Consider the following 71879-nt stretch of genomic DNA (forward strand, 5'->3'; position numbering starts at 1 on the left):
CTGAGAGTGTTAACTGTTGTGTGTACAGGGAGCGAGTGGCCGTATGTGATCCTCTCTACTGTCCGTTCCTGCTCTATGACTGACACAGACATGAACAGATCCAGTCAAGCCTGGCTGTGCAAAAGACTCGGATTTATCACTGATGAAAATCTGGTTAATGTGGCCATAACACGTGCACAGGATGGACTTTGCATTCTGGGTAAAGAGTAAAACATACTCATGCATGTATACCCATTTTTTACTATACATTTTATCACATTTTTTGCTTCTTGTTTTTTTTTTGTCAGGTAACAGTGACCTCTTAAGATGCAGTGATCTTTGGAAAAAGATCCTGGATCATTATGACAGAGAGGAGTGTGTGGTAAATCCAGCTAGTGATATTCAGGTTCAAAGCGAGTGTGAAGCTGCCGACAGAGACACCGTTAAATCCAGTGCAATTTGACACTGGTGACCAAGAACCGTCCACTTAAGCCCTGTTCTACATGAAGAACAGGGCTTCCACAGTATTTTCATGACTTCTTTGGGTCACAATTCCCTAATGTTTTGGACTTTCAGGCTCATGAAAAGACTTTTTTATCTTTACTTTGTTTCATCATGTTGAAGATTATGCTATGAGATTTAAAAACTCAAAACAGGTCAAGATTAAGCACTTAAATTGACTCATTTATAAAACATTTTTAACAAATTACTGACATAAAATGTGCACCCTGATGTGGTCAAACAAACATATATTTTATGACTTCGATTTAAAAAATGCGTAATGTGAGAATTGAAAATTGGGTTAAAAAATAAAAATCACCCTTCCACCCTGTTAGAATACCTTAGACGACAGAGTGGATCACGACAGGGTGGATACGCTTAAGGAAAAATCTGTCATAGATTGTGTGTGAATGGCATTTAGAAAACAAACATCTCTAATTCATGCTGATGATTTTGTCCTTTTTAATATGAATATTTCCTAAGCCTACATTTATTTGATATGCAGCCAACTGAAAGGCATCTAAAGCTCAGACAAACTAAACAAATACTGTCCTATCAAATGTGATTCTGTCTGTCATGATCCTGCCTTACCTTGTCACGCTTTTCTAGTCTTGTGGCAGGATCATGACAGTCCCACGTGTTTTGTGTGGAAGGAAGCACATGGTCATTGTTTGTTATGATGGCCATGTACTCTACTGTCTCGTCTCTTGACCCCGCTCCCTTGTCTAGCTTCCCGCCAGTGTTTCATTCCCCACACCTGCCTATTGTAGCTATCCCTTGTTAGTTCCCCTAGTTAATGTCCTGTGCTGTTTCGTTTTGCCTTGTCGATGTGCATTACCTTCACTGATCCTTGTTCCCGTATACCTTGTCTAGTTCCTGCCTTGTGTCAAGTTTAGTTAATCCTGTTTCTCTGTTTTGCCTCCTCGTGGGAAGTCTTTGTTTTGCAATTGTTTTGTAGTTTTGATTGTTCTGTTAAGGCTTTCACCCCTCGTGGGTCTTTATTTTATTAATAAAAGTTTTGTGTTACCGTACCGCTGCCTGCACTGGGGTCCTCCATCCTGACGTTCATGACACTGTTTGTGAAAACCCAGCTAAAGTCATTGTTTAACATAAAAAATCATCCTACATAACGTAGGGCTGTGCAATTAATCGAGAATTAATCGTAATCGTCAATTTTGGCCTTCAACAATTACAAAAACAAAATAATCGAGGTAAAACGATGATTGTGCCACATTCCATTTTGCAAGGATCATCTCTTTTCTCGTGGTATAAATCCACAGCGCACCCCTTTCCTTACAGTGGTTCAGCTGTGCTATTTCTTTACATTTATTTTTCAGTTGAATTCACAGTTTAAAAGCAAAATTATTTATTTTCTATGTCGTTTTAAAAGTTAATGAGTAATCGTGTTAAATAATCGGGATCTCAATATTGGCCAAAATAATCGTGATTATGTTTTTTGTCATAATCGAGCAGCCCTACCATAACGTAAAGAGCATTCTTTGAAAACATAATCTTGATAACTTTAATATTGAATGAGTAATGTCATGTCAAATATTGAAACCATAGTGAAATTAATGATTGAAAGTGGTTGTTCTCTCACAATTAGATTATGAGATTTGAGCCTGAATTTCACAGGCGTGGTCACAAATATGCATTCATTTAATTTTAATGTATAATTATAAAAACAGATTCATATTTTTGTAGTTACCATAAAACTATAAGGAAATTATCACTATTATACACCTATATATGAGTTACGGTATCATTATTTTGTTATTTATTTATTGTTACATACTTTTTTCACTTTTTTATCTTTACCAGAAGTCAGTCATACTGTAAAAGTATATTTATTGTCATAAAAAAGGTTAAAAAATATATTAAATTATGTTAACGTAATTAATTGTCGAAAAATGGGTCTCATTCACTAATAATTGCGTAGATTTTTCGTACTTATACGCACATTTGACCTTCTCATGAAAACTCTCTGCCTAATTCACAACACGTGCATGAATTTGTTCTTAACCTCATCCTGATGTAAGTGAATTTAGAATATTCTAAATAAGTCATTTGCATAAAACACACCCAGTCCATTTCCATATTAGGGCTTTCCGCCTAACCTTTCCTTTACCACCTGTCAAAGATACTCCAGGCAACCCCATGTGATGCTGTCTACAGGCGCTCTCGCAAGTAATTCCAAGTGCGCTGTCCTCAAAATCAGTTCATGCACAACAAAACACCTTTTATACAGAGTTCTCGTTACCTGGCTGTAAAAGCGCTGTTATTCAGAGAAACCTCGCACCTCGAGCTATAGTCTAACGCAGCTTTTCTTACTCTCTCACTGTTTACGATGAAATCATTTTAAAATTAAAGATATATCTAAGCATAATTATACACATATTATTTAAAGTATATAACTATTATCCTAAGATTGATTGATTGATTGATTGATTGATCGATCGATCGTCAGGGAGCGAGAGAAAGAGACTGGGGATTTTGCGTACGTGTGTTTTCAGCTGTTCCAATCTTTTTTCTTATATTTAGAATACATTTTGGTACGAAAGTTTTAGTGAATCATGATTTGTTCGTGAAAAAGTTCGTACGCAGGTTTCACGCACAAATTTGTGCGTACGCATGCTTAGTGAATGAGACCCAATGACTGTGAGCAGTCACAAGCGAACAGCTTACAAGTCATGACTTACAGTTCACCCAAAAAATAAAAATGCATCATTTATTTGAAGTCCAATGTTGTTTGTAATCAACATTCAATATCTTCATTTGTGTTCTGCAGAAGTCATAGCGTTTTATGAATAACTGATGAAAGAATTGTTATTGTGGGTGAAGTGTCCCTTCAAAGATGCTCTAAGGGTCTGAAATAAATACCATAAGGGCCGTTGTCCCAGAGGGAGAGACACCAGCAGTTGTAGTTACTACTGAGGTTATGGGGACACAAATGTGCAAGGTGTCAATACTGGAACATTTCTTCTACCTGCATTAATACAGTATATACCTAAATAACAAGTGCCCTGAAAGTGAGAATAATGATCAAATGAATCTTTCTCCACTACAAAGAAAGGTTCTGCAGATGTTAAAGGTTCTTTATGGAAGTCAAAATGTTTTTTCTATGGCATTGTTAAACAGTGTACTAATGCACTTTCTGAATAAAATCTAAAACTGCGGAGTACAAAAGAAATTCATGAAAATGTCTTTGTTCCATTCATGACATCTGTTGTCAATATGCAAAGAACTCAAACATTGCTACGACATCGTTTTCAGATGTTTTCCACCTTTACCAGTGACGATGTGTCACATGAGCGTGAGAAGCAGAAATCTGTAGGGTTCATCACATAACAATCACAACAGTGCCACAAACGGGCAGATCACCACTGAATTGTCTTTAATTCTAACTGTTTAATGGTGTCTGTGGATCTCTACTGCTAATGTGTTAGTGGGGTTTATATGGTGAATGGGAACCAACATAAAACCACAAAATCATACTGGAATAAGACCCAAAACACACTTCATAAAGACATTTGTAATGGGGGTAATGATAAATTGCTGCTTCTTCATAATGGTGTAACATTAGAAATGGGTTTTATTTCAGCAGGGCAGAGGTAGATGGAAGATTTGGGGGGATTCATGAAGTCAGTATGTAATATTCATGTGAAAAGCACAGTTTTGCAGGTACAGACATGTGTCCACAGTTTGGAAATGTAAGACTTCCTCAAGAAGGTGATGCTGTTGCCAGTTTGGCAGCGTGTACATTGCTGAACACAATTTGTTGAAGCCTTTGAGCCATGAGCATTCGTTTGTTTCAACCCACATTCACCACATATTTCATGATTTATTCTGCCATCAGTTCCTAAAACAAACTCACGGGACAACAGATCCCTAACCCTAACCTCAGCTAGGGCCTTGTTTCACATTTCTTAAAGTGATAGTTCACCTACAAATAAGAATTCTGTCATCATTTATCCACCACAGTCATAGTCTGTACCTGGCATGACTTCGGTCTGATCGGCCCGGCTCTGTTGTCTGTGTGTCTGCGTGTTTTGTTAAGCATGTGGGTTTTGTTTGACAGGTGGCCATGTGCTTTACCTGTCACTTTCTTGTCCTCCTGCCCTTTATTTTCTCTCTCGTTGCTATTTCTTCCCCAATTTTCCTCTTGCTCAGTGCGAGACTGTCCAGTTTTACTGATGTGAGTTATCGCCGCATCTTGTCCAGTCCAGTCCAGTCATAGTGAGTACGGCCGCTCTCTGCTTTTTTGTTTAGTTATTCCTTTTAGTTGTCCAGCGTCTCGTTCAGACTCCTTTGCTGCTGTACTTCTTTTCTGCTCATCTTTGTTTTCCAGACTGTGTTTGAACTTGAACTTCGGGATATCCCTAGTGGAGTGTTTTGCTTGGCAGCACAGGATTCGGCACCCTGCCGTGCTCATTAACTCCAACTGTATTTTTTGTGATCTCGCTAATTGACGAGTCTTTGTTTTTTTCTTGATATTTTTCTTTGTGACTTTTCTTGTAATACATTTTGTGCCTGCATTTGATCTCCGGACTCTTTCCTGACAGTTACCAACATTCTTCAAAAGCATTTGTGTTCTGCAGAGGAAAGAAAAGTAAATGATTAAATGACATTTCCATTTCTAGCTGAACTATCCCTTTAAGATGCCATATGGGTCTCAAACCAAATATAACATATTTTATTTGTTAATTGACCATTTGTCATTCACAAATTAACTTCGTTAACCCTTTTAGAAAGTCAAGAAGGGCACAAGGATGTGTTGGGATTTCAGTAAATCAGTAAAGAAATGATGAAATGAGAAAATGAAATGAGAAATGAGCAGGTCTGACTTTAAGGAAAACTAAAAAGTCTGTTAATGTTAGTTCTCAGGTGTTGCTCTTTCATCAGTGGTTCTCAAACTGGGGGCCCTGGCCCCCGGGGGGGGGGCAAGATGGATCCAAGGGGACCACAGAATTTGTGGCATTTTATAATATATAGATATTAATAAAAACATCAGGGCCCGTATTCACAAAACATCTTAAGGCTAAAAGTAGCTCCTAACTTGCTGATTTAGGAGAAAATCTTAAAAATAAAAGGCGCGTCTGTCCTAAAATTAGGACTCCTAAATGATTTTGCGTGTTTCACAAAGCGTTTTAGCGCTAAAACTAGCTCCTAAACCTGTGAGACGTAAGGAGTAGTGAAGAGGACTCTTAAGTCACTAAGACCAACTCACAACAATCCTCAAATGGCTGTAACACCTCAGTCTACCTTGAAACCTAAACATTTGAGAAAGATTTCATGACAATGAGCGTAACCATAAAGACTAATATCTGCTAACTGTTAATGAGACAGGCAAACGCTTACAATTAGCTGAACATTTACTTTATATGAACATATAGATTATTTGCAAAAGATAACTACTTTTTAAAAATAATTCAAAAATCATGTGTTTATTGTGTTTTATTGTATTTGTTAGCTGTATTTTTTTAGTTATTTTTACTTAATAAAAAACCATAAAAAAACGGTTTGATTGATATTAATTGGAATGAATTTTTTAATTGAAATTGAATTTTGAAAAAAATAGAGCTGTTTTTGTAAATGAACTCTTCACTTGTTGAATTAGAATTTAGTGTATATTTTATCATCTAAATCTGAATAGGGCAACAATTATCTATTAAAATATTTTATTTGAATATGACTACATTTTTATTTTAAAGGGGTGATATGACACGGCTGAAACGAATGTTATGGTTTGTTTAAGATGTAATGTAATGTGTATATACACGATTTAAGGTTCAAAAACGCTGTATTTTCAGCCAATCAGTAAGCTTGCTGACATCATCCATAGCAACGAGGTCAACCCCGCCCTTTTTCTTATCTTAAGATTTCTTTCTGTTCCTTAATATAAGTTGCTCTCAGCAGCGTTGTGAATAGGTTTTAAGTGGAAACTCTGAACTAAAAACTTTTACTGCTGTTTAGGAGAGCTCTTAGTGTTTTTTTATTATATAAGGTCTTTACACACCTCTGAAGAAATAGTTTTGTATATTATATTGCATTTCTGTCAATAGATCCTCCTGAAAACCCTGTATTGTTCCTTTAAGATAACATTTTTGTGAATACGGGCCCAGAAATAACTGAATATATTTTTGGTTTAATTAAAATTATTTGAGATTTCAAGTCTTTATTTGGGGGGCCGCAAAGTGATGCGCTCTACTTAAAGGGGGCCTTACAATTAAAAAGTTTGAGAACCACTATCTAAGGAGATTTAAATGAGTTCAACACTGTGTTTATCAAATTAGTCTCAGATGTTTCATGTAATTAAATTTAATGCTGATTATAAATGCACCCTTTTTTATCAAAATCAGAATGAACAGGATAAAAAGATATTTGTGTGATATTGCACGACTGCCATTTTATGACTAATAATTGCCATATCATACATAATTGCAAGATTTATTTCATTATGTTTTCAAGATTTCTTTAGAATAAGAGGATTTCTAAATGGTTTCACATGTACACTTTTAGGAACACACATTAAGATGAACATATTATAATCAATCACTTGGTTTTAGTTATTTTCATCAATACCAAACAACAGAGGGCAGCACTCTCACATCAGATTCATGCAACAAGAAAAATGAATGTGTTTGATGTTAAAATACATTTCTTAGTTTGAAAATAATTGTTACACTTCCCAAAAGTCAGTCAATGTTTTTTATAAAGAGATCTTAGTAGCATATATCACAATTTACGTTTTAAAGGTGTCATGAACTGGGCTTGTTTATACTGTTGTATGAGGTCTACTTATGACGTTCCCGTGTGTTTTACATTCAAAAACATCAAAATCAATAAGAAATTGGCTATTTCCTACCCGGGTTTTGAGGCCGGCTGGACAAACGCTCGGTTTTAATGGACTTGGAAGTAAACTTAGTTGGAGCCTTCTGTGAATTTGGTTAGAGATGTAACGTTAGGTAAGGTTACACATTCGCCTTATTCGCACGGGATTAGCATTATCTGGGGACCTTGTGTGATTTATAAATGACCTCCCCACATCTGTATTTCATGTGGCGCATTCGCACGGGATAAATGAAGCCTCCATTCTTCGCAAACGGTGGATAAAACATTGAAAAATGATATATGAGCCCGCCAAATCACAGAGATGGGACTAATATTATCACAGGACCTCGGTGTTTGTCAAAATACTGTAGGCAATTTGTGGGGGAATTTTTACTTTACAATTTACAGACATGACCGATTCGCACGGGATTAAGATCATAGACAACTTCTGCAAATATTACAAATGACTAGAGGTCCCCAGTGAATACTAATCCTGTGCGAATAGTGCTCAGGGCATATCAAGCGATCTCTAACAAAGCAATAGTGACGCATAGTACAAATATGTTTTACTCACATAAGATTGCTGCGCCATTCCTGTCAGATCCAATATTGACGGCACAGCACTGCTTTTTCATTTTAGTACCTCCGAAAATCCAGCGTCGACCTGTGCCTTGTTCACAAAGGAATCCGCGGTAATGTTTTACCCACGTGAGCTGGAACCTCTTTAAAAATAAACGCATTACTAATGTGGGAATCCGAAGGAAGGTTATGCAGCGACTGTGTTCTTCCACAACCAGGCAATGCACAATATTTTGCGATCTTTAATGGCATGTTTATTGCTTGCTCGCTCTATCTGGTTCCGCGCCACTTGTGTTACTTCAGTACTGTCATGCGCGAATCAGTGGGCGGGGCTAGAGAAGTAGTCGTTGATATTCTTCTGTGGAGGCGGTGTTCAACCTAGACAGGTGCATTCCAGGACCTGGCGTTCACTGAGCCTGGTGTCAATAACAGTTGACATTTCAGTAACAAGGGCGTTTTCAGTTCTGACACTTACAGGATGTTCGCTTGAATACGATTCCCTCTTATACAACAAAACCTCGGGTTAAAATTGATGTCTTAATTCATCGCCCCTTCAATGTTTTTAATGACAAAAATGTGCTTATATATTAATGGTTGCACACAGATGAAGCTTTATAGAGAAAAAATCTGTGCTGATGTGATGTTGATTAACAAGTTAGTGGCAGACTGATACTGTTAACCTTTAACATTAACATCACTGCCAGCACTGAAGAAATCAGCAGAAATTTAGCTTGACAAACACTTTGGAAAGACACAAGCGCCAACTCGACCTGCCAAAGTCTGCTGCATCTGGCCCGTTTGGAATTTAGAGAGGAATATTATCCAGAACAAAGATATGAACATGTGCATTTGTGCTCTTAAAAACTGCCATCCTTTCTTTCAAATGCTATGATAAGAGTTTAGGGCTCTTAAAGCAGCATTTTCAGGCGTCATGCTCCAATCTCAAGAATGCTAAAGATGTTTTTTTGGGCAAAATTTAAAGGCGGCTTTGCACATGTCCTTCGTGGTAAAGGCAATCCCATAATGCATTGAGACAAACTTACAAAAACATGGCACTTGAGGAATATATTATCACAAAGGATCACAATTACAGCTAAAAATGTCGCCATACGTACAGTATATTAACAGTGAATCTTTAATCTTCCGTCAACTAGCGCTTTCACTTTAAGAACGAACACGCATTCTTGTAATGACGTCATTTATTGCCTTTTTGGCTCTGGATGATGATGTCACAACTTGCTCACTGTCCGGTGACCTTTATTTATATCGCGCTTTATCCAATACAGCTTTGCCGAGATGTGTACTGTCAACAACTCAATGTGTGAACATTAAAAACCTTCTATTCTTGGCAATGCGATTGACTTGAAAAATCGGATTCATTCAGACGGTGATGTCTGTCAACAACGATTCAGGGTTGTGCAACACAAAAGGCACTTTTCCAGAAGAAACTTGTGCTTTTCTTTTCAGGGAGGCCAAATAAATACTTCCTCTGTGGAGTTCACGAGTTCGCCTTAGCCAATAATTAAATAGGCGGCAGTTTAATTAAGCAGAGAATATTGTATGCGTATTTGGCGTGCTGTCCGGGGAGAGGGCTCCGGGGTCCCCATTCCCTGCCGACCCCGGAGCACTCCCCCTTGTCTCGGTGTTTGCCCGAGCCCAGAGCGCTCCCCCCCCGGGTAAGGAGAGGGTTTAATAGTGAGGAGTCGGGGTGGAGGAGGGATATTGCAAAACTGTAGTGAAGGAGGTAAGGCGATTAAACTATTTATAGAGTTTGCTCTTGATTTGATAGGACGGGAGACGTAATGGCTGGCAGCTGCGTAATTATTTGCACGTGCTCCTCCCGAACTTTGTTAATAAAACATCATTTCATGATAGCCATGAAATAAATCCAGACTGTAAAATGTTTTCCATCGAAGCACATCTTTCAGCACAGATAATGTTTCTTATGACCACATCAATATCTCATATGTCTCATGTCTCGGACTATACAAACCACCTATTGCAACCTCCTAAATTACCTTAGCCTAGCATAATGGCAATACATTTTGCACGTTCAAAAAAAAAATGCAACTAGTTGCATCTGTTTAACTCTAAATCTACATATCATGATGGTTCAATTTGGGTTAGATCATGTGGATTCTCATTAACTGACGTATTCTGATCATTTATAAGTGAGAATTTGTTGTTTTTATTACTCTTTAGGGAAAGCACAGATGGTAGAGGGACGCAGAAGAAACAGAATGATTTCACAGTTTATCCAACAGAACTTGGCTGTGAATGCATTTGAATCAATTGTATTATGCAGCTTGGGATAATATACTAAACTAAAGATGAAGGTATGTGTGTGACTCCCATTTTTTCTGTGGAACAAGAGAAGATATTTTGAGAAATGTATAGGTGGTTGTGTGTCCATACAGTGAAAGTCAATGGGGCTCGTTGTTGTTTGGTTACCAACGTTATTCAAAAGACCTTCTTTTGTGTTCTGGACAAGAAAGAAAATTAGATTTAAGTAGGCTAGAGTGTTTTTCTTCTTTGCCTTTTTTGTGGTAAATACCCCACACTTTACAGAAAACTGAGAATTGTGCGTTTCATAAAAAGCGCACTATTATTGCGGTCTATTCAAAATAAACTGCACGTCATACATTTTTTTTGCTTTGAAAACGGATTTGTTTGGTTTGGCGTCTATGTGAAGTTGCTCATCCAGACTCATAAAGACGCGCGATGCGCTCACGCTGCCAACCTCAATTCACGCGCAGTCTCCTCTCTCTTCTATAGGCTTGGATGACAAGACTCGTCATTGGCTGTCGTGCAATCTATCCTGATCCTGAAAGAGTTGGATTTTTGAGGTTTATCTAAACTTGTGTCCTAAAAGGATCGCTAAGCGATGAAGTGGTGTGTGTGAGGAAGAACAATACAAGAGTAGGCTGAGGATGTCTCTTTGGCACCATATGTTTTGGACGCATCGTGTCTGCAGTTAAAAGGGTTTGATGTCCATCTACAGTGTCGTTTTTCCGCGAGTTTTGAGGACATCGGTCCTGCCTGAAGCGTTTCAGCAGCGATAACAGCCTGGACTAAGCACGAGCAATATGAACGTGTTGGTTGTTTTTGTTTTGTCAACTTTTTGGCTGTGGGAAGCGTCGCGCGCTCGGAGCGTTTTCACGAACCACTGGGCTGTTCGCATCCCGGGAGGACCAGAAGAAGCGGAGACACTCGCTGCAAAATATGGCTTTAATAATTTGGGTCAGGTGAGCATTTCTACGAAAATAGGAGGCATTTCAGCTTCATTTATAAACGACACGCAGAACTGGAATGAGACCATTATCAAAAACATACAGTAATCGTGCACTGAGGTAAAGTGCTCTATAATGTATTTTTACTCTGGTTTAAGCAACAGGCCATACTTTCACTCGTGTAGATTTGAAAGACACTGCTTTTAAAATATTATACATCCAATGACGCTTGATATTAAATTAATTTAGCAGCAGAAACCCCATCACGAACAGTGCTTACCTTCGTACACATGCATCACGAGTCTCGTAACGTTAGTTTCCACGTGCTCGTGCTGTGTTTACGCGCATGAGTGATGACGTGACGTAGATTTTTGAAATTTGAATCCGATTTGACTGCGAATTTCAGGATGTTTTCAAAATCATGTGGGCGACCAGATCCACCTACTTATTTTCATAAAAGTGTGTGTACTCTTTTCGTATGTACTCGTGTGACCTATAGACGGTTTCATCTTAACAACATAAACAACAAACGACCCCAACTGAACTTCCGGTACACGTTCACAAACAAGCCGAGAAGAACCGTTGCTGCGTCCCAATTCGCCTACTTATACTATGCACTAAAAGTATGGATTGTTTTTGTTATGCAAAAGTATCTACATTTAGTGTGTAGCAAAACAATATGCACACACTGGGACATACTAACAGGAAACGGAAGAGGCCGTTGTTGCCTAGACAACATTGTGGCCATTAACTGTCACACATCAAAATACAGTTCTTCGTCCCATTTAAGTATTTATTCATTCATTGTTTCACATGTAATGTTAACTCTGTGCTTATATATTTATTGATTTAGCGACGCATCAGTTATTTAATTTGATTAATGCAGTGGAGCGTCACTTAACTCCGCCTACTCGCGGTGAATTGTGGGTAATATTAGCCGTTAGAGTGTGCGTCATTCTGCACTTCGAATTTGTACCGGAAGTAGTAGACCATCCGGGAATCTTTGGAATATTTTCAACATACTACGATTTGGGACATTCGAATACTATTTAGGTCGGATAGTATGCGAATTGGGACGCAGCACGTTACTTGGCTAAACTTGTCTCTCGAAACAAAGCTCAACCGCTAGATGTCAGTGTACCATACGGTTTCTTTAAATGCGACCGAACTACAGCACCCATTCAACAATTATTTATTTAATACAATTAATTAATATACAACAAAATTCAACAAACCGTTTGATTTAATACAATTATTATACAATAAAATTATAATACAAATTAATATTAACAAATAAAATAAAATATAAATAGTTATATTATAAGACACTAGCCAAACACAAACCGGAAGTTAACTGGGGATTAAGCGTGCACGAGTCCGATGAAACGGTCTATACAATGCATAGGCTACTTAAAGCGTAACGGAAGTGGGTGTTGTGTCCTTTTTGCATTTCAACATTTCATTCGTTAATCTGTATTTATTGTTTATTTATTATTAAATTATATTATTTTATTATTATTCTACAGTTTTTTATTTAGTGTGGCGTCGCCCCTCCCTCTCGTAATGATTGGTTGGACGTCACACCCGAGTTGAGTCGGAAAACCAAGATGAATGCGTTCAGGGAAGTAGCAGCAACATTAGCCGATAAAACTCATTTTAAAGCTGTATTATATATTTGATGTATTATATAGATTGCTGTACAACTGGTATGAGATCATGTTAAATATAACAATATATGCTAGTGCTTTACTTACGGTTGATGTATTGAGCATTCTGAAGTCAGGGTTGGTGCAGCGTTATGTTTAAAGTTTCTACGATAAGCAAAAAACTGACTGTACCGAATGATGTTAATTTACGCATAATAAAACAACTGACCTGAAGCAAAACGTCGGCAGGTAGCTCCTCCATCCATCACCTGCGGCCAAATGTGGTAATAGCGCCACCTAGTGATCAAAATATAACACGTTTCATAAAATGCTAATCTGGGCCTGCACTTCTGTAAAAAATGTATTGAAGTTTTTATGTACTCATGTTTTGGGGGTTATGCGGTAAACAGCAATATGTCGTTTTCAATGCTTTAACTCTGTTACCATACTGTAGGCTATGCTATCGTATCATGCTGATTGGTCAACATTCTACGCTAATGCCAAAATTGTAGCATACTAAAACTGTTGTGTGCATGTTGTCACATTGGTATATATTCTTGGCAAACACGTACACCAATGGTTGATTTAGCATGTAAAGCATTGTGATGTGGTCAGATCTTGCCCCTAGTCTGAAAATAAAATACTCAGATTCTTGACTTTACATTGGTCTTAATGACAACGTATGCAGAGTTTTATAGACATAATGCTTGTATTTATATTCAAACCCATATGCCTTTTATCTGATATTGTGTGCTCACTCTGCGGGGTCACCATGGGTCTGGACTGAAGCCTATCCCAGAATCTTGGGATACAGGTGGCTTATATTGTATTTATATTGAAAACGTGTGAATCTGACTTTGTGTGGCCTCTCACATTAGTATATACACTTTGCAATTGTGATATCTGTGTCCGTGTTGTGTGTTATGCTAGTTTTCGAATGTTTCCTTGAATTATTTGGAAGGACCAAAGCTGTTGACGTTACTCTTATGCAATACATGCTGAGTTAAATACAAAAATATTGGCTTTATGTTCACAACCAGTTTGCCTTTTTTGTATGTTTGCAGTCACATTGTATTCCCTGTGAAGCTGTGCTCTCAGTGCTTGGCCCTGTAATTGCTGCTAGCAGATACATTAATGGCTGTGAGGTCACTTATCTTCAAACAAATCCCTCAAGTCTTTATCACAGCCGTGAAGCTTTGTTTGGAGAAGATTGGAAATTGCAAATGGCTCAGTGCCCCATCACAGCGTGTAATGATTCATTTCTCTCTTAAAAGCACAGCGTAGTTTCTCAAGGTTTTATTTGCTCACGTCAAGTTTAAGCAAATGCATTTTATCTCGTTTTAACTTGACATGTCATGTCAGTGAAGAGAGACAGAGGTTGAAAAAAGAAAGTTAGTTTTGTCCAGTTCTCTCTGGTACATTAATCTAAGTGTCAATAACAATACAATTGAATACAATGATTTAACAGGTCATTTATTATCATTTGGAAACTTGGTTAATTGATTCTTAAAGCAGAACTGGGTAATATTCTTACCAAAAATGAAATTTTCATGGATGCTATCAGTATACTTCTTTTTAAAGTATGCTTTTAAAGTATACACACTTTTTCTTTCCAATAAAATGACACTTATTCTGACAGAGAAGTCTGAAGTATATTTGCTCAATACTTGTACTCAATCTTTTGATGGAGATATACTCTATAGAAGTGTAATGAAGTATACCTGACTTGTAGTTGTGTTTACTATTTTAATTGAGTAGAAAATACTTTTAAGGAGAACTTAACTTGGAACTTAAAGAGAAGTACATGTGCAGTATAAAACGGCTGAACTAGTGGTTTACTGAGAGTGTACTACTTCAAAGTGTTCTTTTATTAACTAAAAATGGGCTACTTTAAAAAAGTATTAAAGTAGTAAACCACCTATAAGTTTACTTAGTTTAGTTGTTGTACAAACCAAAAGTCGTAGACTAGTTGTGTACTCAGCGTTTACTTAAGTATACTTATTTTTGCATAAGGTGAGATAAGAAAAATAACTTTAGGCTCTAAGCTTTCTTTATTGGAAAATAAGACACATGTATGAATTTGATGTTCAATGCACGCACAAACATTTGTAAATGAGAATATTTCAGTGAATTCTTCAGGGCATTATGTACAGTCACGTTCTGTCTCTGTGTCACCACCCGTCGTTTGCCGTATGTTAAGTCAGATTCATGAGCTGTTAGAATTGTAATCTTTCTGTAGTGAGATCTGTGCCGCTGTATCTGTTGATTTGGGTGAGATACCCAGCAGATCATTTCATGCCCTCCACAGAAGCGTTGCTGTTCTTTTCCCTGCTGTTTTTCATGCTTGTGTGGTTGTTGCTCTGTAGATCGGCGGTCTGGAGCATCATTACCATTTCCATCACAGCAGAGTGGTCCGCAGATCCACCTTCACCACCAGAGGAGCTCACAGCTTCATCCACATGGACCCGAAAGTAAGTCCGGACTCCCGTGGCCACTACAAACCCACCGAACCCTCTGCTCGCATCAAGAACTTCAAATGTTTTTATAGTGAAAACGTTCCAGAGAATCACGGTAGAAAAACGAGTTCGATTTAAACACATCCACTCTGTTCATAAATATGGTGGAATGTGAATTTGTTGAACCTTGGATGACATGAAGGATTGATGCCTGTTGAGGACCGGTATGCAGACATGTGACTCACATCTGGAGGATGATACAAATGTTGAGAAAATGTTGCTGTTTCACAGTTCAGGAGGTTAGATGGAGTTCTCTGTCTAGTCTCAAATGTGTCTAAAATTGATAAAAGAGAAACAAACGGAAGTGTATTTGTGTAAACAGTATGGAGGTGTAAAATGAATGTAGATTGTAGAGGTAAAACGATCTGGATTAGAGTAAATGTGATGAAAGATGTTTGAGTTCATATTGAGATCTTCAATAACAGTGGCCCTCATTTATCAAACGATCGTACGCCAGAAAACTGCGTACGCTTGCTTCCATGCAAAACAAGGCATTTGTCAATATGGACGTGAGCGATTGCTTTGGTGTAAAAAAAGAGCGTTTACATGGAAATTTGAGACTTGCCAGGTTTTTCGCGTACAGTGACGTCACCAACGATAGTCTGTTTAGTAATTAAAAATGCAACGGGAAATCTTCTCGTGTCCGCAGTACCTGCAAATGCAACAATAGTTCTTCATTTTGCCGTTTCCACATCAACTGCATGACTCGAGAGCGGACTTTTATGAGTTATTTATTCCGTTTGGGACTTTTACTACTGCACTGTCAGACATGCGCACATAAACAAAACTGAGAGAAAACCGGTAAAGGCGTTGACATGCAGCGCGAAATCGGAGTAATGTGCAAAAAACTACCTTACGCCGTTTATGAGCGTTCCCAGATAAAAGAAAACCGTTTTACACGTTTACATGACCTAACTTGTTATCAGCTTATTAAGCATAATGAGAGTAAGGCATGTAAACGCACTCGCTGTTGACATCTCTTCTGAAACTCTAATGACATTTGTGAGATTTCTGACTCTTTTTCTCAGGAGACTTAAGACAAAAGGAAGCAAAACTATTCGCCACAATACAAAACCAAATAAGATCAAACGTAGAGAAATTTTAAAACCTCTCCGATCGTAGACGTATTCATATATAGAGCAGGCGCGTTCGCCCAAGACTTCATTTGACAAAGCAGTCAGGCATTCAGAGTCAAGCTGTTCTCTGGTTTTGGAAGGCGGCCCGCTCCTGCTAAGATTATCTCCGGCATCTCGGGAGTAATAAAACAGTCCAGGTCTATTGGAGGGCATCTGATGCCGGCCCTCTGATCCTATCCCGCCCCGGGCCATGTGTACAAACGGTGCGGTGTGGCAAATACCCAACAACCCGTTTCAGCGGTGTCAAACCACAGGCAAATGACTTTTAAAAAAATAATGATGTGCACGGATAAATAATTTATAATAAATACTTCACCACTGTGTAAAACAATTCAAATCATTTTTCATTTCATGCCGACTTTAAAGAAACATTGGATCTTAGTAATAATTGCGTACGGTATTTGGATTTACACACAAGCTCTCGAGAAAAGATTCAGAAAGTGTTGGTTTCTTGCTGTGATGTCAGCTTCATTGATTATAATGGGAGTGAGTATTGTATTTCTATCAAATAATCGTCAACATCTCAGTTCTTGGGTGACAGGATTTAGGCAAGCGTGTTTTTGAATACAGCACCATCGTTTGTTTCTACTGGAAATGCGATGACTTCACGTGTTTTGTGTAACGGAGAAGTCAAAGCGTGGTTAAACACAGGCCGTGTGTCTGGCGGAAATGTTTACGCGCAGGAAGCGGTGCTTGTAAACTGTTGAGCGTTTGATGTGAGCGGCAGACTAACGCTGTAAACCCCGGCTCTGTCCGCAGGTGGATTGGGCTCAGCAGCAGGTGGTGAAGTCACGAGTGAAGCGGCACACCAGGAGCAACCACTTTCAATTCAATGATCCCAAATGGTCCAACATGTGGTACACTGTTAGTACAGTACATATTTCACATACTCTCGGTCTGAAGTCTGTTCTAGTTTGACTTTTCACGTTTTTTATACCGTGCAGAACACTTCAAGTCACGCTGATGTTGTTTTATTAGTACAGTCAGTAGGGCTGTAAAAATTGAACTGCCTGAACTATGTTCTTGTTAGACATGTGCGCTATTGTGTTAAGAAACTTAGCATCTGTTCAATTTTTCATTTGTTTTGAACACTTCAGATTTTTTCTAGATTTTTCTAGAAAGAGTCTTTAGAGAGGTTAATTCATTGTTCTTTTTCACTAACCCAATCTCACGGCAATGCCAGTTGTCATGTCACGTATGTTCACGGAAAGAACCCAAATGCAGGCAGGCGTTCACAAAAACGTCAACTTTAATAATCCAAACAAAAGCCCACGAAGGGGGTAAAACAAGAACGGCATAAAATATAACTGAAACAAAAGACTTCCCACGAGGGGGCACAAAACAAGACAACAGGAACAAACTAAACACTTACATGATTCAGACAGGACTAGGAAAATAAGGCATCGAGACAAGGTAACACTCCAACATGACGGTTATAAATCCACACGGCAAGGCAAATGTATCAGGGTAACAAGCAAAACAAAACAGGACAGCAAACACAAGGGCATTAAATAGGGAACCAAATCAAGAGGGGAACAGGTGCAGGGCATGAAATCATGAACAATCAATAGGAAGGAACGAGGAAAACGAGAGGGCGGGTATAAAGACGAGACCGGAGAGAGCGCATGGCATGCCAAAACAAACAAAGCCATGTCTATCTCAACACTAAACAGGTGGGTCTGTCATGATCTTGCCACAAGACTAAGAAAAACATGACCAAAAGAGGCAGAATCATGACAGGTCATTTCGTATAAATTCATGCCATTTTCATTCATACATTTCGATTATGATTTATTTGATATTTTATTGCTTTTTTCTAATAATCACACAGCATAACTTCTCAGCAAAATCAAAAACAGAGATTCTGTATGCATATTTTTTTCCTGAATATTACATTACTGTATTATATCGTCGCTGTCCTTCTGAAACCTTGTATGTCCAAAAATGCCGTACTTTATAAATGATTGCATACTGTTGTCATCAAAGTTAAAAATAAGTTTTTAGTAACTTTTATTGTTCAGATATTTGCGAAACCCGGCTGTGACAAGCAGAGCAGGACGAGGGCAGTGAGGGAACGGTGCGAGGCCGGAGCTGAGCATTGCACCGGTCTCACGTCTCTCACAGAGAAGCTCTGGAAGCATAAAAGGAGGAGCGACAGCAGTGAAGGACGAGAGAGAACCAGGCCTGGAGTTTATGTTATGTTTTATTACGTTTGTGTGGCCGGCAGTCGACCGTGTCGAACAAATACTTTCGTTTATTTTATCAAAAGTTGTTTAGCGTTCGCCGGTTCCCGCCTCCTTCTTCCTTACTTCGAATAGTGTTACACTGACTTTACGGCACAAAGTAAAAACGTGAAATATGGAGATACAAGGTTTCAGAAGAACATCATTTTTATTTCCTGAAGCTGCGACAAGCTTCCATCACTACATGATCAATGCTTTAATCCATTGAAGCGTTTTCAGTGTTTATTTGTGTTTACGAGATTAAGCTAGCAGCAGAAAGGGATTGGAGATCGCGTCCCATCCCTCCTCTGATGTTGACTTCACATCGGGACGTCTTTGTTGATTGTGTCAACAAGGACTGCCTTGAAAAGCATTCGAAATGAGAATCTCAAGGACACACAAACCTCTGCTACTGAATAAACATCCACTGTCCCTTTTAATTTACAGCTTTGTGCCGACGGTCGCGGTGACATATTTCCATACAGACCAATTGAGTCGTAAGGTCACGGAAGTCATTAATGTTTGGATTACAAGAAAGGGGAAATATCAGTTTTCATGCACTGAACGTGCATTGATGTCCGTGATTTTGTCCTCCAGCACTGTAGCGATAAAAACAACCGCTGTCGATCAGAAATGAACATACTCGCGGCCTGGCAGAGAGGCTACACGGGACGAAATGTGGTCGTCACTATCTTAGACGACGGCATCGAGAGAAGCCATCCGGATCTGGCCCAGAATTATGTGAGATTATATTACCAGTAACCTTGTTTGTTTGCTGACAGACTTTTCAATCAATGACGAAAGACTTTATTAAAATAAAACACGTAAATGCATTTAAAAAATATTATTAAATTTTGTAGTTATTCATGCATTTGTCCTCTTGACCTTTAGGATCAGCTTGCCAGCTACGATGTGAACGGCAACGACTACGACCCGACTCCACGATACGACTCCAGCAACGAGAACAAGTGAGTCCTTCACTCTGACCTTGTGTTATTGTGAAATTTCATTCGCTGCAAACACGTCTCGCTCTGAAGCAGGTTGGAAAATCTGTTATTGTTTAATCCTATAAGAAAGAAAGAGTCACAAATGATGTCTTTAACGTCTCAGTAGTTTCAAATGTTACACTTAACATACACCAGGAGTTGTTTCGCTGTTATTTTTCCATATGAAGGCGAACATTTTATTTAAATTCTTAAACCATGCTATTTTTCTAAAAGTGACACATGCCAATTGTGTACAGAAGAGACATGGTGTGTTATTTTGACGCTTCTTGCTAAAAGCAGAATTGATGTATTCATATTTAGAGGCATGCAAATAAAGCTGTTGCGCTGGACGTTTGTGGTTTCGCATGTCAGCAGAATGAGACGGATTTCTTTTGTGGCGAAGCGTTGAAGCCAATCCAATCCCGCGGGATTTAGGGCGGTGTGGATTTAATTGAAAATGCCTCTGTCTTTGGTAAGCACCTGATTTAATGCTTGTTCTTAAGCCACGCCGCTTGTTTACCAATGAACTCTGCCAAGAACTTCAAAGCGTTATTCTCTTAATACTCATCCTGATATGTGAAACCGGAAAACAATGCAACGTTGAGTTGATTTCTCAGATGTGGAGCAGAAACATTCGTTCAGTGAGGACTCTTTGAGAGAGAGAGCCTGCGGGGATGCTGTGCTCTGTATTCACTGTGTTAACTGTATGTTGCATCACTTTTAAAAATGAAACTCCAAAAGAAATGTACGCTTTTGTCTGACACTGAAGCTGTTTACATGCAACCAAATAATCGAACTGATGGCTCAATCGGAATAAAAAGTGTTCACGTAAACACCTTCACCGATCCACCATACAGAGTTTTCAGATTAAAGTGTCCGATTTGTCTCCATAGCTGGGTTATAGATTTGCACAAAACGTATGCGATATTTTCTAAATGTAGATCGATAATAAATATTGCGAAATGACAGCAGTTCAATGTTATCTAACTGAAATGCAATTTTCTTCTTGCAATAAGTTATTTTGTCCAAACTTCTTTCGGTTTTGTGGCGGGTTGCGAACCCATTTTAGAAGTGCATACCGCCACCTACTGTGAGAAATGTCTATAGACCACTTCGGTTAACGTTCGCAACGCTGGTCCAAACGAACTTCCTGTTTTAGTTCTTCAACACTACGCAAACGTTTGAACAAAATACATTCAAAAGAATATTTATAATCGAATCAAAATGTCAAACACATATATTTAAGATTTAATTATGTAAGATTTAAAAATAAAATAATGAAACCGGAAGTGCTTCTGGATTTTGTGTTCACATATTATGAAGCAGTCTATATTTCTCTGTATTCCTTATATTAACCCACTATTTCTTATATAAGATAGGCTATTACTTCATTCAACTGTTTCCAGTGCAGTTTTGCGAAAAATCCCTTTATCGAATTGCCTGAAAAACCCATCGTGAGAGCGTAAAAAGCTTGTTCGTGATATACGGGAAATTTTGCGAAAGTGTTTCCATTGGCCATATTTTCAATTTACAATTTTAATTTGCTCAATTTGAAGGGTAATGCTACTATTTACACACATTTCACATGTCGGGCAAAAATGCTTCATTCCGAATGTTATTTCAAATGCATTTTCACATTCATTACATGATGATTTGTGCAGTGTTTTGGTTACATATAAACCAGTACGTTCATAATCTGCAGATGGATTGAATTCAGTTGGATGGATGGAAATGGGTACGTGTAAACAGCTACTGTATCAACTTGACAAACATTCTTGGTCTAATTTTGTTGTATGATTGTCTTTAAATTGTGTGTTTTTTTTAAGCGCCAATAGGCAAGTGGACTGTTAGTTGGCATGTTGCGCAATAGCACTTCCCAAGTTCAAGTCCCGGCCTTTTTTCTTCTCTCTGTCTCATCCCATATGATTTCTGTCATCCCGGTCCTAAATGTTAAAGAAAAACTCACCTTTAAGCGTATTTACTTGTTCTGCCTATAAAATACATTTCTGAAGTGATGATGTCGCTGATCATTTTCAACTCTTCAGTTCTTGGCTAGTATGAAATAATCTTCTCGTTGTTTTTAGACATGGGACGCGATGTGCAGGGGAAGTTGCAGCTGCAGCCAACAACTCGCATTGCATTGTGGGTATCGCCTACAACGCCCGCATAGGAGGTAATCTGTGTTCACTACTTTACTCTCACTGAAATTTAGAATATTAGTTTCAGCCTGAACTGACCAAAAATACGGCTAAACTTCGATGCAGCGGGAGCAGATAAAACAGGATTATTCCGCATGTGTGTGCAGGATTAAACCGGCGACATGTCCGGAGCCACAGAGGAGAGAAACAGAGTTCATTAATTTAGCGGCTTGACATTCACGCGTTCATAAGCAATTAATCCCATGAAAATGCCAATGGGTTTTAATCAGAACGCCGGTTTCGTAATATCCCAGCAGCCATCTGGGCTGGTTTTCTGATTGCTTGCAGCTGTGCACGCCGGCGATAATATTTCCTTATTGTACTAGCAGGTGGCGGGAAGCACATCACCAAACCTCGGACTCGCCAGGGTACAAGGCATTGTTGCTGTAATCGCACGAATTATTAAAGGCGTAAAAGTGTAGTGATGTAACTATGTGCGCTCACTTGTACGGTGACCTGGATTTTTGCAAGAAGAGGACGGGTGGGACAGGCAGGGTCAGTCTGAAATAATGAGTGAAGTTACAGAGGTTCATTTCTTAGTGCTGCATCATCATCACTTCAAATTTCGATTCCAAACCATCTGGGATATCATTTATGTCTGTCACATCACCAAGCAATATCAATAAGGATGCAAGCCTTAGCAAACACAATTATCACATCAAAGTGTTGGCAAAAAAATCTTGTAAAACACATTACGTAGTGTACGGTTTCCAAAATATTACATCTTGAGCTGAAAAGAGCTTTATGCTATAACTTAAAAGATTTGCACAATGCTAAATGTTGGGTGAAATTCAAGTAAATGACTTCGTTGGATGATAATGACATTTCTGGTCTCGGTTGGGTTGTAAAGTGGAAATGTAGAAAAGGTTCCTTTTTTCCTCAGAAAAGCGTTTATAGCCTGTTTACGTAGTGCCGTTGAAGTTGAAAAAGCAGTTGGAGGTGTGATGCAGCCTGTTAGAAGTGAGAGGAACGTCATGAAGTGTTGATGTTTTTTCTTGGAGGTGTTTCAGGGAAGGAAACATAGCCATATTTTCACATTATACAGTCAAGCTTTATGTTCTGTTTTCTCAAGCACACAGATATACAAACACACATGCTTGTTATTCAGTTACATTTGGTTTCATTGACTTCTGTTTTATTTCAAGTTACAGTTCACCTTTCATGATTTACTTCTCGTGTTGGTTCAAACTAATTTGGGCTTCCTCCATTGAGTCAGTGATGTGGAATGTTTGCCTGAGGATGAACTGCTTCTTTAAATGAAGCAAACTGATCAAGTTTATTTAGTCCTTGAATTAAGCGTATGTTGCGGTCACACTAGACCTTTGTTTTATTGACTTTGTCATACACATGCAAATGTAGACCTGTGTTTCCGTGCGTTTAACGATTCATCGCATCCATAATAAAAGTCTGTGGTCATAATAATATATGTCTGTGTGCTGTGCATATTTATTTTGTGTTTATAAACACGTACACATGCACATACATGTATATATTTATTCAATATTTGCATTTTTTTTCTTTAAGATATGTGTTTATAAATACAAAATAAATATGCACACTACACAGACATATATTATTCTAAACACAAACGTTTATTCTGGATGCGATGAATCGATGAACAGTCCTAGTCGAAAGACACCAGTGCAGGCGATGCTGCTTGAATGCGTTGAATTGTTGGTTTTATTTGTTTGTAGAGTGCATTACAGGACTCAGATTCATCCTTTGCATTTGTTGTCTTGATACTTGAACTTATTGTAGTACTCAGGCAGCTCGTAGGGATTTACATCGGAGCCTTGGATAAATCTGACACAAAATGCGTGAGCGGTTGTTGCTCTTTCACAGGTGTGTGTGCTCTGTGTCTTATCTTTCATTGCTTTGACTGCATCTCCCATTCAAGAAGATGAATTAAAGCGCCACCATCTGCTGTTTAACACAGCCGAGAGCGGGTGAAGATACCTGCAGGGCTTCTGTGAACCCAGCGCACCCATACACAATCTGCCATGCACAAATCTATCGCTGACAGAATTGTTTTGGACTAAATTAGGTGACGTCCATCGTTGCATGGAAACCACCGCAGAGACGCTTTCTCTGTGATAGAGTCACTCTTCTTTCTGATGGGGTGAGGGAAAGACAAGTGGAAAAGAATCACTCTGTCATCTGGACTGTCTTCAAGGGCAAATCCATCGGCATGCACTTTTAATGTGTGGGGAAAACACAACCTCTTGCTAAAAGAAAGAAAATACAATAGATATTAACAAACAGATTGTGATGTTATCCCTTCAAGGTGTTCGGATGCTCGATGGAGACGTGACGGATGTGGTGGAAGCCAAGTCTCTGGGCATACGGCCGGACTACATTGACATTTACAGTGCCAGCTGGGGTCCAGACGATGACGGGAAGACCGTGGACGGGCCGGGACCTCTCGCCAAACAAGCCTTTGAACTGGGAATTAAGAAGGTTGTCCACTCAAAAACACAAACACATGCCATTCATAACATGAGTAACTGTCATTCGGATTCCAGTTTTCATTAGCTGCTAAATTAGAACCATAAGATTTCAGATGAATCACAAACTGAGTTTTAGAGTTGAATTCCTCTGAAGAGTCGATGCTTTATATTAATCCTGTGGAAGGCTGGTTTGTCGCAATATTTGTTTGTTGCGTTGTGAAAAATGTGCAGTGCTTCTGTATAAAGTGTTGAGTACGTTTACACGATAAAGATCGGAAACCTTTTTCCTTTGCGTTTTTTGAAAAGTTTCACATACAGACGACAGCGTTATCAAAACGATCTGCATTTACAGGGATCCGGTAAAAGGAATAAAAATGATGTATCATGCATGCCAGGGCAGTGGATGGCGCTGTAAAGAAACACTACGTGCTTGCGCACATCCGCATACATTGTTTTAATCTAAAAGCGCTTTTCGTACACTTTGTCGGCGTGTATGTGTGTTTATAGTAGTGTGCATATAAATACTACGTCTCCGCTGGTTGTAGTAGTGGAGTAAATCTATGATAATAAGTATGTCACGCGGCACAAGCATGGAGGCCGCCATTACTGTTTGGGGAATACTCGCTCATGCCTACAGACTGAACGTGTAATACACATGCGTATTGCGTCATCGATTTTGGAAAATCGTTTTCAAAAACTTGCACTTTGAGAGCCGTTAAATGTCTGACAATTCTTAAATCAAGATAAATTTCCTTGAAAGGCAAAATAACTTAAGTCTTAAACTTGAATTAAGTTGATTTTGCTTACCCCATTAGCAAATATTTTGCTTGTTTTAACAATAAACTCGACCCAAAACAAGACTAGAAATCTTCTCAAATAAATGTATCTTGATTAAGCATTTTTAGACATTTCTTATTGGAAAACAATTTTGTCTTAATTGAAGTGTTTTTGCATTAAGTAAAAAGACCGAGTAAGAATGATCTTTTGCAGCTGTTAGTATTTGTTTGTTTGTGGGCGGCACAGTGGCTCTGTGGTTAGCACTGTTGCCTCACAGCAGTGGTCCCCCCTCACAGACCAAAGACATGCAGGTTAGGTTAATTGTCTTGTGTATAGAACAGATTTGCGTATAGATTGGCTAGTTCTCGCCATGAATATAGCCTTAGATGCTGGAATGGCGTTAAGAATGAAACGATAAATAAATAGTGTATTTGTTTGTGTGTAAAACTTTTGCTGCTAAAGCTGCAATCTGTGACATTTGCCCCTCCGTCGCCACCTCTGTTTGAAACATACAATTGCAAGTAACTTTACAAACTTCTCTTTACGTTTGTTGAAAAACGACTTACATTTTGTCATCGTACCCAACAGCTCACATTATAAAAAAAATGTAAGCTTAGCATAGTGAACCGAGGTTTTATCACCTTTATTTATACTTGTTCAATAACTGGTTTATTTTGAACCGAATGAAGTTACGGATTGCAGCTTTAATAAGCTTTATTACACGGCTGGTTGGAATGCTTGATTCTGATTGGCCAGTCGTGACATTTGCAGGTTCGTTATTCCCAGATAACAACCTCTCAAAACTAATAACACACGGTAACCCGGACGCAACAAATCATTTTGACAGGTTTTTTTGATAATTTAAATATAATTATGTCTTTTAATAACATAAAGTATATGACGTTATATTTACAAATGATTCAACCAAATTGCCTGTTCGTGACATTTGAATGTCGTTTCTTACCTTAAAACCGAAAGTAAAAGGCTTTTCCTCACGGAAGGTCTGCATTCAGTAAAAATGAGCTCATAAAAGATTTCAAATTCACATTTTATGGTCCAGTTTTTTTCTCACGTGGCAAGTAGGCGTGTAATAAGCGGGATAATGTACAAGCAGCCGGTTGTTATGGCAGAAATAAGCCCCTTCAGTGAGACACAAGACCCTCCGCTTCACGTCCTGATCACACTGTCGGGGATTATTTCTGCCGTAACAACCGGCTGCCTGGACATTAGCCCTCACGTATTAACTGGATCCTGGAGAATTGGGTTTTCAGTCTTTTTTTGCATGATCTAATGTTCTTTCTTCACAAACGCGTGTGTCTCTGCAGGGTCGTAAAGGTCTCGGTTCTATCTTTGTTTGGGCGTCTGGTAACGGAGGCAGACAGAGCGATCACTGCTCCTGTGACGGTTACACAAACAGCATCTACACCATCTCTGTCAGCAGCACTACTGAAAACGGCAACAAACCGTGGTACCTGGAGGTCTGCGCATCCACCCTCGCCACCACATACAGCAGCGGAGAGTTTTACGACCGCAAAATAGTGAAGTATCCATTCTCTCTTTCTGTAAACATGAGCTGTCGACGGGGGTGAAGAAACATTTTGCAAGATTGAATGAAAATGTTTACTCAGCTTCCCCACATAAACTCTGAAATGAGTACTATTCTAAAATGATCAATTTCCGAATTTCTTTGCTCTTTTGAACACAAAGAAAGATATTTGGAAAAATGTTTTCTGGGGACATCATTGACTACCATAGTAGGAAAAATTGATTGTATATTTTGTTCTGCTAAACGCAATATTAGATTAGATATTTTAAAAAATGTAGGAAAGCAAACAGTCCTAGGACACCTTTAACTAACGTTTACATTTGTACTACTATGGTAGTCAATGATGTCACAGAAATGTCAGTTGCTAAGAGTTTTCTAAATACAGTTAGCATGTAGATAAATTAAAATAAATGATCATTTAAAAATAGATATTAAGCAAATTCCTTTATTTTTACTGGAATTCAAAAATAAATGAAACTTATAGCAATATAAGTAATACATGAAAAAATGACAAGCAATATGGCTTAGAAAAATAAACTACAATTAACATGAAAACTAAAACTATTAAATACAAATCCATAAATATATTCAATTTAATTATTTTACTGGAATAATAATAAATTACACTTAAAAAGCAATATATTAAATAAATGATGACATGACATGACAAACGAAATAGCTATTTTTATTATAAAATCCACTTGAAAACTAAAACTATTAAAAACAAAATTATTTTCACTGAAATAAAAATACATTAAATGTATATACTGTAGCAATATAATAAATGATAAAATGATGAAATTGATAAAATTGCTAAAAAAAAACTAAAATCAATGTGAAAAGGAAAAACTAATAAAACATTTATTCCTAGTGAATAAAATTGAATGATTGTAATAAAACTACAGTAAAACTTTGATTCAAACGTTTTTTTCTAGGTTGTCTATGAATCAATGTTCTCATTCTGTAAGGTCATGTGACAGGTTTTAGGATTGGACGTCGGCCAGCAATCTTTCTCTTGAAACATCTTTCTCAGATTTGTCAGTAACCAGGTGAAAACGTCATCCTGTTTTGATGTGCAGGTCTTAAAAACAGCTCGAGGAAATCTTTCGCGTAGAATGTAGTGAAAGGACATCAAAGATACCAAATGCAACGTTCTAGTCGTGGTTCTCTTGTTGAGCACATGTGTGTCTCTTATCTTAAGGAAACACAGATCTTGCTGATCTGAAGCTCAGTTTTAATTGATCTGAAATGTTCTGTTTGCCTGTGGCTCACCAGCGGAGCTCTGTGTGTGTCCCGCTGTTTCTCAGAAGAACCGAAGAGAGAGGACATTTACAGAGCGAGAAGCCTCACGGACACACATTCCCTCACATTCTTTCACTTAATGCCATGCAGAAATAAACAGGTGCCGTCATTTCCTTTAAACCGATGAAGTGACCACACACCGATGCAGACAGACAAACATACTGTTCATCACAAACCACATAAACAACCGCATTCTTCAACCAAGTTCACTTACTAAACATTCCGGTTAGATGCGCAAAGGATTCTTTATCTAAAAACTGATGAACGCGTACAGGTTTGGAATAGGGCTGTGAGATTTGGGAAAAAATATCGAATTGCGATTTTTCTGACAGAAATTGCGACTTCGATTCGATTTGCGGTTTTTATTTTGTAAAGTCAAGTTTCAGCTCAATATTCTCTATAATGTGCAGTAAACATGAGTCACATCGCGATTGTGATTGGATTTGGATTAATCGCACTGCCCTAGTTTGGAATGAGACGAGGGAGATGACAGAATTTAAGCAGATGGAAGCGTGCGGTGTTTGTTGAGTCCACGTGTTCCGTGTGCACTTCTTCACAGGTGTAATTGTGTGTTTGTGATGGCAGGTGACCACAGATCTGCGTCAGAGGTGTACAGATGGTCACACGGGTACTTCAGTATCTGCACCGATGGTGGCGGGAGTCATCGCTCTCGCTCTGGAGGCAAAGTCAGTTCACTGTTTCCTACCAGCCCACCTGATCTCAGATCATTTCACATATGAAAAGCTTTCATTTTAAGCAAACATATAGTAAAAGGTATAAGGAGTCAAAAAGTTAAAACATATCAAGTAGTTAAATACAAAATTATGGTACCATATAAAACTAATAATTGATAGTCAATGATTAATAGTATAGACAGTTTCATCGAGCACAAACGTCTGGCCTGAAGTTAATTTTCTGTGTTGTAGAAATTTCATTTCTATTAATATTATGTAGTTTGTTTATGTTGTTGAAGCCGAAACCGTCTATAGACTTAAAATGATTGCCATATATTGTAATATCTCATTATCTTGTTATATTTCAGTCCTCTGATAACGTGGAGGGACGTCCAGCATCTCCTGGTGAAGACGTCAAGACCGGCTCACCTGAAAGCCAATGACTGGAAAACCAACGCAGCCGGACACAAAGGTGACCGCTTCGCAAAACTACATCACCTGTGCATTTCTTTCATTTCTAGAATGTGATTATAATATCAAAATAACAAAAGCAGAGGTGGATAGTGCTTAAGTATTTTTATAACTCGAATACATTTTTCAAGTGTCTGTACATTATGAGAGTGTTTTTACTGGGGAAACAGTTTTTACTCCGCTGCATTTCATTAATACATTTTTACATGTTTTTTTACCTTTAATACATGAAAAATCGAGTACTTTTACTTTTGATCTTTTATATAGGTATTACAGTAAAAGGTAAAAAAAACCCTTTTATTCATGAAATGTAGTTGAGTACAAAGTATGATGTATGCTTTTAAAACGTTTCCAAAGTAAAAACACTCTCATAAAGTACAGATATTTAAAAATGCATAAGTAATGTAAACGTCTGATAAAAAGTACTTGAGTGCGTTTAAATGTGATGACGGTTGATATTCAGTTTTGTACCGCATGCTTTGTAAAGTTTAAAATGAGTAACGGCAAACTAAAAACAAGAACTCGAAAATATCGATTGTTTTCTATAAAAAGAAAATTCCTCCTGAAGGAAAAAACGAAGATGTTCTTAAGAAAATAATAAGGAATGAAATTGTGTGTTTGTTTACTAGTCAGTCATCTTTATGGCTTTGGTTTGATTGATGCCGAGGCCATGGTGGTGGAAGCCAGGAGGTGGAGAAACGTTCCTGCTCAGCACACGTGCACCAAGAGCTCAGAGCGCCGGACCCGGTGAGGAGAGAAACTTCCACTCCATATACACCTCACCACTGTCATATCACATCAGAGGAAGAGTTCACCAAACACATAGTATCTGTTCTAACGTGTCTACACCGGACGAGGCGACAAAATGAAAAATGATAATGGGTTCTAATGCGTTCTTTCGTCGTGTCGCATCGCGCCGCGTCCAGTGTAGACTCACCGCCAGGTCATCTCTGAGGAATATATTATTTCATAGATGTTGTTTTTTAATAGCTAAGGAGATTTAAAGGGATAGTTCATCCAAAAATCAACTTTGTGTGATTGTTTACTTGTTTAGAGAACTCCAGGCGTCTTCGGAGCACAAATAACGATATTTAGGTGACATCCGAGAGCTTTCCAGGCCTCCTCATAGACATCATGGTGGCAGTTAAATTGGTCCATCCGCGCATAGTGGCTCTTCTGATAACGTGAGCGATGTCTGGTGTGTTTAACTCAGTCCCTGTGAATTTGAAAGACTCCAGTTCTTTCATTGGAAAACTATTATACTGAACGGCTTTTATTTCCATCAGGAGGCCATTGGAAGTAACTGGAGCATGTCTGACATTATTGGCTCAAAATCTGCTCTTCTTTGGTCCTTAAACAGGAGAACGCGTCCCATAGCTGGACCATCAGCAGACATGTCAAGATATCTGAACACCATAAACTGAAAACTTTAATTTCGTATCCCTGCAGAAGTCTGAATTGCTGTCATAATACGACCAGCGATCAAGACAATGATCATGGGTTGTGCCCACGTCTACATCTGTGCTGTGGTGACAGTTGTTTGCCTGTTTATCTGCGTGTATTTCTTCATGAGAAGCATGTTGACACAATGCTGTGTCCGTGTCAACATCGCAGGCGGACGGGAACGCACGGGTCACCATCGAAACCAGAATGCTTTGGCGCTGGTTCAAGGGTCGTTGGCTTGAGTTGTGTCCTGCGGCTTTGTTCCCAAACACAGTTTGAATGCTTGACTGTTCTGTGTGGCCTCATTTAAAGTGCGATATCTCCTGTGGCTGCGAGCTCATCAAACTTGATGTTGAAAGGGATTGTGGGTCCTTTCATATCTGGCCTCGGAGGATGAGCTGTCACTGCATTCAAAGGCAGATTGTGGTGTTGATGTGTTAAAGGGCCTGATGAAACTCGTGCGACCTTCTTTATATTATGATCTGTGCATTGTCGCATATCTTGTTTCCATTCAGACGTGCGTCAAGTAATTAAAGCGGGTTGAGAACAGCACTGAATCCGGACATGAAAGAGAAAGAAGTTGATTAAGTTATGTTATTTTTCTATTGTCCGTGTCACGGGATGTGATGCTTTCACACATGCTGTTTTGTTGGTCTTGGAACAACAGTTGTGCAAAAGAGATCAAATTCTCCAATCTCTAGTCATTGTTATAATAAAGGTTTGATAGACAAGTTAGTCCTGACGCTGACGTTGCGAATCTTAAAATCTCAAAAGATTGAAAAAAATCAAGCCACCGGGTGTCCTTGACAGCGGACTGGTGATGTCATTGATGAAAAAACATGCATCGCAATGAGCATTGCCTTATTTCTTTATGTATTCTTGCCTACGAAACGTATGCTTTACCTTGAATGCACTGTTCTGTAAGTCGCCTTTATCCAAAGCTTTTGCCAAATGCATCAATCTAAAATTATGTTTTGTCAATTGGATATTGGAAATACGCTGGGTAAGGGATGATGTAAACAGTTGCGTTGCGTTTAAATGATCTGCATTTTAAAATGTAGCGATGGCTGCGCTAATTTTAGGATGACGCAACACAACTTTGCACACCAAGAGTGAATGTAATTGTTTGCGAGGGTAGATTAATTACAAAGACGCGAATAGATGCAAATCCACTTTGGGCGACTCAATTGCCTTGAAATTTTAACTTGAGGGGAATATTCGCACAAAGAGCTTATTGACACATACAAGTTGACACGGTTTGCACGAAGACACTCCTTGTCATGCAATGTTTTTATTCACGCAAGTGAAACGAGAAAAACTAATCCCGCAGGTAATTTAGAGCAAGGAACGCGATGCTTCGCTTTGTTGTGCACACACCGTTATCTTCGCAAGTTGCTTTATGTAGATGTAGGTCATAATAAGATGCTTGCTCAAACCAACCCCCATATGGGGTAGTTTTTTTTAGGAAAACGATAGACCCTTATAAGATGATTGCAAGGTCATCATAAATACAAATTTAAATACAAGGTCACGGGAAGTTCTGAATGTGATCGGATGCAGTTGTGAGACATTAACTCCTACTTGTAAGTGGCTTTGGATAAAAGCGTCTGCCAAATGAATAAATGTAATGTAAATGTAACATGTACATGAAAACCTAAGTGAATTAGGTGCGTTGCATGTTTTTGAGTCGACATTGTTGTTCTTGAACCACACAAAACTATTGCATTGTAGATATGCTGTCAGAAACTACAAAGTACTAACATGTTACGTATTTCATCCGGATGCGTTTCTGCTCATTGTGATGCGTGTTTGTTGTGCATTGTGTCAATGACATCATCTGTCCCCGGTCAAGGACATCACATGGTTTGATTTTTGTCCCGGCTGTCCGCGCACACGTAATTTGCACTGCGTGTGAAAAAGTTGTCAAAACAAAGCAGCAGCTATTGATCATTTTAGCTCGGTGTCTGTGCCGCCGACTGGCATCAGCGCTCAATGCCTTAGAGAGAATTTTAACTGAAGTAAATAAATGAAAAAACGATGTTTGTTTATGTTGAAGTTACTGGGTAGTCATATATTTGTATTCGGTTTGTGCGTCATATTTTCAGTTTTAGCAAAATGTTGTTTTGGCCTGATGAAGTGTTGTGTTGAATTTCTTTTTATTGTAACTATTCTTGCAGTCATCACCATTCAAATGACAATCCAATAACTTGTGGTGAAAAGTCTATTCCAATTCAATTTCATGACCCGAGAAAGGAAACCTCAAATTAAACATTTCTCCCAACCATGATTCATTTTAATTGTAGATTTCTTTAGATGACCCTCTTCATGTAAATGGAAACACAGGCTTTGTAAAGGAGTGAAAATGCCTCTCGGTCACAGATGGCTTTACCCACTCGCAGGTTTTTATTCGAGGGTTTCTAATTGAAGGGAACAGACTTCCATTTTAAGCATGTTTTCCGGGGCACGTGAAACCGCCCACTTTATTTCTGGATGATGCCCGCGCTGAACGTGTGCTAAATAATGGCTGAAACCTCCAGTGAGTCATTTCACCGCCATCTGCGCTGTGTTGTTTATCAGCAGAGCCATAAAAGAGGTCTGTCATTATTAGAATGCCCTTGAAAAACAATATTATACAAACAAGACTCCAAATAAACAGACTGACCGAATGTATGATCCTTCACCGTAAATATGATGATGTTCCTGTTTGTTTTGGTTTTTCACAGTATCAAAGGCTCTAATGCTTTTCTCCATTGATTGATTGAGTCTCCAGTGAAGCTCTTTCTGTTCTGGAGAGGTGTGAATCAGAAAACTGTGAAGTTGTAATGTCATGTGTTCCTCCCGAAATATAGATTTCCTCAGTTGGGTGAAGCAGGCAGTGTTTTGAGCTTTTCTGTCCTTCTGGGACGTTCTTAAAGCCTGTTCACAACACAGGTGATAATGATAAATATAATTTTCTAAATTGTTCTAAATTCAAGAAAATAGCACACAAAGTGTAACAACACCAGTCAACGTTTACGACTTCGATCACTTCCAGACTGAGCCAATCGAGATCGACTCAAATTTAAAGGGTTTGCACATTCTTTTTTTGTTTTCGTTTTTAGTGTGAACGGGCCTTAAAATTTCTGTGTGGAGATTTTAGCGGCATCTAGTGGTGAGGTTGTGAATTGCAACCAAAGGCTCACTTCACCACTCCATTTCGAAGCACTAAAGTGGCTGACACAGAACAGATGTCGTCACGTTTTCACTTCTTTGCCGAAGGAGATAACGTATTTACGAAACGTGCTCTGTAGAGCAGTTTGTCCATTTAGGGCTACTGTAGAAACAACATGGTGAACTCCATGTAAGGAGACCCGCGGTGTATGTAGATAGAAATAGCTCATTCTGTGGTAATAAAAACCTAACGCTTCATTATCCGAGGTCTTTATACACCTCTGAAAACATAGTTTTGTATATAACATTGCATTTCTGTCAACAGATAATCCTTAATCTCACACATTGCACCTTTAATTCACGAGTTTAAGATGTTTTGTTTTGATCTAGAAACAGTTTAAAACAGTCACCCATCTCATAAAGTAAATACAAAAGATTCAGACATGACATGAAGACTTGAAGCATTAAAACAATGACGCTGTGTTTGCGGACATATGGTGAACTTTACAGAAAATAGTATGAAGGCTTCAGTCAAACAAAGTGATGTGGTCCGTAGTGTTTGACGCAAAAGAGGCGGAACGTTCCCAGAAGACGACTTTTCCTTAAAACACACTACAGTTCAACATCATTTTCAGAAACATTTGATCTCTGTCGTTGCTCAATGTGATTCCAGAACATCGAGAAAACAGGGAGTTTGTGTTTTTAGGCAGCGCTACACAAATCAGCTGTCATTGGCCTCGGACATTCAAGAACTAACAAGGATGCCTTATACCTCGAAAGTCTAAAAAAAACATCAAAGTAGTCCATGTGATTAACAGCTACGGACACATGGCAGCAGATTTTGATGAGAGAATTTTCATTTTTATGTCAACTATTTTCTTTAAACACTCTCTCCTAATGTAAGTGTAGTATTGAGCGGTCCTTCCGTAAGTGAAAGGCGATTTCTCTAACGTGTCTGTCCGATGAACATCATCAAAAACATCAGTGTGCGCTTTATTATGCCGTATAGCTAAAAGAATGTCATGTTCAGTATATGAATGAAGAGAGAGTTTAAGGTGCTGTGACCGGTGTGTTGTCCTCGTGCAGGTACATCAGAGCGGATCAGAAGTTAAACAGCAGCATGACGAGCACGGGCTGCAGTGAACACAGCCATCATCACCTCATGTTTCTGGAACACGTGCAGGTGCGTGTGCTCATCGTTCATCCTCGCAGAGGAGACCTGGAGATCAACCTCATCTCACCGTCCGGGACACGATCTCAGCTGCTGGCTCAGAGGTACGCCTCCTTTACTGCATGATCTACATATCATGCTTACAGCACACATCATGACTCGGCACACAAGTAGACATGCATAGAAGTCGAGAAATGTTCTTTTAAAGACATGGTTAAATTGGACAATAGAATTTTTTTGAAGCGACGAGAATGCTTTATGTGCGAAAAACAAACCAAAATACCGACTTTAATGGATATATTAAGACACAAACCCAATGCGCACGCGTGGAAGTGCTCTCGTGAACACGCACCATAGAATGACAAGACAGAGGAGAATATATCGAGCTTGTCTGGTTTCTGTCCCGCATGAATCTGTTGCCTGTCAATCACACGGCGCTCTCAAACTCGCTCTGTGTGTTCTTTCTCCAATCTCCCCTCTCTATACTTTTGTATTCTCTTAGCAGCTTCATCTGTACGGTCACCGGCCCTGAAAGATCCTGAGCATCATTCTTATGGCCTTCATGAATAAAACTCTCACCCAACGGCTTTTGCTTCAGCACGAGTCCAAATGTCTTTAAATCAAACACTGAAATGAGTTCATCTGACCACGAATTGAAAGTCATTGGTTTCTAAATGTCTAAATCCTGGTACTGTAGCATTGTCCACCTGCTGTGTTATTTTTGAGTGGCGACCCATCAGTCGAGAGCCATTTTTCAAAAAAACTTTTGTTGTAATAAAATGCTTTCTCTCCGAAACAATGTCTGTCTACGTGGACGTCCCACTATTCTCTTCTCTTCACAGCGAGCTCATTGTTTTGACGCTCTACGTCTCATTTACAGAAGACCAAAATCAATGATTTATGAATCCACCGCCACACGAACATCTCCCACCGAGCGTCTGCTTTAGCCGTAACCGACATGACAGTCTAATGGGGCTTCCCGCGTTCGGAGGCCATTTTTTAACGGCAGGTGTTCTCCCGACGCTCCCGCTCTCTCACCCCAGGCTTTCGCCGCTGGAAGAACGAATAATACGGTTGACGGAGCGTCCTGCCAATTGCCAGGAAAGACGTGTGCGTTGCATTATCACTGGTTTTGGAGAAAGACGCTGCGGTCGGGACCTCTTCTAATCTCATTTTTTCGACATGTACAGTACGCAGCCAGGGCCAAATTTACCATCTACTCGTAGCAAAAACCCTCTCCATTTGGAGGCTAGAGATGCGTACGAGCACTGTGGAGCACTCATTAGAGTAGTGTGATTGTGGACGGAGCCCAAGGCTAACACGTGTTTTCATCTAAAGGGCCGAGAGTTCAGAGGAAACACAAGCGGCTCAAGAGTTTCGAGAAACTTCGGCTCACAGCTGGTCTCTGTCGGTGGGGTGCGTGAACAAATGAGAATCACTTCTTTGTGAACGTCTGACGCGTAGAGAGAGAGGATGCTGTGATGAGAACCTGGATCACCTCACTGAATACATTAAAGTTCACCTTCAGCCTCGAACTTCCTGGTCAAAAAACTCTTTCTGGAGTGCGTGTGCTGTGTTTCAAGAGCAAACTGAAATAGACTTCAGTTCTGGAACGCCCACTTTTCATGACCCAATCCAAAGTCCCGCCCACATTTTGCTGTCATTGAGTTTGGGATTTTTCCTAAATGTGTTAGACGACAGAAGTGGGTTGCAAATGACATATCGCATGATTTTAAAGCTGCAATCAGTAACTTTTTTGGTTTAAAAGAAACAAAAATTGTGTATATAATAATGGCTTATAACAGTGGTTTAACAGTCGAGCTGATGGGTGTGATTTACGTAAGAACATAACCTGCAATTTTATGCTGAAAACAAAGATGGCGATAAAGAGGCAAATGTTACAGACTGCAACTTTAATGTCATTAAACATCATGTGTAGAACGTTGGTGTTTAGTCAATAATTTCGAGTTTTATTTAAAAAAATTAAGAAAACATATTTACAATAATACAAAGCCAATCTCACAGCCAAGCATGCAGCACTGTTTATTAATTTATTTTCTTTTTTTACGTGAAACATCTAAATATTACAATGGTGTTAGCATCCCGTATAGAAAATGTACTTAAGTCAAAACATAAAAATATAAATGTTTGCTTGGGATCTGTGTGAAAATAGCTGGATAGATACTGTATGATCCTGGTGAACTGTGTTTGAACTGCATAACCAGACACTAACAGTTTCACCTCATTTTACGATTTCGACAAATTATTTGTGCTTTTAAACCCACGTATCTGCTTTAACTTCAACTTTTAATGCGTTACAGTGACATTTTTTTAATAGAAATTGTATGGGATGTATATAGACAATTAAGTTATCAATAGTCTGAAATATTTCTGAGTCAAGTTAGCACCAGACGTATCTCAGATTAGCACTATATTTCTACTAGATTCGCACTTTTCTGCGTTAGTTTTTAGAGCTCACTGTAGTTAACTGTAATTACAGAACGACCTGATTGTTATATAACCAGATAAAGTTTATAACACCGTGTCATGCCAACTGCCCCGAGATCACACAAACCGAGCCAAAGCGTCCATCTGTTCCATCACTGTGATACAGTCCTGTGACGTCACGTCACAAATCTTTCCCTGTGAACCCTGTTGAGCGACGCCAGCATGCCAATGCCAATATGAGCAACGATCTTTTCTCATTCTTGATATACGCTACTGAAAATCACCTCAGAGTTTTTTTTCTGAACATGAATCATTTGCTAATCACTAACCGAGATACAATCAGGTGACTATTATTTCACATTTTCCGTGCTGATTTATGAGAAACATCTGCAGAATATTGGGATTTTATTGAATTCAAATTGCAGCGCCAGATAGCGCAGGTACGTCTGTAAGATGTCTGCTAAAGATCTGGAAAACTTCTGTTGTGTGAAAACATCTGATAAACGTCTTAGAAAGAGCCGTTTTACATTCATTATAAATCATAAACATCTTACCGGCATCTTCTAGATATCTATATAATATCTGTCAGAAGACATCTCAGAAACATATTGCACACGAGCAAACAATACAAAATATGTCTTTCAGATGTAAATGCAGACATCAAATAGACGTCTCCCAGATGTATGTGTGCTATCAGGGGCTATTTCAGCTTTTTCTTTACCGCTTCTATCAATGCTCCCCAGCTAGCACAGGTACGTCTGTAAGACGTCTGCTAAAGATCTGGAGATCTGGAAAACATCTGCTAAACATCTTAGAAAGAGCTGTTTTACATCCATTCTAAATCATAACATCTTACAGACGTCTTCTAGAGGTCTATATGACATCTGACAGCAGACGTCTCAGAGATGTATTGGAGATGAGCAAACTATGTATTGCAGATGTCAAATAGACGTCTGCCAGATGTAGTGTGCTATCAGGATCAGTTTCTTATGTGATTAACCCACAGGTCTGAAAGCAGTTTTCGACCAATGATCAGCGAGTATAGCAGATAAATCCCTTACTCTTTCTCGAAGGTTTAATGTCTCTGTTTGTGTTCCAGATTGTTTGATAACTCCAACGAGGGCTTTAGGAACTGGGAGTTCATGACGGTGCATTGCTGGGGGGAGAGAGCGGAGGGCACGTGGACCCTGGAGATAACCGACTCGCCCTCTCAGATGCGTAATAAAGAGGTGTTGGGTAAGAATCGTGTGGATTAGTGCCAGGAGTGTGGAAAACACTTGAGAAGTCTGTACGACACCTAACCTCAGTTTTGTCATTCATATGAACACCGCGTGTGAGCGCCTGAAGGAACGGGAGACATTGGTCATAGAAAGAAGTATAGGGTGAATGAAAATGATGCAAATCACATTTTTGTCTGTTTAGAAATATTTCATATTTTTTTCGAGAAATGTCTCAGCGGTTTTGTGTTCATACAATGGAAGTCAATGGGGTTCAGTGTTGTTTGGTTATCAACATTCTTCAAAATATCTTCTTTTGTGTTCTGTAGAAGAAGAAGAACGTTTTTGGGGGGTGAACCGTCTCTTTAACAGTGATATAAGTCGAGCGGTTCATGGCGTCAGTAGGCTGCACTGTGGTCTAGATCTTGTGCTGTTTATTGAAAGGCTACACGAGTGTTTACATACTTGTGTCGAGTACGTTTCCTACCTGAACGGCCACGTTTCTGCTTTTTGTTTAGTTTAGGCGGGCTTACGTTTAGTCTGTTTCTGGTTTGCCGTTATCTGATTCATTGTAATGCAGAACAGATCTTCCTCTGTCGCACTTCAACGCTCAGTCTCTTTCTTCTCTCTCAGGTAAGCTGAAGGAGTGGACACTAATCCTTCACGGCACGTCTGAGCACCCCTACCAATCCCAGAGTTCCCATCACGTTCGCTCCAGGATACTGGAGATTCCCACGGCAGACAGAGAGATGAAAATTCTTGATTCACTGCCAGGCGTCACTGAGCCAGAAGAGGAGGAAGAGGAGGAATATAATGGTAATGTTAGTCATACCCAGCGCGTCTTTTCTGTGTAGAAATCTTGCGGAATTATGTCAAATGCTGAGACTGTAATGCTCTTATTATCAAAGTCGGAGCTTTATACTTTTTAACTTTTCCAGAAAGCATTTTAAAACAAAAAAATAGTTGCCAGCGACAGCATTTTTAAACATATTCACCAAACTTTCATAACCCTCAGAATGTTTTGTTGAATGAATTCTGCTCCACAGGGCGCGTTTTGTTAATACAGATCTCCAAAGAAGTGAAAACGCGACGACATCTTGTGCTGCATTCAGATTATAAGCGATTTTGTTGCTGCAAGTCGCCAGTGGGCGTTCCCACTACCTGAGTGCCTGAGTGACGACATCCACTGATCACGTTAGCTCTACCATCTTCCTATTGGCTGTCGCTTCTGAAAATCGCTCTTCATTTGCATGAAGTTGAAGATTTCTCAACTTTTTCGTGACACGCCCATCCGGTCGCCAAAGGTTGCGACGTTGTATAAAGACTTGTGTCTGCGCAGCCAGTGTTGTATAAAGAAGACGCGTGTCTGCACAGCCAATGTTGTATAAAGAAGACGCGTGTCTGCGCAGCTCACATTGTATAAAGAAGACTCGTGTTTGCACAGCTCACGTTGTATAAAGACTTGTGTCTGCGCAGCCAGTGTTGTATAAAGAAGACGCGTGTCTGTGCAGCTCACGTTGTATAAAGACTTGTGTCTGCGCAGCCAGTGTTGTATAAAGAAGACGTGTGTCTGCACAGCCCACGTTGTATAAAGACTTGTGTCTGCGCAGCCAGTGTTGTATAAAGAAGACGTGTGTCTGCACAGCTCACGTTGTATAAAGACTTGTGTCTGCGCAGCCAGTGTTGTATAAAGAAGACGTGTGTCTGCACAGCTCACGTTGTATAAAGACTTGTGTCTGCGCAGCCAGTGTTGTATAAAGAAGACGTGTGTCTGCACAGCTCACGTTGTATAAAGACTTGTGTCTGCGCAGCCAGTGTTGTATAAAGAAGACGTGTGTCTGCACAGCTCACGTTGTATAAAGACTTGTGTCTGCGCAGCCAGTGTTGTATAAAGAAGACGTGTGTCTGCACAGCTCACGTTGTATAAAGACTTGTGTCTGCGCAGCCAGTGTTGTATAAAGAAGACGTGTGTCTGCACAGCTCACGTTGTATAAAGACTTGTGTCTGCGCAGCCAGTGTTGTATAAAGAAGACGTGTGTCTGCACAGCTCACGTTGTATAAAGACTTGTGTCTGCGCAGCCAGTGTTGTATAAAGAAGACGTGTGTCTGCACAGCTCACGTTGTATAAAGACTTGTGTCTGCGCAGCCAGTGTTGTATAAAGAAGACGTGTGTCTGCACAGCTCACGTTGTATAAAGACTTGTGTCTGCGCAGCCAGTGTTGTATAAAGAAGACGTGTGTCTGCACAGCTCACGTTGTATAAAGACTTGTGTCTGCGCAGCCAGTGTTGTATAAAGAAGACGTGTGTCTGCACAGCTCACGTTGTATAAAGACTTGTGTCTGCGCAGCCAGTGTTGTATAAAGAAGACGTGTGTCTGCACAGCTCACGTTGTATAAAGACTTGTGTCTGCGCAGCCAGTGTTGTATAAAGAAGACGTGTGTCTGCACAGCTCACGTTGTATAAAGACTTGTGTCTGCGCAGCCAGTGTTGTATAAAGAAGACGTGTGTCTGCACAGCTCACGTTGTATAAAGACTTGTGTCTGCGCAGCCAGTGTTGTATAAAGAAGACGTGTGTCTGCACAGCTCACGTTGTATAAAGACTTGTGTCTGCGCAGCCAGTGTTGTATAAAGAAGACGTGTGTCTGCACAGCTCACGTTGTATAAAGACTTGTGTCTGCGCAGCCAGTGTTGTATAAAGAAGACGTGTGTCTGCACAGCTCACGTTGTATAAAGACTTGTGTCTGCGCAGCCAGTGTTGTATAAAGACTTGTGTCTGCGCAGCCAGTGTTGTATAAAGAAGACTTGTGTCTGCACAGCCAGTGTTGTATAAAGACTTGTGTCTGCGCAGCCAGTGTTGTATAAAGAAGACGCGTGTCTGCGCAGCCAGTGTTGTATAAAGACTTGTGCCTGCGCAGCCCGCGTTGTATAAAGAAGACGCTTATCTGCGCAATGTTTCTGGTGTCATGAGGTGAAGGGTGTTTTGTGACTGTATTTCAGGATCTTGTCATCATGAATGTGGAGATCAAGGATGTGATGGACCAGACGCTGATCACTGTCTGAACTGTGTTCACTTCAGTCTCGGCAGTCTCAAGACTGGCAGGTCTGAACCCATGACACATTACAACACCTGTTCCCCTTTTCATTTATTTATCATGTGCTGCTTCCCGACATGTTGAGTCTCATGAACCTGATGGCATTTTGATCTCTTTGATCATAGGACTTGTGTGAGTCACTGTCCACTGGGTTGCTTTGAAGACGGAGATGCCAGGCGGTGTAGACGCTGTAGTCGAGGCTGTGAGAAGTGTGTCGGACGTGGAGCCAACGAATGCAGGTCGTGCAGGAGAGGACTTTACTTTAACTCAGAGGAGAACAGCTGCGCAGAGAGCTGTCCCGCCGGCTATTACCACGACGAGGGTGAGGGACGCACGGTCATTACACTCATCACGAGTTTATTGACCGGTGAGAGTCACTGGCCCGGAAGAAATCTCCTCGATGTCGCCACAGTTTTGTTGTATTGCTTACACACAAAATCAACACATTTGTAAGAGTATGGAGGCAAAATAATCTGGATTTGAGTGAATTCGATGAGAAACCTTTGAGTTCATATTGAGATCTTCAATAATATTGACTTTTGATTGCAAACTTGACAAATTGTTGAGATCTCTAATGACATTTGTGAGATTCCTGACTCGTTCTCTCCGGAGAAATATCTGAGACGCAGACTCTTCATGTAATGTCACTGGTGTCTAGGAGAAATCAGATGAGGTCAGTGATCGTCTGGAAGCAGAAGATTAGGATTACACGTATGCATGTGGCATGGGTTTATATTTTGTTTAGAACAGATGTTGGGATGGGGCGGCTCCTGTAATGAGCGTGTGGATGGCCGTCTTTGACACTCCGTCTGCGTTGTGTAGAGAGATGATCAAATCCAGTCACGACTTTGACTTTGCTTAACTGCTGTTTGTGTCTCAGCCGTTGAACACATGCAGAGCTGCGTGTGTGGAGCAGATGTTTATGTGAAACATGAGTGGATGCAGCAAGATTTCCAGATATTTTCTGATAATAAAAAACGTTTACAGTTTAAATGTCTCTCTGGCTCTCTCTGTATGTGAAATGTCTGTATACTCTATATGTGACCCTGGGAAATTGAGATTTATACATCATCTGAAAGCTGAATAAATAACCTTTCCATTGATGTATGGTTTGTTTGGACAATATTTGGCTGAGATGCAACTATTTAAATCAAAACATTGATAAAATGGTCTTTAAAGTTGTCCTATGGCAGGCCATTGTTAAGAAGAAACAGGTTTGTTTTGACGCTCTCTATTGGCTTACAGCTGGAATGATGTTGTGGGGAGCAGATGAACCCGAAAGCTTTACATAGATACCAAATTTGAGTGGGTAAAAGAGCGGACAGCATCAGTTTGTAGGCATGTTTCCGGACATTTTTGTTCGCGATGTTACTGCATCTACTCACAAAATTAAGTTTTGATATATTTATGGAAGGAAATGTGCAAAATATCTTCATGTATCATGATCGTTAATCAAAGTCCCCGTGATCCAGAAGTTACGATCGTTTTTACTTCTGTATTCTGACACATTTCCGAGTGAAAATTAGTGGGCGTGGCTTGCGTTTTTCACTATGAATTTATTTTGATGTGTAAAACAGCTGTTGCATTGATTTTGAAATGGAACTGGCAGCAGACTGACAGTTGAAGGGGAGGAGTTAACGGATGCTCCGCCCAAGCCATCTAGTTTGCGTCATTTAAGATGGATAGTCATTTTAGAGCGGAAGTGCATTTTCAGATTTTAACGGAAGATTATGAGGGTACATGGATTTTAAAAAGAAAATGACCCACTTTGATAAGCTATTTACTATAAACGCTGCAATATTTCATGAAAAAATAAGAATGGTCATTTTTAATTTCACTGGGACTTTAATATCCAAATGATTTTTGGCATAAAAGAAAAATGGTAAACAACATAAACAAACGTTACTGCGCATGCGCGCTTTTGTGGCCCAAACTTAACTTCCGGGACACATCCTGAAGATTATTTCTGATAACAAGCAAAAGAAATAACCAAAAATTTACATTAGCTAGCAAGTTAAAAGTATGTTTAGTCAGTAATATTTTGGGTTACCAGTAGAAGAACTGTTACTTGGCTAAACTTAAATGCGACAAAGTTACACGACCCATTCAACAAATTGTTTAACTATTACAATAATTATACAATAAAATGGTAATATAAATTAAATAGTTATTTTATTAGCCACTAGCCAGACCGATCAACAAACACAGACCGGAAATAATCTTCCGTCCAGACGTGTGCGTCCTATGAAACGTCTATAGACCGTTTCATCGGACATGCACGAGCCTGACCCCCAGTTAACTTCCGATTTGTGTTTGGCTAGTGTCAATAATATAACTATTTATATTTAATTTAATTTATGTTAATATTAATTTATATGATTATTTATTGTATAATAATTGTATTAAATAAAGGATTTGTTGAATTTTGTTGTGTTCATTTTGCTAAATAAACAATGCAGTCTAAATTCAAAATGTAGTTTGGCCGCATTTAAACAAACAGTGTGGTACACTGACATCTAGCGGTTGAGCTTGTTATCGCAGTCTAAATTCAAAATATTGGAGAGACAAGTTTAGCCAAGTAACAGTGTAAACAGAAGGTCAGATTGAGCGCTGTGTGTTGTAGGTCACGGTATTTTTGCGCTTTACTGCACATTACTACAAATATCTGCTTTTCTGTGTGTGTTTCAGGTCAGAGGTGGTGTCTGAAGTGTCATGAGAACTGTTTAAAATGCTTGAGAGATGCAGACAGATGTACAGCATGTCACAGTGGCTTCAGGTAATACATTCTGAAATCTGAAATCATTTTCTTCCTCAACATTTCCGACTGAACCCTATACTGCATATTCTGCCGGTCACCATGATTAAAGTTTTATTTAGAACTGGTTAAATTTAGTTTCATACTGGACATAGTTAAATATGAAAAGACTTTGGCTGAATTTTTGTAAAATGTGTATGAATATTGTATGAATTCCAGTGTATGAATTTTAGCAGCATCTAGTGGTGAGGTTGCGAATTGCAATCAATGGCTCACTCCACCGCTTATCTCTCCCTTTCGAAGCACTATGGTGGTTAACACAGAACAGATGTCGTCACGTTTTCGCTTCTTTGCTGAAGGAGATAATGTATTTACGAAACTCTGTAGAGCAGTTTGTCCGTTTAGGGCTACTGTAGAAACAACATGGTGAATTACATGCAAGTGGACCCGTGGTGTATGTAGATAGAAATAGCTCATTCTAAAATATTAAAAGCATAACGCTTCATTATGTAAAGTCTGTACACACCTCTGAACGCAAAGTTATGTACTGTACGTATATTATATTGCATTTCTGTCAAATGATCCTCCAAAAATGAAACGCTGGAGTTTTAAGTAAATTGTTGACAGTCTGCTAAGAAAAAGAAAGATATGTACACAATCGTGCTTATTTGAAGAAAGGAAGACCAAAAAAATAATTAAAGCCGCATTCCACAGCTGGCCTCTCTTTCGCCATCTCTTTTTGAAACATAAAATTGAAGGTTAATTTACACATTTATCTAAATGTGTTGACGTCAAATGACATCAATTTGACATTTCCCATAAAATCTCACCAGACAGTTCAAATTATAAATTATTACCATAAGATAACTGTTCTCGGGATAAGGATTTTTATGGACTTCCTCAATAACCATAAAAAGCTCTAGATAAAAAGTCTTGATACTGCTAACATGTTTTCATGTCTTGTTCTGAACTATAATGCCTTCAGATTGTGGTACTGTAAAATGTTTTCCGGGATTATTTGATAATTGTAGCCGGATTGTTGATTAGAGAGAAGCATGTAATGAAAACCAAATGTTGGGTTGTTGAGCATTTGCGTCTCTCGTAACCTCTCAACTTTATCTCACACGGATGCGAGCGTGTTTTTATTGTATAGTGAGTTATGAACATACGTGAGGAGTTTGGAGTGAAGATTAAGCGGGAAGAAAAAAGTGAGACTTTAGGTTTTAGAACATTTAGGGTACATCTGGTCATCTTTATGCGTGCAGGCTTTGCTGTGGTGGCAATAAGGAGGCACAATAGGCTTTAGTTCTTGAAAGGCTGTCTGGTCATGTGAAGGCTAAAACGCTGCATGCTTTACGCTGTGACCTCTCTACAGTATTCAATCTGTCAGGGTTATATACCATACTGTCATGCACTGTGTTTTGTAGATAAAGATATTTCAGTCTGCATGTCTGGAAGCTTTTAGTTTCACATACTCTTGTTCGCTCTTTCTAAAAAGAGTTTTTCATGTTGTTATTGTCATTTTCAACCTCTGACCGTTAATGCCTCAGTGCCTTTATTTAACATAACAGTTCATCTAGCTACGATTGTGAAGAAAGGTTTTCATCTTACATTTACATTTAGTTATTTAGCAGATGCTTTTATCCAAAGCGACTTACAGATGAGGGAAACAATGGAAGCAATTGGAACAACATAAGGACAACAAAAAGCATAAGTGCATTAAAAAACTGGTCTCATATAGCCTATCACAGTATACAGAGCTAAGGTGTATTTTTTTAGAAAGAGTAGAAAAGAGATAGAAGTCAGAACTGATCAGTCAGGTGTTGACGGAAGAGATGTGTTTTCAGCCGATTCTTAAAGATGGCCACAGAATCTGCTGATCTTGTAGCAGCGGGCAGATCGTTCCATAAATGTGGAACCGATCCCGAGAAGGTTCGTGAGAGATTTTTTACCTTTTTGCGATGGCACCACAAGACATCGTTCGTTTGCAGAGCATAGGGATCTGGTATATAAGTCTGCATTAGTGAGTGAAGATAAGGGGGTGCCGAACCAGTGGTGGTCTTGTAGGCCAGGAGCAGAGTCTTGAATTTGATTCGAGCGACTATAGGGAGCCAATGTAACATAATGAAGAAAGGAGTGATGTGCGCTCTCTTCGGTTCATTGAAGACCACTCTTGCGGCCTTATTCTGGATCATCTTAAGAGGTTTGGTTGTGCAAGCATGAAGTCCAGCTAGTAGCGCATTGCAGTGGTCCAGTCTGGACAGAACAAGAGTCTGGACTAGGACTTGCGTAGCATGCTCGTATAGGAAAGGTCTAATTTTCCTATTATTGTAGAGAATGAATCTACAGGACCGGGTGGTGCTGGCAACATGATCAGTGAAGTTAAGCTGATCGTCGATCACCACTCCCAGGTTTCTGGCCGTTCTGGAAGATGTGATGGTTGATGAGCCTAGTTGAATGGAGAAGTTGTCATGAATCTTTGTGTCGGCTGGGATTACAAGCAGTTCTGTTTTAGCAAGGTTCACCTGCAGGTGATGGTCGTTCATCCAGAGCGAAATGTCGGCTAGGCATGCTGAAATGCGTGCAGAAACAGTCGGATCGTCAGGCTGAAATGACAGGTGGAGTTGTGTATCATCTGCAAAGCAGTGATAGGAAAAGCCATGTTTCCGAATGACAGAGCCTAGAGATGTCATGTATATAGAAAATAGCAACGGACCAAGCACTGTGCCCTGAGGCACCCCTGTGTCCAGATGTTGGGACTCAGAGACCTCTCCTCTCCAGGATACTCTAAATGACCTACCTGTGAGGTAAGACCTGAAGCATTGTAGCACCATTCCGGAGACACCCATAGCCTTGAGGGTCAACAGGAGTATGTGGTGGTTAATGGTGTCAAAGGCGGCAGATAGATCCAGTAGGATAAGTACAGATGAGTTAGAGGCAGCTCTTGCCAGTCTCAGGGCTTCAATGACTGAGAGCAGCGCAGTCTCAGTGGAATGACTGCTCTTGAAGCCAGACTGGTTGCTGTCCAGGAGGTTGTTCTGGGTGAGAAAGGATGAGAGCTGGTTACATACCACACGTTCAAGAGTTTTATCAATGTAGGGGAGGAGGGATACCGGTCTGTAGTTCTCTAACAGTGCAGGATTAAGAGTGGGTTTCTTCAGTAGCGGGGTAATACGGGCATATTTGAAGACTGTGGGAAGAGTGGTGAGTTGAGACGAGTTGATAATGTGGATCAGAGCGGGAACAACCGATGGAGAGATGGCCTGGAGGAGATGAGTGGGGATGAGATCTAGCAGGCAGGTAGTTGGGTGGTTAGAAGACATGACCTTGGAGACATCATCTTGAGATAGGAGAGAGAAAGAGGGGAACGACCATGTGTCGGGGGTTTGGGCGTGATCAAGAGGCGGCGGCACGGAGAACTGACTGCTGATGGTGGTGATTTTCTTTACGAAGAAAGTACGCACATTCACATACGCAAATTCATCAGCTGTTAAGTCGAATGGAGGTGAGGGGGCAGGCGGACAAAGAAGAGCAGAGAAGGTTTTAAAGAGAGTACGAGAGTCAGGCGAGTTGTTGATTTTAGCGTGGTAGTACTGGGTTTTTGCAGAGGAGACATCAGCAGAGAAAGAAGAGAGGAGAGACTGATAGAGACCGAGGTCAGTGGGTTCTTTAAATTTGCGCCACTTTCTCTCATCAGACCTGAGCGTGGCGCGATGCTCATGGAGAACATCAGGGGGTGCTAAAAGAGAAAGACCAGAGTGTTTAGCAATAGCTGTGATGAAATCTGCTTTGTTTACAGCAGATTGGCAGTTCCATAAACCAATGGGAAATGTAATTGTGGATGCTGAAAGGGTGGCAGATTATTAGCATTGCGTGGCCTTCTACGTGATACCGGTGATTTACGAGTTGTAGTGACAGTAGGGATTTGAAAGCACATAGTCAAAAGCGGAGAATAAGGAAATATACAAGATAGTTAAAAGAAGAGAACAAATATACTCAATACTCAAGTGCCTTGTCGGTGTCCTTGCTCGGTGGAGTCGCGCAGGTAGAGTCGATGATCTTTTCGGTCTATTTTTAGAACCATTTAGAACTTTTTTATTTAAGCCTAATTTGAAGTCTGCATATTAAATACCTTTTAACTGAAATATATCTTCGCTGTCGGACTGAAGTCACATATGGCCATTTTTGTTAGATTTTTTTCATAAATCATTACTGTTGTTCACCCTTCATGTTTGTCTGATTTGCACATATTAAAACAAATAAAGAGTATTCAATTATTGCTTGTCAACTTTGATTATTGATTAATTTCCTGTAAAGTGACAGTTTTTGAGATTCGAGATTTCAGTTCAACATGTAGTGACGATATGTAACATATAAATTATGTAGTTGTTTATAAATTATAGCATGTAAATTATGCATATAAATAACTATAAAGCATATAAATTATGTAGTTGTTTATAAATTATAGCATGTAAATTATGCATATAAATAACTATAAAGCATATAAATTATGTGGTTGTATTCGTTTGCGTTCAGGTATGTGAACATTTCACAGATGCGTACAGAAATACACAACACACTTGTGACTTGCATCTGGTTTTTATAGTAAATGTACAGTTGGATGTAATGTTGGCTGGATTGGTTCTTTAAAACTGTGAAAACATCACTGTAAATGTTTGCTTTTAATCTTTCTGTCGTTCTCCTCTGATTATAGTCTGGCAGGAATGACTTGTGTTCCTGAGTGTGCCAATGGGACTTATTTCAACCTGGAGGAAATGAAATGCAGCCTATGCCATGTCTCCTGCTCCACATGCACAGGTCTGATTCTATTCTATTCTATAATGTTCATTCTGTTCTGTTCATCTATTCTATTCTATTCTATAATGTTCATTCTGTTCTGTTCACCTATTCTATTCTATTCTATTCTATAGTGTTCATTCTGTTCTGTTCATCTATTCCATTCTATTCTATAATGTTCATTCTGTTCTGTTCATCTATTCTATTCTATTCTATTCTGTTCTATAATGTTCATTCTGTTCTGTTCATCTATTCTATTCTATTCTATAATGTTCATTCTGTTCTGTTCATCTATTCTATTCTATTCTATTCTATAATGTTCATTCTGTTCTGTTCATCTATTCTATTCTATTCTATAATGTTCATTCTGTTCTGTTCATCTATTCTATTCTATTCTATAATGTTCATTCTGTTCTGTTCATCTATTCTATTCTATTCTATAATGTTCATTCTGTTCTGTTCATCTATTCTATTCTATTCTATTCTATAATGTTCATTCTGTTCTGTTCATCTATTCTATTCTATTCTATAATGTTCATTCTGTTCTGTTCATCTATTCTATTCTATTCTATTCTATAATGTTCATTCTGTTCTGTTCATCTATTCTATTCTATTCTATAATGTTCATTCTGTTCTGTTCATCTATTCTATTCTATTCTATTCTATAATGTTCATTCTGTTCTGTTCATCTATTCTATTCTATTCTATAATGTTCATTCTGTTCTGTTCATCTATTCTATTCTATTCTATTCTATAATGTTCATTCTGTTCTGTTCATCTATTCTATTCTATTGTATTTCCATTAATTGTACCTAAATGCATTCTACTGTATGACTTACAAACGGCAGTTTCAAGCGTGACGACCACATGAAATAGGATTGATTGGCATCAGCAGTAATAACAGCATCTGCAAAACAAGAAACAGTTTGTATGTGCATTTGATGTTTTTGTTCTTGTTTAGTCTTGTTTTGATCCTTCTGTTCTTATTATGAATTCAGAGCAGAATCAAACTGAAGTCACAAACAGATGAAATATGGTGAATTCAGAAGCCGACAAATGAACAGATTGCAGAACACAACGTTTGCCAGACATCCCCATCACCGGGGCAGAACCAATTCAGATGGAGAGACTCAAACGTAAAGTGATTATATTGTTTTCAGGAGTCTTTCTGCTCAGCCGTAGAAGTTAATTAATTTACTTCATTATAGCTCACACTTACCAGAGACGCTGTTTGCTTTCAAACTCCTCTGATGCGTGGAGAGCTGATGATACAGACACGATGGGAAATCAATGGACAGATTAACACGTGAAACACATGAAAAGAAAGCTTTTCGGTGAAAGGTGAACTCTTCCAAAACACTGACCCAAAGCACCTGTCCATTATTCTAAATGAAAATCTCTCATTGCATTATCTACTGTTGTTAGAAGGCACTTGCAGTATGACACCAGGTTTCAGAACAGAGTCGTGATTCTTTGTGTCAGTAGTTTTGAAAGCACATATTAGTCTGTTAAATGGTGCGGGAACGAACACCTTTGAACCTTGAAAGGAATTCACATTATTGTGCTGTAGATGTGATTTTCTCTCAGTCAACAGATGAAAGATCAATTCTCACAATTTGGTAGTAATCTAAGAGGTGAACGCATCACAGGAAAGAAACCTGGAAGCGAGTGGGAAGGGTCGCCTCGCTGAACCCAATACATTGAAATCCCTCTGGATGTTCTGAGTCATGATATAAAGTTTAATGTTGTGCCTTTTTACGTTTGCCTCGGGCCAAAGCCATTAAAACCTAAATAGTGAAAGCGTTTCCAGATGCATCATTAGAGTAATGTGTGTGCGTTGTGTTGACAGGGCCGGGGATGGAGGAGTGCATTCAGTGTGCCACTGATTTCTTACAGCAGGAGTGGCGCTGCGTTCGCACCTGTTCCCCCGGATACTACAGAGGAGAATCCACGGGATACTCACCACGCATGTGCCGCAAGTGAGTCTTTTTATTTACTTCTCCATCATTATAGGTTTGGTCTTTGACACCAACAGGGTATAGATAAAGAAAATATGAATGAATGGACAGAAGACCGGCCAAGATTTGAGAAGCATTTGTGTTTTGTTGGTGACTTCAGCTAATTGTTTTTCGTATCTCGGGGTAAACACGTTCTCACTCCCGACTCGTCACATATAGGCGTTCGGGCAGCGCCCCATGGCATCGCTGTTTAACACGCGGGGTGCCCCTTTGTCGTCGGTTTTCGACGTACGGGGTACTCCGTTGCTTTCCATTAGAAACCATCGGCGTCAACACGCAGACGTAATTGACACGCAGATTTTACCGTTATGAAATTATATATTGGGGTGTCATTTTGTAATGAGGGCATGTGTTGGGGTTTGATTTTCAATTTAACAGCCAGGATAATTGTGTTCAGTGTTAACGGTTTATTTATCGTAGAATAAAAGACACAAGATAGAAGCAGTCACAATGTCGTTCAAAAAAGCCAAACGATCGATTTGTACGAGGAACAGATGCGAAACCGAAAATCTCAGAAAAGGTGAACACAGATGTTCAAAAACCGCCGGCAGAAGAAGCGTTACGACAGCTTCGTTTGTGCAATAGCATTGGGTCTCGTGAACGATGGCGTCATTACGTCTCTTTTGAATGCAAAACGGTATTCGCTCACACGATCGACTGTGTCATGCTAATGTTCCGGTCTATGTTTGAACAAGCTGACTGCGCACGTTGACGGACGCAGAGTTCATCATATAGAGTTATCGTACGGCTTCGGTTCAAAAGGTCTGCGACGCGAGTATGTCATACTTTATACTGTTTTTTGGTCAGTTTGTGCAATAAACACCTGTTCCTGTACTTTTATTTGCGTGTTGTGTTGGTTGAGAAGTGATTAGGTTTAGGGTGGGGTTTTATGCTCCACAATATCTTTAAAACCATAAATATTTATGAAACAAATTCTATTTTTACAAATGCAATGAATGAAACGCGAAATGTAACGCCTCTTACCATATTTGGAACATCAGGTTCCTCTTCAATTGTACTGACAGGTACGCCCACCTTACTTGTGTATACATTTGGGCGGTCTTAGTCAAATCAGACCACCAACTGACGTAGATTTGTGGGGGTGTGGCTACACGAGGTGTTTCAGGCAGGTCTGGGTGAGCATTCGCTTTTACATAGAATGACTCTTTTGTTCCCACACTTTCATTTCTGCAATTATACACGTCTAATACATGCATGAGCGACTTATAACACACCAGAGACACAGAAAAACTCGTGTTGACGCCATATGACCCCTTTAACATCTGATCATAAGATGAAAATGTCATCCTCACTTCTTCTGTGACCACTTGTGCTTGGATTACAAATTCGTTGAGTTCGCAGTTTGATTTCTTATAAAAACGCACAGAATTTTAAAGTCTTGTTTAAGTGCAGTTGCTTGTTTAAGTGACATTTGAAATGCAACTAAAATTAAAAATCTAAAAAAGACTGCATTTTCATGGACTGAACCCTGGGAAGCAGCTAGCACATCCTAGCATAGCATTCTGAATATGTACGATATGATCATGTAGGATAAAAAACTGTTTTTATGTTCGTATTTTTAAGTAAACCACTTGCTTTGTGGATACTAGCAAATAAAAGCGAACAGATGAACGCAGGAGCGAATCTTTCCGGCTGTGTGAGAGATTTACTGTAGATGTCTATAATGTGGGGAGAGGAACGCCGCCTCTGCACTCCACAGTTTCTAATGCCGGGCTCTTTTGCTTTATGAACGCTGTCTAAAGCAAATAGAGGCTTTTATTAAGGTCACGGATGGTGGTTGCGGTAAGAATGAGAGCGAGCGACTGAAGTTCACTGGAGGCAAATAAAGCAGACAGTCATTAAACGGAAGAAAAGTGTGACCCTGAGGGTAAGCCATCCTGAATGAAGGACTTTCTGTTTGAACATACGGACACGTATGATAAATACTGTACAAGTGCCCTGAGGTCACACAGAAAATGCCATGGACTGAACATCAGTGTGATGGATGAGGATACAGCTTTTTGCCCTCATATTTGAAATAATAGTTAACCGTCTCTCTCGAATTTAAAACAAAAGTATTTATTCTTAAATCTTTATTATCTTGACTACACTTAAATGTTTTCGGATTGTTTTCCTCTGAATATCTGTGGGATATATGGGACAGATTTACTAGCGCGCTCTAAACCAGGTTCAGCTCCATAAACGTGGCTCCAATTTATGGCACAATATGACTCATGTCACCTTTCGTTCTCAGTTAAAGGCAGATTTAGAAAAAAACAGCTGCGAGGAGTGACAATGGCATTACAGTTCTTCCCAGAATGCATTGCAGCAGTTGCTAGAGCTTATAAAGATTATAGACAAGTGCTTTGTGAGCACGAATAAACAGATACTGTATCAAATTCAGTTTTTATCGAAAATAAGGTTGTGTGTACTGCATTCCTGGTCAAATCTGATCTGTACTGAGTATTATATACTAATATTTCAATAGTAATGCATTTACATAGTTTTTATTTTAATCTTATTTTATTTTATGCTCATCAACATTTTTGTTAACCTTTTTATTCTTTAGCATAATGACAAAACCAGTCATAAGTCACACGGATTTGAAGCCAACGAAACATTGTATGACTCAAAATTATCGATTTTTCTTTTATGTCAAAAATCATTATCATAAATATATCAAAACTTTATTTTTGTGAGTAATGTGCTATGCTAAGGACTTCATTTGGACAACTTTAAAGGCGATTTTTTTTAATGAGTTTTGAATGGTTGTATCTCGGCCAAACCGTGTCCTATCCTAACAAACCATACATCAATGGAAAGCTTATTTATTTATCTTTCATATGATGTATACATCTCAATTTTGATAAATAGACCTATTTCACAGCGTGACGTGTACAAACCGGAAGTAGGGGAAACGCTTGTCCGGTCAATGCTCTAGCTGCGTTCACTACACAGAACAGTTGCGGAGACCAGAAGAAGTTAGGCATGTAGCGCTCCCTTTATGCTGATTGGTCTAACATATATCAGACCTTGATAATAAATAAATCGCTCAAAAAACAATGTTTGTTTTCCCTATTTGTACATCTCACAGTAAACCATGAATAAACCGGACAACATATGCTACTTTTGTTTTTGGTAAATAAACTTAATGCCTGTGAGAAAACTAGCTGAATGAATGAATGGCTATGGCAGCAGTGCGGCCGGAAAAAGGTTTTCCCTACTTCCGGTCTCTGTCGCCATTTTGTGAAATAGGCGAATTGACACATGAGACTGGGTTTGTTGTCCAGGGTCACATTTCTATGTAACACAGTGTAACAATGTTTCGCCCGACCTTTTTATAGTTCTTGTACAATTGCGTGGTGCTAATTGTTGCGCAAATTTTTATTTTCATGTAGCATCAGTGTTTTGGTGTATATTTAGCTCAAGTTAATGTTGAGCTTATATCATTAATTACGATATGTCGGAATATTGCAAATAAACACTTTACAAATTTTCACATAATTTAAAAACTATTTTTCAATTGTCACTGTCAAAAAATTCTAGAAATGTCTGTAGCACAGTGAAGGTGGGATGAAGCGATGATGGGTGACTACGTCTGGAACTTGGTTCGTGAGGACAGTATTAGTCATAATAAACGATCAAATGTACACTTCTGTAGTTTTGGACGACTCATTTTTAGTAACTGTTGCGTTAAACTGTTGTGTTGAGCTCAGTGTTATGCCAGTACCTTGTCATTTCTGCGTACGAGTATTAATACCGAAATGTATAAAAGTGTGAAAATAGTACCGTCGATGGGAAAAAAAAAAAATGTGATTTTCGTATTCAGCAAACAGTAAAATTAAAGCAAAACAACCTTTTAAAATGATTTCTTTTGGTTTTCTAATTCTTTATTGCTAATTGTTTATATACTTATATGTCTGAAGATGTGGATCAGGTTGACATTGAAATACACAGAAATAAGTTTTTTACAGTTTGTGACTAATAAAGCTCAAATCTTGATCTTCATCCTGCCTCCCTTGTGTGTTTTTGTTTTATTAAACAGCGTGAATACAATGTGTCCTTTATATTTTCGAGGATTCTTGTGTGACGATGTCTGTGTGTATTTTTTCTGATTGTCAGATGTGAGGAGAACTACCTGAGCTGTCAGGGTCCTGGTACGAGTTGCACGCAGTGTAAGGATGGATACAGTCTCGTCAGCCGGACGTGCATCATGAACTCCACCTGTAACAACGGTACGTTCCTTCGCTTTATTTGTACGTATGGGAATCACAAATCATTCAGAACCATCCTAAAGGCTTGTTCAGAACGAGGGTTACAAAACAAAATCGTTCTAAATTTAAAGGGACAGTTCACACAAAAATATAAATTCGGTCATTATTTAGTCACACTCACCTCATTTCACGATTTTTCTTCCACAGAACACAAAAAATATATATATTTTGAAGAACATTGGTAACCGAACAACGGCGGCACCCATTCACCAATGGAAATCAATGGGTGCCGCCGTTCTCAGATGTCATCTGGAGTGTATTGAAAACAAAATAATTGGCAAGGGTTCAGAAAAAGCGAAACTACAGTGCCGCATCAAATTCTGCTTCGGCTTTCAAATTGAAAGGTTTTACTGGACTTTCAGATCTTCTCTCTCAAACACAGATTCTTACACAACTCACAGCTGGAAACTATAAACGCTGATGGTTGGAGAGCGAGAGAACACAATGAGTAGATAGATTTCAGACCACAGTGACGTAAAGGATAAAAGATGAAAGTGGTACGGCTCAAACGTGACTGACAGACTGGAAAACAATGATTATAACGTGAGTGTAGCTTCAGAAAGATTTGGCACCAAGGCTGCAGGACGCCAGCGTCTAAAACTTCATGTTGTTTTAAATTTGACAGCATTAGCTCTCTTAGCATTTCTAATCGGTTTATTTCTCTCCGTCTCACTTTCAGCGGATGAAGTGTTCTGCGAGATGGTCAAGTCGAATCGGTTATGTGAGAAGAAACTCTTCCGTCAGTTCTGCTGCAGGACATGTCTGATGACCGCCGGATGAAAGAACCATTGGAGTGACCTCCTCTCTCTCTCTCTCTTCTGTTGTATTCTCTAATGTACATCATAAGCTAGTTATACTGTGATAGGAATGAAAAATCATTATTCTCATTGTAAGAAAACCCCATTAGGGTGCTGATTTAAACCAGATCTATTTTTAAGATTCTCTGTTTTTAAACATGCAGTACATGTATAAATGATATATATATATTCAAAGGCATCACTATGAAACCGATCTTATAATATGATGAGCACACTGTATGTGATGGAAAGCATCTGGAGCGCTGATTTCCAGAGACACAGATTCATTGGATGGATGTTGTCTGAAGTGGTGGTTGGGATGAATTGGAATGTTAAGAGAGACTGACTTTGTGAGGCTGGTTTGACATGTAACTCTGAACGTTCTGTACATTTACGTTATTTGAAGGTGGAACAGGTACACCAGTGATATATAAATCACTTATATCACTTTCTTTGTCGTCTGTTTTTCTTTCTTTTTTTCTTAAAGGCGGGGTAACCGATTTCCGAATTACGCTTTAGACAACTGAGTCGGGCCGAGTACCAAAACAACCTTGCAGCCAATCAGCAGTAAGGTTCACAGTGCACAGGACGGACATTAGCCGAGCCAAGCGCTGACCAAAGCGAAAGATGGGGGTAGGGGTGTGTTTGTTTTGGTGATTTGAACATCATCAACGGCTAAGAGAAATCGGACACCCCGCCTTTAAGTAACTTTTAAACAGCACCTACACTGCAAGACCTAAAGCACAGATGCAATATCTTGACACACATCTGATTTTTTATATGTTTACGGATTGTGTATATTAAAACCTCATCAAGTTTACTGATATGCGCACACAAACCCACATGGTGTTGCAAGATTTGTAGTTTTTATTATTTTTTATCTCTGAGAACAAATTAATGCATCGTGACATCGTGGTTATAGGTACACTGTAAATGGGGCGCCAGAAAACATCGTAAAATAATATTTATGTATAATAAAAGGTACGTTTTTCATGTTATTTTACAACCGACATGTAAATTTGCAGTCTGACGCATTTCAAAAATACCTGAAACTCCAAGTAGTGATCGCTGCAGCCCGAAGAACTGCGGGTGGGAGGAGCCTTCGCCACAAACTGCAAGTGGGAGGAGCTTAGGCCGCAAGTAGGCTGGATTTTCACACAGTGATTGAGGATGGCAGGACTTAGAGACAGTATGGCAAAATGCATCAAATGAATATACCATAAAACCAAAACAAAAAATGAAGCCTTTTATGAACAAAGCATGTTTTAGTCCACCGAAATTTCAATGCAACGTGAAGTTACGGCCAGCACGGCATAACAAAAGTTTCAACAAATAAACACAAATGTCTTTACATTGCTATAAAAATCATTTTCATTTAAGAAAGCACAATTTCTCTAAACCACTGCGATCACTGCACTTTCTACTTATGTTACTAATCATTAAAACGATCATTCACTGCTGTTCAGACATTTTGTGCTACCGTCAGATTGTGCTCCCCTTTCACGTGAGTGTGGGTTGGGCTCGTCTTTTTTATACAAAATACAAAAACAAAAGATTCCGCCACCAACTGTGGATAATGAACCAATACTACAACACTACATTAAATAAACCAATCAAAATCCTCTGGACGTTTTGCTGACCCGCCCATCTGCAGCTCGCCCAACCTCCGTTTTTACCTAACTCGAAAATTCTGTAAAAACAATTATAGTGTAGGGTTTAGATTGTCACTACAGAACTCACAATAAAGATTGATATTGATTTTTTCAAGAAAGAAAACTATACTACCAGTCAAATTCATCTGTTCTTTAGTCAATGAATCACACATTTTATAAAAGACCATAACCATTGTGACTGGAGCATATCATATGTCATGATGACACACTATAATAAGCAGTCTGCTTTCATCTCAACTGACAAAACCGTGTGTGTGCAAACTCTTCAGAAGTGTTAAGAGTTGTCAAGAGAGATCAAAATCTCGATTGTTAAGTATTATCGGATGTGTGCAGTAGGTCAGATTAACCTCATGTTTGATGATTTAGAATGCACAAAATCTGACATCGTAAGTGTCCACATGCAACCGATTTGTGTCGGCTGTAAGTGGAAGATAATGGAATTGGTTGACAGTTTAAAAGCACGCTTGTGTTGGGGGAGCGGATCTGGACGTTTGTCTTTTCTCACAGTGAGGACTGTGCCTGTCCTGGTGGTCTGCCTTTCAACACTAACGATCACTCGTTTATTTCCATTTTCCGGTGATTTCCCAAATTAGAACGTGTAAATATTTAGAGTGGAAGAACTATTTGGAACGCGTCCTCAAGACGTGTCTGAGATGGTGTGACCCGTAGTGACCCGATGATGCTTTGACTGCAACATAACACACACACACACACACACACACAGCTGTTTTGAATAACACTAAACAGAGCTAATCCCTGACGCACAACACTACTCAGATAATGGTTTCTCTTGAGCTTGCATGTTTATTCTCAGATAGATCATCTCTCAAATGATGATGCTGTTACGAAAACACAAACACAACCATTGCCAAAACTACATGGTGCTTTATTGATGTACTGTTGCTGCCACCGCATACATTTTTTAAATACAAAAATACGATTTCTCAGAAATATACTTCAAATGACACTTAAGTACACTTGACTTATATTAGCTCCTCTACTTGTACTCAGTTCTTTGATGGAGATATACTTAAAAGTATAGACCACTTTGCAAGATGTAAACGTTAGTGTAGAAGCACTTCGGTTTTAGTTTTTATTTATTTATTATTTGTTTGTTTTTATCTTACATGTATAATGCAATCTTAAAGACATTTGTTTAAGCTTTTAAATTGGTTATGAATCTTCCTTTGGTTGTATTTTGTTCAAACGTTTGTGTAACTGGAACAGGAAGTTCTTCTGGACCTGCACTGTTTATGTCATCCAAAGAGGTCTATAATGAAGACTTAGTTGTGTTTACTCGTTTGATTGAGCAGCCTATTTAATACTGTCTTATAAACGTACATGCTTTAGGTTTATATAGTAACAATATAATATATAAATGATTGTGTTAAGTTCACTTAAAAGAACTTTGCTGTATAAAAACTACAAAACTAGTCTACTGAGAGTTTACTTTAAAGTGACCTTTCATCAAATAAAAATGTGTTAAACTCTTTTACATTACAATTGAAATAAAGGTGCTTAAAAGGTTGTTCACAGCGATGCCATAGAAGAACCATTTTTGGTTCCACAAAGAACCGTTCAGTCAAGGGTTCTTCAAAGAAACATCTCTTTCTTACTTTTTTGCAATCTGAAGAACCTTTTTTCACCACAAAGAACCTTTTGTGAAACACACAGGTTCTTCAGATGTTAAAGGTTCTTTATGGAACCATTTAGACAACAAAAGGTTATTCTATGGCATCGTGAAGCGCCTTTATTTTTAAGAGTGTACAATTATTGAACTATAAACCTGTACCTGTAAGTTCACTAGTTGAAGTACAAACGAAAACCTTAGTTGTGAAGTGGTTGTGTTCTACTGTTACACCTAAAGTATATCATAAAAGCAAACTTCTATAAACTAAAAGTAAGCCAATTTGGTCCAAGTAGTATTGAAAATAAAGCATACTAAAGTACATTTATATTACTTACTGCAGAACATAAAGTATACCTACTTAAGTACCAAACAAGCAATGTAACGTCTGTATATGAGTACTGTCACAACACAATATATCACCATCTCAGGGGCGTAGCCAGAACGTTTTTTTAGAGGTGACCCAGTGATTTTATTAGGGAGACCAAAAAATCCTTACAGACAGAAATTCTTTAACTTCTACTGAAATTTACACCAATTCTTCATTACACATAGTTTGCTGGTCAAAAACATACACAAAGAACGTAAAGTAAACAATTGATTTGCAATGCTTTCATGTGCTAACATTATTTTTAAATAATTTGCTAGCTATCATTTGAAGTAAGTTAGCATTTTTTATAGAAAATAAACATTGCTGTACCCCAACTTAACCTTTGGCGAAAATGTAATTAATGACTGAAATCCAGTTAAACAAGACTGATTTTACTGACCTGATCCTCGCTAAATGATCTGCGTAGCGCTCCGTAAACTCCGACACACATCTTCTAACTGCTTCGCACAACAGAGGTGGCCAGATAGGTGGCCATCCATCGTTCAGGGGTAGCCATGGCCACCCTGTAGCTACGCCCCTGCACCATCTGCATGTGCTGAGTGCTTCATGACAACCAAAACGAGGGTTGATTCTCAAATTGTTTTCCTCGGGTTTAATTTCTCTTTTGGTTGGGGTGCAGGGGGTCTCGTGAAACGATTGCTGCTTGTTTGGCCCTTTGCATGAATGAACTAAAGTCACATTCAGAGGCGAACAAATGTCCTCACAAACATCTCAATCATCTGATCTCACTTCTTCATTATGAGACGTTGAACCTGATAAAGCAGAGGTGCAGGAAAGTCTTTCATTCACGTGTGAACCGTGTTATCTTTACTCGTAGTCAAACGTTACATTCATTACATTCACATCAGATTTTAATATAACTCCGCATCATTGGGTCTGTTGGCCCAATAATGATAAAATGCTTTTACAGAAGTGACTTAGGCCTACACTGCATTGTACATGTTATCAGGACTCAAACCTACGACCCTTTATACCGCTAACACAATGCTTTACCCATTGAGCCACTGTCACATGATATGTTTAACATCTTTCTTCTTCTTAGGGTTGAGAGCCATCTAGTGATCGTTTTATGTATTTGTCACTGCAGTCAGCATTATACTGTATCATTGTAATGTGATGGTATATGGTTGAACTAACTTGCATAACTGGAAATAGATGCTCAAAGATATTTGGCTGCCAAGTGGATTGATTTGAAAAAAAAAGACCCCCCCCCAAAAAAATAGAAGGCCTAGTTTTGTTGTATTCGTCATAAAACAGCTTCATACATGAACTATTAAACATGATATTTCTAGTAAAATTATGGTTATGCAAATAGTAACCTGCACATCTTTTACATGTTTTGCACGTTTATCTATCATTAGCCTATTAGTGGTCATTGTGATTATATTGATCATAGGTCACGTTATTTAGTTTATTTTCATTTACGTTTTTATTTGATCAGAACAAAATCACTAGATATGTTCTTTATTTGTTCAGATTATGATGTTGGATAGGCCTATGATTTTTTGTCATTTTGTTATGCAATGACAGATCAGATCTGATCACAGACATCAGATTCATCCGAGCAGAGCCGAAACACAACCCACAGCTAAAGAAAATCAAGTTTGCTGTTTTATTTATCTTGTGCTTCTGCTTAGAGTAACAAGTGATGGAAAACGGGAGAGATGAATGAAATAAAAACTTTATATAGACAAACACTTTATATAGACACACCCAGATCTACATCTCATTTCACCCAGACGATACCACTGTAGCAGCTCGCATTACAGCCTGCCTAGAGGACATCTCAGCTTGGATGAAAGAGCATCACCTCCAGCTGAACCCTGCCAAGACGGAACTACTCGTGTTTCCGGCACACCCCACGGTGCAACACGATCTCACCATCCGACTTTGCAATACCACAATCACTCCTTCCAAAACAGCCAGGAACCTCGGAGTCATATTTGATGAACAGCTGTCCTTCAACGATCACATTGCAAAGACAACGCGGTCATGCCGATATGCCTTATTCTACATGAGAAAGGTCAGACCTCATCTGACTGAGCATGCGGCACAACTCCTTGTCCAGGCCCTGGTCATCTCAAGGTTGGACTACAGCGACGCTCTCTTTGCCGGTCTTCCTGCAAAGGCTATCAAACCACTCCAGCTGGTTCAGAACGCAGCAGCACACCTCATCTTCCAACAGCCCAAAAGGGCTCAAGTGACGCCCCTTTTCATCTCTCTCCACTGGCTACCGGTTGAAGCCCGTATCAGATTCAAGTCACTAATGCTTGCCTACAGGACTATCACCGGATCTGCACCGGCATACTTTCACACCCTCCTACACTCCTACACCCCATCAAGATCCCTGCATTCAGCAAACCAGCGGCGTCTTGTATTGCCTTCTCATACGGGCAGTAAATCACTTTCCCGCACTTTCTCCTTCAGAACTCCTTCCTGGTGGAACATTCTTCCTAACTCGGTCCGGTCAACCACACCTCTCAGTCACAACATTCAAAAAACTACTTCAAACCATCTCTTCTGTGAACACTCGACAGACAAATGAGAGAATTTTTTTAAATAATAAATAAAAAACTAACCCTTTCTCTTCCTCTCAACAGGTATTGTTCTGTCTTTTGTTGAAACTAGTAACTTTGTATTATTGCTCCTGTATGACATATCGCTTATTGCTCCCTGAACTCTCTGTAAGTCGCTTTGGATAAAAGCGTCTGCTAAATGACTAAATGTAAATGTAAATATGACTGAAGGTAATTTATTACCAACATTCTTTAGATACAAAGCTATTAAAATACTTGTAAAATAGTTATTTAAACGCTTACATTAAGCGACCCCTAGTTGTTATTAATTAATTTGTTTATTTGGTATTAGGGCTGTCAGGATTATGAAATTTGACTGACGATTAATTGTCTAATAAATCATTGCGATTATGGCGATTAATTGTCTGTTTTAGGGCTTTGGCGATTATGACGATTAATTGTCTGTTTTTGAGCTTTGACATTTAATTCTCATTCATTTTTGATTCAGCGATTGAAATGACCATATTGTTCTGAATACAAGACTATGCTTTTTTCTTGGACATACATCGGAAAAAATTGGGTCATCATATATTTAAGGTTTAGGCTTTTACCTGTCAATAATACAACCACCAAATACTTGTAAATGAAGTAAATTGATCAGGTGTGAATTGAAGCCCCCATTAAAATACTATCAGTCATAGAAAAGCTTCTAGTCTGTTTTTTTCTCACTTGCAAGACTACAGTAAAATTTTACTTGTGTGTTAATGAAATTTTGGTAGACTGGTTTTCACACTGAGATTTGCTTAAATAATATTCAATTGTACTGCAGGTAATTTTTATGGTATATGTTTTAGTTTTTTTCTTATGTGATTGTGTTGTGGTGGTACATTTTACAAGTGTTACCATGCTTTAGTAACAATATTATACACTAAAATATGCAATATGCAGATGCACTACAGCTCCCCCTAGTGTCTTCTATAGAGATGTGCGATAATTGCGATGATCCGAAATCATCGCGATGAGGTCAAACAATCGCGATGAGACGATTATTTAATAATCGTGACAGCCCTATTTGGTATTATATTGTTATAGTTCAATTTGGGGGTTTTGACGGTTGTCCATTTAATAAAAAAGATGTGTATCCGGTCCAATCCTCCAGTCCGCCCGGTGGCGCTGTAGATCCACGCAACTTCCTCTCCGAGAAAACAGAAGAACAGTCGTTTCCGGTTGGCGGCAGGTTTCCGCGTGCGTTAAACGCAGACGACAATAAACTTCTCTTCAGAGATTGATTTTTATTTTCTCCAGTTTGTTTTCTTGTCAGCTGTCGACATGGTGAAACTGACGGCGGAATTAATCGAGCAGGCGGCTCAGTACACGAACCCTGTGCGGGACCGAGAGTTGGATCTGCGCGGTGAGTCGAAGCTTCAGGCCCGGGCGTCTCAATGGCTCCTTTCTTTGTACAGTATTAAAACTTCACTTGGTGTCTCTGCAGGCTATAAAATCCCTGTGCTGGAGAATCTGGGAGCCACACTCGATCAGTTTGATACCATTGATTTCTCAGACAACGAGATCAGGAAGCTGGACGGATTTCCACTGCTGAAGCGACTCAAGACACTCATGATGAACAACAACAGAATTTGGTGAGACAGACACGTTTCTTTTGCGAAAACATGCTTTTACTAAGCTTTATTAAGTATATCCATAACCACAGTTTTAGTACAAATACCATGGTTAAACTGTGTTTACTGTAGCAAAAAAAAAAACGTGGCCGATTTGTCTTACCACTGGTTACCATCGAATCTTTGTTTTAGGATCTTTGCAGTATTCTGTTAATGACGGCACGAGTTTTCCATTTAAGAAGTTGTTGCATAGCACCGAGCGGCAGTATTTAGCCAGTGTAAAGACATAAGATGAAAACATTCAAATGTGCACATTGTGCTTTCGTGAACATACACAGTTCATATAGACACATTCTTAATGGTTGTTTTCCCGCGTATGTTGCAGCCGAATTGGAGAAAACCTGGAGCTGGCTTTAACAAATCTGAGGGAGCTGGTTCTCACAAGCAACAACATCCAAGAGCTGGTGAGTTCAAAGATTACACGCCTGTAATCACGTGATCAAATGTTGTGAGCTGTTTCCTTGAAAATGAAACTGTGGGTTTTTAACAGGGCGATTTGGATCCTCTGGCATCAGTGAAAACAATGACCCTGCTCAGGTCTGTCCTGCATTAACCATCGATTTACGCAACGTGCCGCGTAAGAAAATCCAATCTTTGCTTTCTTCCTTTCAGTTTGCTCCGAAATCCCGTTACCAACAAAAAACATTACAGATTGTACGTCATCAACAAACTTCCGCAGATCCGCGTTCTGGACTTCCAGAAGGTCAAACTGAAGGTAGCGCTGAACTGTTCAATGAAGCGGGATGTGACGGGGAGTGACTGAAATGGTTATGTGCAGAATGTGTCTGATGTGTTATTCAGCGTTTATTAAGTACTAATCACTTCTGAATGGAGTATAGCACCCCGGTCCATGATGTAGTGTTTTGTCAACGTTTGCTTGAACTTTCTGATGTATCGCCGTAGGAACGTCAAGAGGCTGAACAAATGTTCAAAGGCAAACGCGGTGCTCAGCTTGCGAAGGATATTGCCAAGCGAACCAAAACGTAAGATGAAAGTCCTTGATCGAGCTCAGCTCTCCCGAATGACCGGACTGTGGAAGTGGGTTATAAGCGCAACATCTTGAAGATTTAGAATCGATGCCGATTTGGCCACCCAATGCTCACATTTCCACCTAAAACTAAATGAAGCTTACACAAAACAATCACAACACGACGGTGTTTCTCTGGAGAGCTGGCTCGAGGCATTTCTCTCGTATCTGTTTATTAATATTGATAAGAAAGTGAAGATACTACACTGTGATTGGGTGAACAGAAGTTGAAAGGCTGTAGAAGGAAACCCTGGCGTGTGATTTCAAACCCAGATTTGCTCTGTTTTCAGGTTCACACCGGGAGCTGGACTTCAGGCTGAGAAGAAAACAGGACCTTCGGCTGCAGATGTTGAAGCTATCAAGGCATGGCATTATATGATGTATATATGCATTTAACGGAGGTTGCGCTGCAAATAATTGTCGTTCACCGTGATGGACTGAGTTGTGAAACACAGGGAACAGTTTAGAAACCTCGATGCAACCTCTGAGATGTGCATATCTGTCTGAAGTGGCAGTTTAATGTGTTATTCATTTTTGTGTATCGTTTTGTGCGCGTGTAGAATGCTATAGCTAATGCCACGTCACTGGCTGAAGTGGAGCGTTTGAAGGGACTTCTGCAGGCCGGACAGATTCCTGGACGAGAAATGAAATCAGGTAAAGCGATCACGCTCGATTCAAATGAAATCTCACTTTTTATATTTGTGAGCATGTGGCGATGAACAGACGAGCAATTCAAGTGATAGTTCACCCAAACAATCAAAATTCTGTCATTTACTCACCCTCGTGTATTTTCGAACCTGCATGACTTTTTCTTCCACAGGACACAAAAGAAGATATTTTGAAGAGTGTTGTTAGGTTTGTGTCCATACAATAGAAGTGAATGGGTGCCAGTGCTGTTCGGTTGCCAACATTTTTCAAAAGATCTTCTTTTGTGTTCTGTGGAAGAAAGAAAGTCATAAAGGTTTGAAATGACATCATTTTCAATTTTGGGTGAACTATCACTTTAATGTGTCCACCTCGACAGTATCGAATCGAATGGCAATTTGACCCCGTAAGGCTTTTCAGAAACGTTTTGCTGTATTTTAGAAGCCGCTAACATGGTGGAGGAGGAAGAGGAGGAGATGCAGGAGGAAGAGCAGGAATCAGTCATGATGTACGGTGACATGCAGGGCACGGGAGAGGGAGAGAACGGAGACGACGACGACATGCAGCAAGACATGAATGTTAATGGATCATAGTGATTTTGTTGTTTTCAGAGCTGTGTGAGACGCAGTACATGTTTTGGTTGTATTTTTTTGTAAATTAAAGTACATTAAACTTTTTTTTATTAAAAGTAATGTGAATTTAGTTTGATTTAAACCTGCGCAAAATAAACTCATTTATTCTTGATGAGCTGTTTTTAACTACATAGTGTCCTTCCTCTAAAAATATAGTTCTTTAATGTAATGTAATAGTATATTAAGGGTTATTTATGGGAATAAAGATGGAAACAAGACTAGAAATAGAAACCAGGCGATTCGTTAGTCAATTATATATATATATTTTTTAAATTCTGTTATCTACGTTTTGCTTTTTCATTAAAAAACCGGCTAGACAGGGTGGGAAAACATGATCAACAATGTTTATATTGCGAAAAATATTCTAATCACATACGCCGTGTTGTCATTTGTAAAATTTGGTGTAATGTCTCCACCTGGCGTTTGGTTCTGGCATCTGCAAGACTGGAGCGCGTGTCCCCACGTCATCTTAAAGCTGATTGGTTGAGGTCTTGGCTACGGAAATCCGTGCTGCGTTTACTTTAGCATCGGTGCATCTGTAAGCTGTAAACGTGGTGATTATTAAATGTTTTCATAACAACACACTAAAACATTTGAAGATGGAAGCGGCAGACGATGCCCGTGTGAGTAATGAAGGTGTGCCTCCTCAAAACCAAGATCTGACTTTAATTCACACATCCGGTATGTACACACGAGCCAGCTCCGTTCACTCGAGCGTCATTTTAGCATTGATTAAGATATGAAATATATATCAGCTTGTTTGATATCGTCTGTACGGATATGGGTTATAAAAGGGCTCGAAGGGGAAATGTTAGCGTAGACGTCATCACTTTTAGATGGACGCAGAGCTGAACTGTGGAATGACTTGCACATAAACAGTAGAACTCAAGGAGACACTGCGTCACATCATTTCATTGACATAAACACGTCTTTAATGCAATATTCAATCAAATAACTTTTAATTTTGACATTGATCTCTAAATCTACGTTTAATACTGTAGATACTAGGTCCTGACACTTGTTGGCTGCGTTTTGTTTGTTCACTATCTTCCACAACAAATCCATTTAAATAAATGAATTGATGCATTGGTATTTTTGTATTGAACTTGTAATATATATATGTGTGTATGTGTGAAGAGTTTGTTTCCAAAATGAGATAAATAAATTTCAAAAATCATGTTTGTTATTATGTTATCATGTTTTTATTGTGTTAGCTAGCTGTATTTTTTGACTTATTATGGCTTAGATCAAATCAAAGGATTCTTAATTATATATATATATAAACTGTACAGTATATTATTTTCAAGCTATTCTACAAAAACATACTTCAGTGTCTGCTGTGTTTTCAAAAACATGCCTATGGACTTTACTGTAATAATTGTATCGCCTTCCACAGTTGCTGCTTTTCTGTCTGACTATGGCTGGTATCTTTTGTTTCTCGGCGTGGGAGTCTATCTTCTCATCCAACATCTCAGTAAGAAGCGATCCGGAGGAAATGAGAGCCAGTCTGCCTCAGCGGTGAACCAAGGTCAGAATAAAGAATGTCTGATCTCTAAAAACGCAAAAAATGCATTGCAAATATTTCAGACATGAACATGTACGTGTTCATCCGCAGACCCCGCATCTGTGGCGAGACGTCAGGAGGCTGTCGAGGTGTCCAGGCAGAGAATGCAAGAAGAACTGAACGCCAGAGCTGAAGAATTCAAAGAGAAGCAAAAGCGGGTGAGCTGTAGGAACGTGATATCAGGCCATGCGTTTGAGATCTTGTGAGCAGTACTCATGCTGGTTTATCTGACCTTTGTAGCTCGAGGAGGAGAAAAGAAGACAGAAAATCGAGATGTGGGAAAGTATGAAGGAAGGAAAGAGTTTCAAAGGCAACGCACGAGTTGCACAAGTAAGACGTCTGGGACGTTTGCGCTGTTCTGAGACTTAATCTCCTGGCCTTTGTTTTTACGTAATCTTTCTTATTTCCTGCAGAACACTGAAGAGGCCTCGTCCTCCACCGTTTTGAAACCAAAGACAGATCAAAGGCTTCGTAACAGTGGTATGCATTTCTGATATCCTAGAGGATATTACAATATTATAGTCCCGACAAAGTTGTGAAAAATTCAGATTACACTGAATCAGAATTCAGAAGAGATTTATTGTCGTTGTTTAGTGCTAAAGACACTTACAATTATAGAATAATATTAAAATCGTTCAATTATAGAAGTGTACTATATAAACTATACAATGTCATTATATAGCATGAGTGTTATGACAGACAACTCGTACTGTAGTTTTTAAGCCTATAAAGTTAGTATAATATATCACTCTATAGTTAATTTTGTTATTCAGTGAGAAAGATGATTTTTAGAAAAAGATCCATTTTTGGATAATCCAGTGAATGGGTGTGAATATAACTTCAGTTTACACACAAGTTAAAAACAGAATGACGAAGCATATCGTTCTGATTAGTTGAGTCACGCTGTTGTAAAATAGTCGATGTATAAACACTGTAAAGAGGTCGTGTCTTTTACTTGGTACTCTTTGGATACCAGAGCACTATTGTACTATTTATATCATCCGAGCGGTCTGTTTTTCCCAGCGGAAGATCGTTGTCCCAGTTGCTAAATTTAAAATCTCTATAAAAAGCCAAATCCCTAAATGAGTCGAGTGTTGTGTATTATTAGTCTTAGTTCTCCAAACGGATTTATTCTGGTGTCTGTTTCTTGTGTTCAGGATATAATCCTCTGTCTGGAGATGGAGGAGGAACGTGCTCCTGGAGACCCGGCAGGAGAGGGCCTTCCGCGGGTGGATGAGGTTAAAGTGAGGGTCAGACCAAACCTCTGACCCTTTGACATACAGGAACATATACATATATATATAACTGAATAAGGCTGTCAGTGTAGACACTATACGGAACATTAGCACGCTATGCAGAACATCAGCATCTTCACGGTTTTATTTTCTGGCACTCGTGAGAACAACTAAAAAGGCTAAACAAATGTACTTGTTTATGTTATTTAATCTGTTTTTATTAGGAACATGGAATACAGAAGTAAGACGCCATCAGCAGCTTAAGATATCGATAAGATTGTTACACTTGTAGTTGTGATAACAATTCTGTCATTATTTACTTAAACTCAAGTTTCAAAACATGGTTACATTTTTAGTTGAGAACAGAAATGGTGGAGAAAAAAGACCAACACTATAAAAATAGATCAGACTTGTGTGCCGTTTTCCTCGTCCTGAAATATTATAAATCAGAATTATGAGTTGAGGGAAACGGAAGAAACGTTTTCTAGTAGTGTTTTATTTGTTCCTATTCGTACACGTCATGTGTCTGTGTGTGATTGACAGCTTGTAATGATGCCTCCTCATTAAAGGTAGTAATACCTGTGTGGCAGGCTGATGACTTTCAGTTATCAAATATGTTCCTGTGTTCATGACCCTTTTAAAATCTGTGCAGTAGGACGGACTGCATTTATATCTTTAAAGTGCTCGTCTTCGGTTATACAAAACATGTTTTACAACAAATCAAATCATGCAGTTGTAAGTAATGTAGTATCTATAGCGGTGTTTTCTGAGTGATTTGTTTAGGAAATGAAGTTGTCGTGTCACAGATTTATTTCACTGTTCTTGCTCTGGGTTTCTCTTAATAAAGTCATTCTTGCTCAGTTTTTGTCTTTTATTTGTCACAGTAATAAAGTTCGCTCTCGTGTTCTATGGAGCAGACACGATCAGAGCATCAAATTGAGCCTTTTTATTGATTTTTAGATTGTAAACATTTTGTATTAAAAGTTTAGGTACATTGAGAACAATTAACAGGACTTTTATGTAGTCTTGAATCGTTGGATAAATGACACATTAAAACCATTAGTATTTAAAATTTGATTAACTTCTATATATTTTCCAAATCTATTTTGATATGTTAATGGTAAAGCAACAGCACTATTCCATAAAACTTAAGAAATCATGTGAACATGCAGATATTATGACCGTCCACTAGATGGCAGGATTACAACATGATGTGGCACGTGCTACAGTTATACGGGACATTTCTTTACAAATGACAAAATTATGATTATAAAACATAAAAATCGAAACGAAATAAAATACTTTTTTTTCTAAAGACGTTTTAAACTTATTTCAGTACAACACATGGCGTTTAAATGTTATTAGTAATGACGTGCACATGTTCCTTTTGCTTTCACTGAAATCATATCATTTACACATTTCCTTTTTAACATATTAAAGTATGTATTGAGATCTTTATTTATTTATTACACATTAATAATTTATATTATTTCGTTTAAAATATTGAGACGATTTTTTTAACCGAACAGCCGAAAAGGACTGAACTACTTTTAGACACATTATGATTTTATATGACGTTTTTAATAATAATGCGTGACTAATACGAAAAACACATAATTATCCTTCGCTGAACACAACTCAACCTTGCAAAAATGTACGATGGTCTCCCTACAGTTACCATCATTTAACAATGGTTTTTGCGTTTAAACGGTGGTCAAACAAATGGTAATAAATTCATTCATTTACAACCGTAAAGCTATTATTAAAGACGTGTATTAAATCTTATTTTACAGGTTTAAAGTGCGAGAGGAAAAACGCAACGCTTTTCCCCCGTGCACGTCATCAGCCTACGGCGCGACGTCACGCTCTTCGACCAATCAGGATTAGGCTACGGCGCCTCAAGCGGGTCAGAAAACCTCTCGCGGTCAAACCGCAGACGCGTTTCGAGCAGCATTCGCTCAATGGCGAGGTAAACGGCGAAGAGGAGGATGCAGCAGCCGAGGTCCGTTACACGATAGACTGTAAAATCCCCGTGACTTCCCATCGATTTAGTCCCGAAAGCGACGGAGAGACCTTCGTAAATGCGGTCATGACTCGCGCGGAGCGGATAAACGGCGATTAGATGGCAGTGGGGTGTGATATATGGGGACTGGAGCGATGCAACGTATGCAGACGGCGGCGGTAAACGGCGATTGGCAGCGGTGACCATGCTCGGACCCGAACCCAGCGCTCTGGACGGGACTGCTGCTGCTACTGGCGTTTAAAAACAGTCTCGAAGACGAATTAAAGAGCCCAAGACTCGGAGGCGCGAACATGGCAGGCAGAAGTCGGAGGTCGTGGTTTAGCGTACTGCTGGGTCTGGTGGTCGGGTTCACCCTGGCGTCCAGGCTCATCTTGCCCCGGGCCAGCGAGCTGAAGAAAGCGGGACAGAAGCGGAGGGCGAGCGGCGGCGCGGGCGGCTGCGGAGGAGGAGCGATGATGATGATGATGATGATGAAGAAGGAGCAGCACGGAGGGCTGCTGGTGCCCGCCACGGAGAAGCCGTCGGTGTCCCGCTCCGGCAGTTTCCTGTTCGTGGGCGTCATGACCGCGCAGAAGTACCTGAACAACCGCGCCGTGGCCGCATATGGGTAATAAAAAATCACCATGGTAACGGGGCGTCCGCTCATACGTTATTGTCGACATTA

At 39.2% G+C, this 71879-nt stretch overlaps 5 protein-coding genes across 10 annotated transcripts in view; all 5 read left to right on the forward strand.

Moving 5' to 3' along the window:
- helz2c (helicase with zinc finger 2c) overlaps nucleotides 1–1703 on the forward strand; it is a 13473-nt gene extending 11770 nt beyond the window's left edge. For all 4 annotated transcript variants that reach the window (XM_057330298.1, XM_057330280.1, XM_057330269.1 and 1 more), the window contains 2 exons: nucleotides 29–199; nucleotides 288–1703. In XM_057330298.1, coding sequence (XP_057186281.1) covers nucleotides 29–199; nucleotides 288–442 — 326 coding nt within the window. In that variant the 3' untranslated portion in view covers nucleotides 443–1703. The remainder of the gene's footprint in view (nucleotides 1–28; nucleotides 200–287) is intronic.
- An 8906-nt stretch (nucleotides 1704–10609) lies between these two features.
- Nucleotides 10610–56653, forward strand: pcsk6 (proprotein convertase subtilisin/kexin type 6). Of its 2 annotated transcripts, XM_057330310.1 has the most exons (21): nucleotides 10610–11135; nucleotides 15133–15237; nucleotides 17178–17282; nucleotides 19238–19381; nucleotides 19532–19608; nucleotides 21711–21799; nucleotides 24109–24281; nucleotides 26374–26586; nucleotides 28482–28582; nucleotides 28939–29042; nucleotides 29671–29788; nucleotides 34721–34909; nucleotides 38353–38489; nucleotides 39104–39286; nucleotides 41468–41570; nucleotides 41688–41884; nucleotides 44251–44338; nucleotides 49032–49135; nucleotides 50964–51093; nucleotides 55255–55367; nucleotides 56086–56652. In XM_057330310.1, the coding sequence occupies exons 1-21, from the start codon at nucleotides 10977–10979 to the stop codon at nucleotides 56184–56186; spliced, it is 2733 nt and encodes a 910-aa protein (XP_057186293.1). In that variant the 5' UTR covers nucleotides 10610–10976; the 3' UTR covers nucleotides 56187–56652. The 2 variants fall into 2 exon arrangements, with proteins under 2 accessions (XP_057186293.1, XP_057186302.1); XM_057330319.1 differs by lacking the exons at nucleotides 41468–41570; nucleotides 41688–41884 and having other exon boundaries at nucleotides 56086–56653.
- A 6951-nt stretch (nucleotides 56654–63604) lies between these two features.
- snrpa1 (small nuclear ribonucleoprotein polypeptide A') lies at nucleotides 63605–66505 on the forward strand. Its single transcript, XM_057330344.1, has 9 exons — nucleotides 63605–63821; nucleotides 63903–64050; nucleotides 64415–64493; nucleotides 64580–64626; nucleotides 64702–64804; nucleotides 64993–65072; nucleotides 65407–65479; nucleotides 65677–65770; nucleotides 66203–66505. Exons 1-9 carry the CDS (start codon nucleotides 63740–63742, stop codon nucleotides 66352–66354), a joined length of 858 nt encoding a protein of 285 aa, XP_057186327.1. The 5' UTR covers nucleotides 63605–63739; the 3' UTR covers nucleotides 66355–66505.
- Nucleotides 66506–66854: 349 nt separating this feature from the next.
- On the forward strand, nucleotides 66855–70052 carry selenos (selenoprotein S). 2 transcript variants are annotated; one of them, XM_057330364.1, is made up of 6 exons: nucleotides 66855–67029; nucleotides 67790–67921; nucleotides 68009–68115; nucleotides 68198–68287; nucleotides 68371–68437; nucleotides 69115–70052. In XM_057330364.1, exons 1-6 carry the CDS (start codon nucleotides 66993–66995, stop codon nucleotides 69192–69194), a joined length of 513 nt encoding a protein of 170 aa, XP_057186347.1. In that variant the 5' UTR covers nucleotides 66855–66992; the 3' UTR covers nucleotides 69195–70052. The 2 variants fall into 2 exon arrangements, with proteins under 2 accessions (XP_057186347.1, XP_057186338.1); XM_057330355.1 differs by having other exon boundaries at nucleotides 66858–67074.
- Nucleotides 70053–71118: 1066 nt separating this feature from the next.
- Nucleotides 71119–71879, forward strand: part of chsy1 (chondroitin sulfate synthase 1) — a 51544-nt gene continuing 50783 nt past the window's right edge. The window contains exon 1 of the mRNA XM_057330331.1: nucleotides 71119–71822. Coding sequence (XP_057186314.1) covers nucleotides 71506–71822 — 317 coding nt within the window. The 5' untranslated portion in view covers nucleotides 71119–71505. The remainder of the gene's footprint in view (nucleotides 71823–71879) is intronic.

This window comes from Triplophysa rosa, linkage group LG1 (assembly GCF_024868665.1).
Source record: "Triplophysa rosa linkage group LG1, Trosa_1v2, whole genome shotgun sequence".
NCBI lineage: Eukaryota > Metazoa > Chordata > Actinopteri > Cypriniformes > Nemacheilidae > Triplophysa > Triplophysa rosa.

Bases quoted from the DNA above. Each gene is read 5' to 3' on its own strand.
- pcsk6 (XM_057330310.1), top strand. From the start codon at position 10,977: ATGAACGTGTTGGTTGTTTTTGTTTTGTCAACTTTTTGGCTGTGGGAA. The intron at 11,136-15,132 runs GTGAGCATTTCT...GTTGCTCTGTAG, and splicing joins GCTTTAATAATTTGGGTCAG to ATCGGCGGTCTGGAGCATCA. The intron at 26,587-28,481 runs GTGAAGTATCCA...TTGTGATGGCAG, and splicing joins AGTTTTACGACCGCAAAATA to GTGACCACAGATCTGCGTCA.
- selenos (XM_057330355.1), top strand. From the start codon at position 66,993: ATGGAAGCGGCAGACGATGCCCGTGTGAGTAATGAAGGTGTGCCTCCT. The intron at 67,075-67,789 runs GTATGTACACAC...CGCCTTCCACAG, and splicing joins GACTTTAATTCACACATCCG to TTGCTGCTTTTCTGTCTGAC. The intron at 68,438-69,114 runs GTATGCATTTCT...TCTTGTGTTCAG, and splicing joins TCAAAGGCTTCGTAACAGTG to GATATAATCCTCTGTCTGGA.
- snrpa1 (XM_057330344.1), top strand. From the start codon at position 63,740: ATGGTGAAACTGACGGCGGAATTAATCGAGCAGGCGGCTCAGTACACG. The intron at 63,822-63,902 runs GTGAGTCGAAGC...GTGTCTCTGCAG, and splicing joins CCGAGAGTTGGATCTGCGCG to GCTATAAAATCCCTGTGCTG. The intron at 65,480-65,676 runs GCATGGCATTAT...GTGCGCGTGTAG, and splicing joins CAGATGTTGAAGCTATCAAG to AATGCTATAGCTAATGCCAC.